Genomic DNA, 68690 nt, shown 5'->3' on the forward strand with positions numbered 1-68690 from the left:
GAATATTGAAACCCATACAATCTCACTAAGCCAGGTCGTCATTGTAAATAAAAGTTGCAAAGTTGCATCAGAACACTGTAAACTGTATTGTTCGATGCAAGTAAACTCTTAAATTGAGCTTTTCCCCCAATTTTAGAGATCTCTATCTAAGACGGTATCCACCAGTCCTGTTTAATCCCTGTAGCCCGATGCTCCGATGCCCCGCTCCGATGCTCCGCTCCAGTGCCCCGCCCCGCTCCGATGCTCCGCTCCAGTGCCCCGCTCCGATGCTCCGCTCCAGTGCCCCGCCCCGCTCCGATGCTCCAGTGCCCCGCTCCGCTCCAGTGCCCCGCCCCGCTCCGATGCTCCAGTGCCCCGCCCCGATGCCCCGCCACGATGCCCCGCTCCGATGCTCCGATGCCCCGCTCCGATGCTCCGCTCCAGTGCCCCGCTCCGCTGCCCTGCTCCAGTGCCCCTTTTGGCAGCACATACACACACACTTTCTGCCTGGCACTCAAAGTGGGTCAAGTTCTCCACTCGACAATGGCGTGTTCTCTGCCCGGGCTCCGTAAGCCCCCGCTAAGAGGCTAAAGTTTTCCGTTTAAGTTGATGGTCTGGTAATGCTCAACCACTCGTCAGCTAGTCTTCTTGTACGTTTTATCCCACTTTGTCCGTTATTTGCAACCCTTGCTGCATTCCCTTCACCCTCATTCACCTTCACTGTCTTGTTCTAAAACTGTGGGTGTGTGGTGTGTGTTGTGTGTGAGAGATGAAGAGAAACATTGGGTTAGAGGGAGTCGGCCAGAGCAGGGCACTGCACAGCTTTGCTCATCTTGAACCTATAATGAGTAGTAGTTTGGGATGCTTGTTGATGAGTTAATCAGTGATTCTGCGCAGTGCCTTGCCGCTCCTTCTAGACTGCACTTGGTGAGAGAGACCACATCATCACAGAGGGGTTTGAGGGGGACAGGCAGGTTGGCCCACACTCTCACAGAGCATTACTGATGGGCTGAACCTGTGACCTTGGGTAGAAGGCTGGATGGGGGTGTGGGGTGAACACTGATTCTAACCTTGGCCTGTGGTTCAATTTGAGAGAGCGGGTTCACTGAGGTTGAGGCCTTGATGCTCCACTCCGATCATAATGTCTCCCTGTCATGTCCCCCCCTCCCCCAGGGAGCCGACAAGGAGCAGAAAGGACCAGACGGACAGAGCGCCTTCGAAGCCGCCGAGACCGACGCCATCAAGGCTCTCCTCAAGTGAGACGGGAGCCTAGAAGGGACGGACGGATGCAGCAGTGGTCCCCCAGACAGACCAGATGGACACACCCCTTCCCCCGACCTCTGTCTTTAGCACTGCTTTGTCTGTTTGTGTTTTTGTTTTTTTCCCTTTTTTGTTTTGTTTTTTTAAGTTGTAGGGATTCTCTCTTCTTGCCTCTTCAGTAGCCATTGAATGGATGGACTTGTCAATCATGTCTCCCTTGGGGACCAAACACTGAGGGGAAAAGCACTGACTTGGACCCTCCCAGAACACACAAGGATGCAATGTAAAAAAAAAAATGAATAGAGCTTAACACTTAAATATGATCGCTCTCAAGTCCTGTGTGCACTCCTTGCACAAAGATGTTGGCAGAAAAACCGGAGACATTCAATAGTGTTCAATTTTGTTGGCCGTTTTCAGTATTGTAAGACCACTTGGTTATATTCATCTTCCAAACATCAGTTGTGCTAGATGGAGAACGGTTGTAAAGATGAATTCTATTAGCCCAGTAAGATGGCCTCTTTCCCCTGGCTGTGTGCTGTAGCTCTTCTCTGTAGACCTGACTGGCTAACTGTCCAGCGCTTCAACTAGGGGGGTTTGTACTGTATGAGAGGGTAGGTCCTGTTTAGGTCGCTAATAATATTGGTTACCCACTCTCTACGTAACCCTCTACTGATAACATATCACACTAAACATTAATGACCAAGGTTACTCTAACGTATAATAGCGTAAATACCCCCTTGACCAATCACCACGTTGGCTATTTCAAAAAATGTATGTTTAAAAAAAAAAAAAAAAAAAAAAAAGATGAATCTGTTATTAAAACATTGCTGTGTAGTGATGGCATTATGTCAACATTGACCATTATGCAATTTAGAATTGCATGTTTTTCTCTTTGAGTGAGTTTTGAACGTGTTCTGATCTGCAATCCTTTGTTGCCGCAGTGTGTTTTGTATTAGATGAATTTGGTGGGTGGGCTCTGAACGGAGGGATATACAGGGGTTTAGGGTTCAAACTGTGGATCGGGGAAATGATCGTCCTCTCGCTCTCTGGGTTTGATTAACCTGCCGGCTCTGCTGCATGTCAGAACTGCTTCTACTGCTACGTTCTCCAAAATGGCTGCCTTCCTCTTTTGGTTGCTTTCAAGTAATTACAATTCAATGGTAACAAAATACTTTCTCTCTGGCATTGTTGTGAGGGGAAAACTGAAATAAAACATCTTAATTATTCTTCTTTGTGTGGTAATCCATTGATTTTGTTTTCTGCTGGTATTGTCACATTTCAGTCAGTCTTTACAAATAGAAAAACACTCATTGACTCTGAACGGACACTTCTGAGCGGTGCGTACACTTAACTGTAATCTATATTAGTTCCTTTGTATACAGCTATACACGTCTGTGGACCCACTTACCTGCGAGGCTGCGATCCATACTAGGTGCTTTGTATACAGCCATGCCCTCCATCTTAATGACTTGAGTATTGCTTGTGTCTTTGTCAAACTGTCAGCAGCATCAAAGCCCTCCTCCAGCTGTGTCTGAGCCTGGAGCACAGTGGGTTGTCCTGAATGAATAACAAGCAGGAGCTATTGATTCCATTGATTCCTCATTATACTGTCTGGGCTCTCTGAGTGGTGAGTGTCTCTGGCAGGGGGAAAAAATGACTTGCTCATATTGTTCACTGACTGCTGCCTCTAGAGTGCCCCCAGTCCCAGGTGAACTAGCTAGCTCGCTCTCCCCCCGGTTAAATACCCTCCTCTGCTTAGACGTTGACTAACACCTAGCCAGTTGCCTCCCATTGGGTGAAGGGCCAATGGAACACTATCAAGTTCTGCTGCTCTCTCCAGCCTATAGGATGACATTAGAAAATAATGGCTGAGGTTTGAGGAAGGGATGTTTATCACTGACATCTTGGTGTTTTATTTTCCCTTCGCTGGTGTCTTTTTGTTCATATCCTTTGGCTTCTCAATAGAAATCAGACTGTGTTCATGAGCTTGACCTGAACGAAGTCTCCCTTTTCAACTCCGATAGGCCTGTGTGTCTTTCAGGAGGTGAATGAGGTATCTTGATGGTATGGGGGACCATTGAGTTGCTTCCCTGATGCTTGTAGACATGGGTCACCTACCAGGCACACTGCTCTGTACAGAGGAGGACTGAGAGCATGACATCAGTCTGAAACATACAACAATGTGCTGTGACGGCAGGGCCCAGGTCTTTTTCATATTTCACTAAATGACGCATGGCTTAATGAAGAGCCAGTTTTGTACCGTCTGAGATCATAATCTGCTTTCTTCATCCCTACACATTGCATGTTATGTTCTGTTATGCTCCTTGACAGTCAATAGAATACCGTGGACAAGCTCCGGTCAGGAAACCCATTCCATCCTGGCCCATTGGCCATTACTCGACACACACCCCATCTAAAACAATGGTATCATTGAAAAGAGCTGCACACTGGAACAGTGCTAACGTACGTGTTTGTGAAGTATCTTGAGTATGGCTGAAGTGGGCGGGCTGCCTAGTATCCAATGGTGTTTCTGTTATAGAAGTAGGCGGGCTGACAGGTATCCAATGGTGCTTCTGTTATAGAGGCTTTTCCTCCTCCTCTAAAAGGCATTACTGGAGATGATCAACTGCACTGTTCTGCACCACACTAAGAGCAGTGAACCCTGGGGCGCACACTAAAAGTACCCAACCATTTCAAATGGTGAGGCAACAGTTGGCTGCAACATGTTTCCTGCTGTGCCACTGAAGCTTGACTAGAGTCTATGATGGAACCCTGCTACACAAAACATAAAAGCATTCAGTAGGAGGTGAAAGACATCACCCATTTCACCCAGCTTAACCTGTGCCTGATAGACAGTCACCATAATGTCTTCTTTAGTCTGTAAATGCTAAAGGCAGCTGGAGAGCAGAGAGAAGAGAGCAGGGGAGAGAGACCAGAGTGAAACTGGATGAGTGTAGTGGCAGGCCTGTGAAGTCTCGTTCCTCTCTTTCCCCTGCCCATGTCTAAAGCCTTCCCCTGTCCGTCTCCCCGAGAATAAAGGAGAAATCAATTATTCCAGAGCTGTGAAACATCGAGAGAAACTCAGACTGCGAGTGCAAATTTTGTTCAATTCTTGTCTCTTCTCTGATTGGGCGTCTACACGATTAAAATGGTTAGAAAGGTTTGTCCGTCCATTCTTGATTGGCAAGGAAATTCTGCTTGGGAATATAAAGCACTTAATTTTCTTCAGTCTTTGCAATGCAGAGGCACATACTATTCATATGTGATGAGAAAAACCTATGATTTAGGCTGATGATAAATAAGAATTCATTTAGCCTATAAATTGCCTCTCTCCACAGGCCTGCGGACGTGCTCACAGGCAGTTCCGGTGTTTTCAACTGAGCTTTATCTGCCTAGACCAGGGAGGGAGATCCTGTTTTATAATCAAACCATAATGATTTGCTTGAAAATGGAAGCCGTTCCCAGTAGTTTAGATACTGTGGGTAGTCTAGGGGAGAATCTCAATTCCATACTCCTAATGTCCTCCCTCCTCGCCTCCTTCTAAAAACCCACTGGAGGAGAAGGTCAGAGGGGCGAGACCTCTGACTTTCTCATCCAATTGGTTTTGAGAAGTAGGTGAGGAAAGAGGAGTGAAGACGCGAGGAGTATGGAATGAGATTCTCCCTTGGAGGCCATCTATTTGATGTGCTGCTTATCGGAAGGCTTTTCTATATGTGATAGTAAGACTGGGTCAAATAGACATCAAAACTGATGTTTGTACCAGGTCAAATAGACATCAAAACTGATGTTTGAACCAGGTCAAATAGACATCAAAACTGATGTTTGAACGAGGTCAAATAGACATCAAAACTGATGTTTGAACGAGGTCAAATAGACATCAAAACTGATGTTTGAACCAGGTCAAATAGACATCAAAACTGATGTTTGAACCAGGTCAAATAGACATCAAAACTGATGTTTGAACCGGGTCAAATAGACATCAAAACTGATGTTTGAACCAGGTAAAATAGACATCAAAACTGATGTTTGAACCAGGTCAAATAGACATCAAAACTGATGTTTGAACCAGGTCAAATAGACATCAACACTGATGTTTGAACCAGGTCAAATAGACATCAAAACTGATGTTTGAACCGGGTCAAATAGACATCAAAACTGATGTTTGAACCAGGTAAAATAGACATCAAAACTGATGTTTGAACCAGGTCAAATAGACATCAAAACTGATGTTTGAACCAGGTCAAATAGACATCAAAACTGATGTTTGAACCAGGTCAAATAGACATCAAAACTGATGTTTGAACCAGGTCAAATAGACATCAAAACTGATGTTTGAACTAGCGCTTCCTATCAGGGAGTTGGTCTAATGTTTCATATATTAATGAAGTGAAAAGAAAAGGCTATTTTACATACATGTCAGACATGATAAAGAACCATGTGTTTCTTTCTGTTCCCTTGAACTCTACTGCCACCTTCTGTATGGAAAAGAGAACTGCACCAACTGTAGTTTTTTTTCTTCCATAAATGATTATGCAACCACATACGTGCATTTAGACTCAAATAGATATCATACTTGTGAAATGCCAATTCACAAAGAACACTGTTCTGTTCATCATTATGTTTCACCAAAGCGAATGGTCTAAACCTGATAATGTAGGGAATAGTAGGAGCAGATTACTAAGTGTCCTGTCTCACAGACATACTTGCCAGACGCAGTAATTAGTGTGTGCACGCATGGACACACACACCATCCTCTCTCCACCAGTTTTTTTCTATTTCTACAGAGATTCCATCTAGAGTGGAGCTCGTGATTAACCAGCTCAAAATGCTGCCAAATTAAGTAACAAATCCCAGTCATTATAATAATAATGATTTGTCTTTCTATCTATGATTGTCTCTGCCTGTCTCCTGTTTTTCACCAAAAGGCATGGTCTACACTACATAGTGCAGGGAATAGTAGAAGCAGATTGATTGCTAAGTGTCCTGTATTACAGACATAATTGCCAGATGCAGTAATTAGTGTGTGAGCGCATGGACACACATTCACACACACACGCCATCCTCTCTCCTTCCTGTTGCTACTGAGAATCCATGCAGAGTATGATAGTGATAAAAATGTGTCTTTCTATCAGTTATTGCCTCTGGACGATCCCCTATGTTTGTACTTTTAATTTCAATAAATTATTTGTCTTCTTCACAGAGAGAAATTAAAAAGGAAACCAGTCCTCTGGAAAAAATAACAGCTTTCATATATAAATTGCGCTCAAATCCCTCAGGCAGTTTAGATTGGCAAAACGGTTTGGCTTTTAAACTGTTCTGAACACATGTAAAACAGTACTTGCTCTGTCAGTGTGTGCTTGTGTGTAGAACAGCCCTTGCTCTGTCAGTGTGTGCTTGTACGCATGTGGATTTGAAGTATTGGACAGCATCTTGTAAGTTTGATCCATGAAGAAGTCTTTAGGAGATGAATAGGAATGAAATAAATAAAGTACTGGTGGGTGACTGACTGACTTCCCTCCATATCAAGGCTAGTCACATAAGCGTTTAAGGAATTTTCAATGCAAGACTTTAATTAAGATTCAGTCCAGTGGTCACAAAGCCACCGTCTCCATGGGCTGGAGTTAAAAGCTGCCAGGGAGGCACAGGGGTTGGCCTGGGCCCCAGCCTACGTCTCCTCTCTTTCTGCTCCTTCGTCCTGCTCTCTGTCTCTCCATCTGGCCCAGGGGAGCAGGAGGGAGATGTTTGAGCAGGGAGGTAGGGAGGTGGGGGATAGAGGGGACTGGACTGGAGAGTTGGCTACACGTAAAGGCAGGTCAGCTCAGGTATGGAATTTTTATCGTGGAGGGAAGTAGTGGTAGTTGCTTCCTATAAATCTCTTATGGGCTATTTACTTATCAATACCGCTTTATTTGTACTCGCAGCTAATGCGCATAGAGCCCCAGCCTCAGTCCCAAACCGACCAGGGTCCAGACTCCAAGCTTTCTTAGCTGGATAATCGTTTGTAGAGAAATCAATGGCGGCTGGAAAGCTATTAGGAACATTTTAACTTGGAATAAAAGGAGATTTATGATCGCTGTTATGACGGAGCACCCCAGGTGCAGCGTGGCTGCCGGCTATGGAGGCGTGGGCTGCTGAACAACATCGGGGCAGGCTGGGTAATATGTTGGAGGGACCACAGGCTGCCTCAGTGATGTTGGTGAACCACTCTCTCCCCAAACTTTCCTCCTGCGCAGCTAGAGTTAGAAAGTGATTTACAGAACACTGGCAGCTTCTTCTGTCTATTTCAGTCTTCTTCAAGTAGACTATTTAAAAGTGGGTGTGTACTGTAAGTGCACTTAGCTGATAACAACTACTGACAGTGCAACAGCTGGTGGCATTTAAACAATAGATAGGCCTGGAGGGAGAATCATGAGACAGAATGTTCCAGGCCAAATCAAATCAAATTTTTATTGTCACATGCTTCGTAAACAACAGGTAGCAAAGCTACCAGTGAAATGCTTACTTTACAGGCACTTCCCAACAATGCAGAATACAAAACAAAATATTAATAATATTAATACTCAATGAGCAATAATAATAGCTTAGCTATATACATGGGGTACCAGTACTGAGTCAATGTGCAGGGGTACGAGGAAATTGAGGTGGATATGTACATATAGGAAGGGGTAAAATGACTCGGCAACAGCATAGATAATAAACAATATCAGCGTATGTGGTGAGTGTGGAAGTGTGTGTGTGGCAAATGTGCAAATCTTTCCCCAAAACATTACACTACAGCCTTATTCTAAAATTGATTAAATTGGTTTGTTTCTCCTCATCCATCTACACACAATACCCCATAAGTTTTTTATTGTTTTTTGCAAAAAAATAACAACACAACTGAAATATTACATTTACATAAGTATTCAGACCCTTTACTCAGTACTTTGTTGAAGCACAATTGGCAGTGATTATAGCCTCGAGTCTTCTTGGGTATGAAGCTTGTCACACCTGTATTTGGGGGGGGGGGGGGGTTCTCCCATTCTTCTCTGCAGATCCTCTCAAGCTCTGTCAGGTTGGATGGGGAGTGTCGCCGCACAGGTATTTTCAAGTCTCTCCAGAGATGTTGGATCGGGTTCAAGTCCGGGCTCCGGCAGGGTCCCGAAGACAATCCTGAGTTGTCATGGCTGTGTGCTTAAAGTCAATGTCCTGTTGGAAGGTGAACCTTTGCCCCAGTCTGAGGTCTTGAGCACTCTGGAGCAGGTTTTCATCAAGGATCTCTCTGTACTTTGCTCCGTTCATCTTCACCCACCATGCTTCACCGTAGGGATGGTGCCAGGTTTCCTCCAGACGTGGCGCTTGGCATTCAGGCCAAAGAGTTCAACATTGGTTTCATCAAACCAGAGAATCTTGTTTTCATGGTCTGAGAGTCCTTTAGGTGCCTTTTGGCAAACTCCAAGTGGGCTGTCATGTGCCTTTTACTGAGGAGTGGCTTCCGTCTGGCCACTTTACCATAAAGGCCTGATTAATTGAGATGGTTGTTCTTCTGGAAGGTTCTCCCATCTCCACAGAGGAACTCTGGAGCTCTGTCAGAGTGACCATCGAGTTCTTGGTCACCTCCCTGATCAAGGCTCTTCTCCCCCGATTGTTCAGTTTGGCTGGGTAGCCAGCTCTAGGAAGAGTCTTGGTGGTTCCAAACTTCTTCCATTTAAGAATGATGGAGGCAACTGTGTTCTTGGGACCTTCAATGCTGCAGAACGTTTTTGGTACCCTTCACCATATCTGTGCCTCGACACAATCCTGTCTAGGAGCTCTGTGGACAATTCCTTCAACCTCATGGCCTGGTTTTTATATAGACAGGTGTGTGCCTTTCCAAATCATGTCCAATCAATTGAATTTACCACAAGTGGACTCCAGTCAAGTTGTAGAAATATCTCAAAGATGATAAATGGAAACAGGATGCACCTGAGCTCAGTTTCGAGTCTCATAGCAAAGGGTCTGAATACTTTATATATAATGTTTTTGCTTTGTCATTATGGGGTATTGTGTGTAGGATTGATGAGGGAAAACAATTATTTAATACATTTTAGAATAACGCTGTAACATAACAAAATGTGGAAAAAGTCACAGGGACTGAATTCTTTCCTGAATGCACTCTATGTGTGAGTGTGTGGGTAGAGTCCAGTGTATATGCATAGGGACAAAAAGGGTTAGTGCAAAAAGGGTCAACGCAGATAGTTTGGGTAGCTATTTAGCATTCTTATGGCTTTGGGTGTAGAAGCTGTTCAGGGTTTTGTTGGTTCCAGACTTGGTGCACCAGTACCGCTTGCCGTGCTGTAGCAGAGAGAGCAGTCTATGATTTGGGTGGCTGAAGTCTTTGACCATTTTTAGGACTTTCCTCTGACACCTCCTGGTATAGCGATGTGAACACCGAGTAACTTGAAGCTCTCAAACCGCAGCCCCGTCGATGTGAATGGGGGCATTTGGCTCTCCATTTCCTGTAGTCCATGATAAGCTCCTTTGTCTTGCCCACATTGAGGGATATGTTGTTGTCCTGGCACCACACTGCCAGGTGTTTGACCTTCTCCTATAGGCTGCCAGGTATTAGTAGTGGGAAGTGTTTGTTCACCTTCGGCCTCACTACCTTTGTTGTTAAACCTGACATCTACCCTTACCGCAATATTCCCTCCCACTGCCTTGGCTTTGTGACCCCTATTAGTCAGACTTGGTCAGCGAGATGCTCTTTGTGTCTGTGTTACATCTTTTTGTTTCTGTGTTACATCTCCCACCACAGAGCACATGCACGAGCCCTCCTGTTGCTGTGCAGGGCAGCTTGTGTTCCCATCCAGCCTTTGTGTTCACCTGAGTTGAATCCACAATTAGCTGTCTCCTATTCAACATATACCCCCCTAATGCTCTCTTAGCATGTCCTATCTACAGGTAAACACCAAACCAATGGACCCCTGGACCCTTACTGAACTACCCCTGTTGCCTGGTTACCCATCCACATCTCTGCGGCCAAACTGACGTTTCTTCTCCAGGATGACAGCGATCAATAGAGCAGCGAGTTGTCAGGCAGCTGCCCCTCCTCCCTGGTCTATGGTATCGATTCATCATGTTCTTCAGCAGATTCCATTTCACTAGTGGTTTGATGATGTACAAACTGTGCGCATGTGAAAATCTCTGGTGCCCTCTGTTTTTATTACATAGAAGGAATTCTAAGTTTGGTTTTAGATGGGAGTTCGAACTTTTAGCCCTGATCAAATAGAGGGTTTGACTCGAGAACTGTTTCATTATTGTAGGGTTATCGACCCCTAAGTGTAGATTTAACTTTTGGGGGTGGACATATTTCTTCACAAGGGGGAGTGCTTTAAAGTGTGGTGGTCTTGATTTTGAAACAGGGTTTATTCACTAGGAACTAAACGGAAGCAAACTGAAAGATACAGGGAGGGACCTACTGTACCTGACTTTGTCAAATAGAAACTATTGTTTTTGTTGTAAAATGTTTTTCCGTTTGGAGTAAACGGTTTCTTTTGCAAAACAGGGGTGTATTCATAACGAAAACTGTTTTCGTTTTAAGAACCAAACAGAAGCAAAATAAGAGTTTCTATTGGAAAAATTCAGGTAGGTCCCCCCCGTTTTGTTCCGTCTGCTTCCTTTTACAAAGAAACGTTTTGCAACCAAGTCTGCGTAATGAATACGCCCCTGGTGAGTATGTTTGTGATCCATCAACACATCAAGATCAAGAATATGGAGAGTAGCACTTGAACCCCTTTTGCAAATGCTTTTACCTGTGCCCTGAAATTAGTCATATTTAGTCATATATGCACTTTCAGTGCAGATAGACTAGAGCAAATCCTTTTGAGAAGTGTTAATTCCATTAAGATCAAGCTATCTCTTCTCCGTCTATCAAATGCACAAGGAGGACCTTTGCCGTCAAAACTCATTCACACCATGACAGTGTGTAGCCTATGGTGCTGTGAAATCTTGAAACATCTTCTATTGTCTCGTCTATTGATTTATTTACGTTCTTTAGGCAGTTTGTGTTCCTTCCTGCCAGAGCGATAGATATATAGGACTGAGTAATAGAATCGCTGGCACTCGGGGCTGACAGAGTCCATTATGACAGCAATGATGTGTTCACTCCTGCTGTCACCCTTTGACTAATGGCATCTCCTGTAGAACGCATCAAAACTCTGTCTGCCATTCAACTCAGTATCGAGGTCTTCCATACTTTCAGAGTCAGGAATCTGAGTACAAGTATAATGTCTTCGTTGCGCCAGTCGCTGCTTGTTATTATTCACAAACTCCTTCAGAAGCTGACTTTAATCAATAGATACAAACACAGCTCTTTATTTTTTTTATGTCTTTGCTCTGCACATTTTAAATGATAAGGACGATAATAGCACAGAGCAGACATTGTGGAGGGAGAGCTCTTTGGGGATGTGCTGCCTCAGTCGTCGCTCTGTGATGTTGTGGTCCTTTGGCAAGGTGCATAGTGTGTGCAGGGCTGGTAAGAAGTGGCCTATTAAAAGCCTGTAAAGTAAGCACATTTGATGTCCTTGAGACGTCTACTTCACTCACGCCCCCATAACAGGGTCAATACAGGCCCTAACAACGGTGGTTCATTGAAAAACATAGAAACAGAGACCCATGGATATTGTGATGAATCACTCAAGATGCCAATATAATAATAGAGTTAACCAATTGGCCCTCTCTCCTGTCTCCACCTCCCCCCCAAGGCTCTTGCCTATGCTACTCCTCATGGGGGACACCTGATGTGTGCTCATTTATTATGTGGTTTTTAATGCACATTATGCAGAGCAGGAGATGCACAGTAGTAGTGCTGAGATGGCCTGCATGTCAGTGCATCGATCTCTCCATTACCCGGTCAGTGTTGGACAGTGCGGCCATGTATCCTGTTAAGAAAGTGTCTACGGTACCACACTGTACCAGGTAAAAAACACATAACTTCCTATTAGATTGGCCAACAACAAGGAGAGCAAATACTTTGTCAACTGTTTATTGTTTCCCCATGGACTTTATTCTAATGGAGAGTGTGATATGAGATATAATTTCCCTGGTTTATATTTGCGACTTGTTGTTGTGTTTCTGCAAAGGCAATATATCAAGCTCTTTAGCGACTGTCTCCAGATCAGCGCTTGCTGCTACTGCATCAGCATCTAAAGAGCAGACGACATCCATCAGATACTCTGGGGGACATGCCAATAGTGTGAAGTGGCTTGTCTCCTCCCTTTCATCTGCACTGATATTAAAGAGGCTAAAGCCAATTCACCATAGGTATCTTTACCATATTGTTTCCTCCATATCCTGTTTGTCTCAGACACAATTCCGATGCTCCTTAGTTGAGATTCTGTGAACTGGAGACTGGGGCGCTGTGTGATTCCCTGCTCAGTTGTAAAAATTCATAGATATCTTTAGACTCGGAGGACGTTAGCTTAGGGTCGCAGGCTCAATTATGAAACCGGCCCAAATGGTGTCTCAGTCTTCTTGGGCCTCTTCCTGGGCGTCCCTCCCCTGCACTAGCTGGTGGCTAATGGCTCTGATCGCCACAGAGCTGCTTGTTCAAACCATCAGCAGGAGCTTTGCTGGGCGAATGGTTAAGCTTATTTGCATGTCTTAGTTTTCAGTTGCATTGAGATGGAATTAATTGGAATCACATTGTGGATATATCTGGGGTCAGGGTGTACCGTAGACTAGCCACAAGTCAAAAATGTACTGTGTCGTCCAACTGAGTGTTGGAATAGGGAGATGATACTGTGGGGTTCCTATTCGCTCCACTGGTCTTTATGCAGTAGTAACAGAATAGCAAATACCTGTTTCCATTCAATCTCTGTTAATTTGCCTATTAACTTGAATCGTTTATCAGAGCATCAGGGGTAATTTAATTGTAATCTTTGAAGAGAATAGATTATGTGCACTCTATTAACCTTTTCACTGCTTCCCAGCTAGGCTGTGTGTGAATATCAATAGTGTTTTAGTGTCCTCTCCCTTATGCCTCAGCCCTTTTCTCCATGAGGAGAATTTGAGCAGAGTCAACCTGGACTCAGTGATAGACAATTAGTATGATATGTTACGTTTTGTATGGTAGGTATTACTTTGTGGATGTTCATCATCCATTTCATATGATATGTTACGAATTACAATTCGTATTTGTTACAATCTGCCATTTGTACAATATGTTACTAATTTGCAAAACGTATGATATATTACGAATTCCAATTTGTTGTGGCTAACATTAGCTAGTTGGCTAGGTGGCAAATGCTAATGTTAGCTAGGTACCTAATGTTAGCTAGGCTAGAGGTTAGGATTAAGGTTACGGTTAAGGTTAGGTTAAAGGGTTAAGGTCAGGGTTAGGGGAAGGGTTAACTAACATGCTAAGTAGTTGCAAAGTTGCTAATTAGCTAAAATGCTAAAGTTGTCCGTGATGAGAATCAAACATACAACCTTTGGGTTGCTAGAGGTTCACGTTATACGTAAACATTCCATCCCAACCAACCACCCTACTTTAGTTTTTGCCTTAAGTAATCCTCTGTTTTATGTATCCATACCAAACGTAACATTTCATACTAAATTGAGTGTCTAGGATTTACATTTACTACTAGTGTATGAGACCAGGCTGGCAGAGCAGGATTGTCTAACTTGTATCACTGAGTGCACAATTTATTTATTTTTTTCAACTTTATTTAACCAGGTAAGCTAGTTGAGAACAAGTTCTCATTTACAACTGCGACCTGGCCAAGATAAAGCAAAGCAGTGCGACAGAAACAACAACACAGAGTTACACATGGAATAAACAAGCGTACAGTCAATAACACAATAGAAAAAAAAGAAAATCTATATACAGTGTGTGCAAATGACGTGAGGAGGTAAGGCAATAAATAGGCCATAGTAGCAAAGTAATTACAATTTAGCAGATTGACACTGGAGTGATAGATGAGCAGATGATGATGATCAGATGATGGTGTGTAAGTAGTGATATTGGTGTGCAAAAGAGCAGCAAAGTATATAAAAGCAATATGGGGATGAGGTAGGTAGATTAGGTGGGCTATTTACAGATGGACTATGTACAGCTGCAGCGATCGGTTAGCTGCTCAGATAGCTGATGTTTAAAGTTAGTGAGGGAAATGTAAGTCTCCAGCTTCAGCTATTTTTGCAATTCGTTCCAGTCGCTGGCAGCAGAGAACTGGAAGGAAAGGCAGCCAAAGGAGATGTTGGCTTTGGGGATGACCCGTGAGATATACCTGCTGGAGCACATGCTACGGTCGGGTGTTTTATCATGACCAGTGAGCTGAGATAAGGCAGAGCTTTACCTATCATAGACTTATAGATGACCTGGAGCCAGTGGGACTGGCGACGAATATGTAGCGAGGGCCAGCCGACTAGAGCATACAGGTCGCAGTGGTGGGTGGTATAAGGCGCTTTGGTAACAAAACGGATGACACTGTGATAGACTACATCCAATTTGCTGAGTAGAGTGTTGGAGGCTATTTTGTAAATGACATCGCCAAAGTTGAGGATCGGTAGGATAGTCCGTTTTACTAGGGTAAGTTTGGCGACATGAGTGAAGGAGGTTTTGTTGCGAAAAAGAAAGCCGATTCTAGATTTGATTTTGGATTGGAGATTTGATATGAGTCTGGAGAGTTTAAAGTATAGCCATACACCTAGGTATTTGTAGTTGTCCACGTATTCTTGGTCAGAACCGTCCAGAGTAGTGATGCTTGTCGGGTGGGCCTGTGCGGGCAGTGAATGGTTGAAAAGCATGCATTTGGTTTTGCTAGCGTTTAAGAGCAGTTGGAGGCCACAGAAGGAGTGTTGTATGGCATTGAAGCTCTTTTGGAGGTTAGTTAACACAGTGTCCAAAGAAGGGACATACAGTGCCTTGCGAAAGTATTCGGCCCCCTTGAACTTTGCGACCTTTTGCCACATTTCAGGCTTCAAACATAAAGATATAAAACTGTATTTTTGTTGTGAAGAATCAACAACAAGTGGGACACAATCATGAAGTGGAACGACATTTATTGGATATTTCAAACTTTTTTAACAAATCAAAAACTGAAAAATTGGGCGTGCAAAATTATTCAGCCCCCTTAAGTTAATACTTTGTAGCGCCACCTTTTGCTGCGATTAAAGCTGTAAGTCGCTTGGGGTATGTCTCTATCAGTTTTGCACATCGAGAGACTGACATTTTTTCCCATTCCTCCTTGAAAACAGCTCGAGCTCAGTGAGGTTGGATGGAGAGCATTTGTGAACAGCAGTTTTCAGTCCTTTCCACAGATTCTCGATTGGATTCAGGTCTGGACTTTGACTTGGCCATTCTTACACCTGGATGTGTTTATTTTTGAACCATTCCATTGTAGATTTTGCTTTATGTTTTGGATCATTGTCTTGTTGGAAGACAAATCTCCGTCCCAGTCTCAGGTCTTTTGCAGACTCCATCAGGTTTTCTTCCAGAATGGTCCTGTATTTGGCTCCATCCATCTTCCCATCAATTTTAACCATCTTCCCTGTCCCTGCTGAAGAAAAGCAGGCCCAAACCATGATGCTGCCACCACCATGTTTGACAGTGGGGATGGTGTGTTCAGGGTGATGAGCTGTGTTGCTTTTACGCCAAACATAACGTTTTGCATTGTTGCCAAAAGGTTCAATTTTGGTTTCATCTGACCAGAGCACCTTCTTCCACATGTTTGGTGTGTCTCCCAGGTGGCTTGTGGCAAACTTTAAACAACACTTTTTATGGATATCTTTAAGAAATGGCTTTCTTCTTGCCACTCTTCCATAAAGGCCAGATTTGTGCAATATACGACTGATTGTTGTCCTATGGACCGAGTCTCCCACCTCAGCTGTAGATCTCTGCAGTTCATCCAGAGTGATCATGGGCCTCTTGGCTGCATCTCTGATCAGTCTTCTCCTTGTATGAGCTGAAAGTTTAGAGGGACGGCCAGGTCTTGGTAGATTTACAGTGGTCTGATACTCCTTCCATTTCAATATTATCGCTTGCACAGTGCTCCTTGGGATGTTTAAAGCTTGGGAAATATTTTTGTATCCAAATCCGGCTTTAAACTTCTTCACAACAGTATCTCGGACCTGCCTGGTGTGTTCCTTGTTCTTCATGATGCTCTCTGCGCTTTTTACGGACCTCTGAGACTATCACAGTGCAGGTGCATTTATACGGAGACTTGATTACACACAGGTGGATTGTATTTATCATCATTAGTCATTTAGGTCAACATTGGATCATTCAGAGATCCTCACTGAACTTCTGGAGAGAGTTTGCTGCACTGAAAGTAAAGGGGCTGAATAATTTTGCACGCCCAATTTTTCAGTTTTTGATTTGTTAAAAAAGTTTGAAATATCCAATAAATGTCGTTCCACTTCATGATTGTGTCCCACTTGTTGTTGATTCTTCACAAAAAAATACAGTTTTATATCTTTATGTTTGAAGCCTGAAATGTGGCAAAAGGTCGCAAAGTTCAAGGGGGCCGAATACTTTCGCAAGGCACAGTATGTATACAGAATGCTGTCATCTGCATAGAGGTGGAACAGGGAATCACCCGCAGCAAGAGCGACATCGTTGATGTATACAGAGAAGAGAGTCGGCCCAAGAATTTAACCCTGTGGTACCCCCATAGAGACTGCCAGATGTCCGGACAAAGGCCCTCCGATTTGACACACTGAATTCTGTCTGCAAAGTAGTTGGTGAACCAGGCGAGGCAGTCATTTGAGAAACCAAGGCTATTGAGTCTGCCGATAAGAATGCGGTGATTGACAGTTGAAGGCCTTGGCCAGGTCGATGAAGACGGCTGCACAGTACTGTCTTTTATCGATGGCGGTTATGATATCGTTTAGGACCTTGAGCGTGGCTGAGGTGCACCCGTGACCAGCTCGGAAACCGGATTGCACAGATTCGAAATGGTCAGTGATTTGTTTATTAACTTAGATTTCAAAGACTTTAGAAAGGCAGGGCAGGATGGATATAGGTCTGTAACAGTTTGGGTCTAGAGTGTCACCCCCTTTGAAGAGGGGGATGACCGCGGTAGCTTTCCAATCTTTATGGATCTCGGGGTATCTCGGGGATAGGGGTTGCAAAAATGGCGGCGGATAATTTTAGAAAGAGAGGGTCCAGACTGTCTAGCTCAGCTGATTTGTACGGGTCCAGGTTTTGCAGCTCTTTCAGAACATCTGCGATCTGGATTTGGGTGAAGGAGAAGCTGGGGAGGCTCGGGCAAGTAGCTGTGAGGGGTGCGGAGCTGTTGGCCGGGGTTGGGGTAGCCAGGAGGAAAGCATGGCCAGCCGTAGAGAGATGCTTATTGAAATTTTCATGAATTTTCATGGATTATCATGGATTTATTGGTGGTGACCGCGTCGCCTTGCCTCTGTGCAGTGTGCAGCTGGGAGGAGGTGCTCTTGTTCTCCATGGACTTTACAGTGTCCCAAAACTTTTTGGAGTTAAAGCTACAGGATGCAAATTTCTGTTTGAAAAAGCTAGCCTTTGCTTTCCTGACTGACTGTGTGTATTGGTTCCTGACTTCCCTGAACAGTTGCATATCACGGGGGACTATTTGATGCAATTACAGGCCGCCACAGGATGTTTTTGTGCTGGTCAAGGGCAGTCAGGTCTGTAGTGAACCAAGGGCTATATCTGTTCTTAGTTCTACATTTTTTGAAAGGGGCATGCTTATTTAAGATGGTGAGGAAATTACTTTTAAAGAACGACTAGACATCCTCAACTGACGGGATCAGGTCTATATCCTTCCAGGAAACACGGGCCAGGTCGATTAGAAAGGCCTGCTCACAGAAATGTTTTAGGGAGCGTTTGACAGTGAGGAGGGGTGGTCGTTTGACTGCGGACCCATAGCGGATGCAGGCAATGAGGCAGTGATCGCTGAGATCCTGATTGAAAACAGCAGAGGTGTATTTGGAGGGCAAGTTGGTCAGGATAATATCTATGAGGGTGCCCATGTTTACGGATTTAGGGTTGTACCTGGTGGTTTCCTTGATAATTTGTGTGAGATTGAGGGCATCAAGCTTAGATTGTAGGACTGCTGGGGTGTTAAGCATATCCCAGTTTAGGTCACCTAACAGAACGAACTCTGAAGATAGATGGGGGGCAATCAATTCACATATGGTGTCCAGGGCACAGCTGGGAGCTGAAAATGTTGTAGTTGGGTATGGAAATCTCAGAATTTTTGGGACTTCAGGGTTGGCGGAGTGTGCTAAAGCAGTGAGTAAAACAAACTCAGGGAGGAGGCTTCTGATGTTAACATGCATGAAACCAAGGCTTTTTACAGAAGTCAACAAATGAGAGTGCCTGGGGACACGCAGGGCCTGAGTTAGCCTCCACATCACCTGAGGAACAGAGGAGGAGTAGGATGAGGGTACGGCTAAAGGCTAGCAAAAATGGTCGTCTAGTGCGTTGGGGACAGAGAATAAAATGAGCAGATATCTGGGCGTGGTAGAATAGATTCAGGGCATAATGTGCAGACAGGGGTATGGTGGAGTGCGGGTACAGTGAAGGTAAGCCCAGGCATTGAGTGATGATAAGAGAGGTTGCATCTCTGGACACGCTGGTTATACTGGGTGAGGTCACTGCATGTGTGGGAGGTGGGACAAAGGAGGTATCTAAGGCATGTACAGTAGGACAAAGGGCTCAGCAGTAAACTAAAACAATGATAATTATCCTAAACAACAGTATACAAGGCATATTGACATTTGAGAGACATAAAGTGAGGCATAAAGCAATCACAGGTGTTAATTGGGAGAGCTAGCTAAGTCAACAATGGGTAAGACAACAACAGCTAATCAGCTAAGACAACAACAACAGGTAAAATGGGGATGAATGGGCAGAGAGGGTCGGTTAACTACACACAGGGCCTGAGTTCGGGGTCAGGGACGACAGATAAAGAAAGTGGAGTATCGTGATAAATGAACAGTCCAGCAGGCATCAGCTATGTAGCCAAGTGATCATAGGGTCCAGTGTACAGCAATAGATGAAACAGGGAAACCGCTAGGTAGCCGTTAGTACACTAGCACGCGGGAGACACAGCGTTTAAAGTTAGCAGTCCGGGGTAAGTAGAAGCGTCTGCTCCGGTTGCTCTAGCTTCGGGGCTGGGTCACTCAGTGGCAGCTAGCTAGCTGTGATGATCAATGGTCCAGGGTTTACGGCAGGAGTCTGGCGTTGTAGTGGAGAAAACAGTCCGAGGCTGGCAGGTATTATCCAGGCTAAAAAAACGGCTGGTGCCTGAGCAGAGTGTAAAGGCCGCTAGCAGTGGCTAACAATGACTAAATAGCTAGTAATTTAGCTAATTAGCTGGCTACCTTCTGATGAAAGTTTTGGCTATAGGGTCTAAAAAAAATGTGAATCCGTGTCACATTGAGTGAGGCAGGTTACCGGAAGGTATATTTAATTTAAAAATGGAAAAAGAGATAAAATAAGTTGGAATATATACAAAAAAGACGAAAAATACAAAAAGTAAACGAGAGGACAACAAACCAATACATTAGGAACACCTGCTTTTTCCATTACATAGACTGACCAAGTGAATCCAGGTGAAAGCTAGGATCCCTTATTGTCACCAGTAAAATCCACTTCAATCAGTTTAGATGAAGGGGAGGACACAGGTTAAAGAAGGATTTTTCAGCCTTGAGACAACTGAGACATGGATTGAGTGTGTGAAGAACTGTAACGCTACTGGGTTTTTCCACGCTCAACAGTTTCCTGTGTGTATCAAGAATGGTCCACCATCCAACTTGACACAACTGTGGGAAGCATTGGAGTCAACATGTACCAGCATCCCTGTGGAACGCTTTCTACACCTTGTAGAGTCCATGCTCCGATGAATTGAGGCTGTTCTGAGAGCAAAGGGGGATACAACTCAATATTAGGAACTTGTTCCTAATGTTTTGGACACTCAGTATACATCTAAATGTTGCTCATGTCTCGAACAGTCATTGGTTGAAGCATTTGACACCAGTCGAGCGGAGTTTCCAAAGAAACACAAAGTTCATAATAGTAATGTCCTGCGGTTCTCCTCCTGGGAGAGAAATACAGCGAGAAATATCAAGAAAATAGAACATTTTATATTTTGCCAAAGAGCTGAAGTCAAAACAACAGGTTTTTTTCCGTTCACATCTGCTAGATATTGCGGCCTGGATCAGAGGAGAGGGAAGCTGATGGTGGATATGTGATTTTTGGCCTTTCAAAGGGAAATAGTGAAACTAAATTGACTGTGTTTCAGTGCATTGCTGGCTGTTTGGGTAAACTGTTCATCTGGTCATATCTCTTCTTGGTTAATGTTTCTTTCATTGTCCAATTTCCGTTCCATTGCGGGCAGATTGTTTCACCATGCATAATGCCAATAACATAAGAGTGTTGCTAATGAATGCGTATGTTTTATAAAAAGATGAGATACGTTCTATGGGGAATAATAAAAGCTGATAGTGAATCATCTAGATTAGAAGATGAGTGAATTGTAGTCATTTGGACACTTTATACATTTTTCTTAGGATTTCCTTTGAAATGTTCAGCACCAGTTAAATGCACTGAGCAAGCAGCAACCAGCCCTATAAGTCATGTATGTGTGTGCGCACATTTGCGTGAGCGTGCATGCAAGAAAGCATGATCGTGCGCAATGACTGTGTGTCTTCTCCCAAAAAAAGCCAATTAATTCCATCTCCCGCTGTAGAGCCTTGTCAGCCAGGGCCATTAGCCAGAGACGGACAGGACGAGGCGCTGAGACGTCTTAACACCTACGTAACATCTCTGTTGATGAAAGTCCTCTGAGATCTTTGATTGGACGGTTGGTGTGGGGTGACGGGAGATTCCAGACTTAAAAAGACACCTAAAAGACACGTCGTTCTCGAGCTCGTTTGAACAAGTTGGGTGATTGGCAGGAAGTTGTTTTTGTGCTTGGCTCTTTAGGATCGGATGTTTTAGTGGATTATTTTTAAGTCATTTTCCTGACCTGTGAGTCGGGCAGTACAGTAGCTGATTATCTCCATTCATTTAAAGGAGTCTTGAGTCTTTTCTGTCCCCACTTGTCTCCATATTGTTAATGAATTGTGCTGTATATTCTGGTTAAACACTTGATTGAGGCTTCAATCTCTTGCCTAAGTGTTGGTTCTAATTCTCCACTGAAACCCTCTTCAATAGAAGGTCTGAGGCGATATTTCCCTCTCTCTATACTCACTGCCACGTACTCTTTCAGTTTGTTGTCTTTCAAGCTCAACTTCACAGGAATTTCTAATAGTCCTCAGCCATCTGTCTATTACAGTACCTCAGTAAAGACAGAATGGACAGCAGACAAGCTCAGCTTATTTACTAATCTTCTATGGTAAATCCATGTGTCCCGCACCAACCCACAGTCTGAAGAATCATATACTGTACTCTGTGTATTGAGGAACACTTTAGTGATGAACAAGAACTGTAAATACATCAAGTAGCTAGTTTTAAGATTATGGTGTTGTGATTATCCAGGTTTCTCCTAGTGACTCAATTTCCTGAACAAATATGAGGTACTGTATATGATTCAATTGGGGTAGCAGCGCAGACCAAAGCTTAGTCAGCCTTCTTACCCTGAAGACTGATATTGGGGTTACGAGGCCTTTAGAAAACATAGTATTATAGAAAATAGAGGAGCTGGTGGGAGGAGCTAGAGAAGGATGGGTTCATTGTAATGGCTGGAATGGAATTCATTGAACGGTATTAAACACATCAAACATATGGTAACCACATTTGACTCTGTTCCATTTATTCCATTCCAGCTATCACAATGAGCCCGTCCTCCTAAAGCTCCTCCCACCAGCCTCCTCTGTTAGAGCTAGAGGCCTATGTTTCCTCTTCAACCATCAACAGAATGGGGATATTTAGTTTCCTTATCTCTCCTCTAATGGGAACACAAACAAACTGAATTGACTTTTCCGCATGGCTTCAGACGGATGGGATAGTGGGATGTCCGTTGGGAGGTAGATGATTGCGATGTTTAACTTTTCATTTCAAGGAGTGGGAGGGAGAGAGGAATTCCTCCTTCTGGTTTCATTGGCCAAATAATCCTTCATTGGAGGTTAACCACCTCTCTATCACTGCTCAATCTGTTAGATAAAGACGGCATGGCATCAAAAATAGGGAGGAGGGAGGATGGACAGAAATAGAATGACAATTAGATGGAGATTTGGAGATTGTGCATCCCAAGAGTTCCTTAAAGCAGGGTGGGCGACGTTCACAGGTTTGGAAATGATTCGTTTGGAGAATCGCCTCGATTAGTTATTTTTTCTCCCTGCCCCCTCTATCCGCGTCTCTTTCTTGGGGCGAGAGGAAAGGTATTCATTGTAATTTCTCAGTAAGTCATTATTTGGGCTCCTCTTTGGCCATTTGTCTTTATATTTATTATACTTGTGTGTTTTTTGGGGGGAGGGGGGAGGGCAGATCGTCCTGCTTTCAATTTAAGAAAGGAAATATCTCATTGAGCTCTCAAACTCATAAGATGTGTCGTATAAAAAAAATCAAGGTTCGGTCCATAAAAGATTTACGGTCAGGTTGGCGGTCTAGTTGACATCTCATACAGGTCTTCCAGGTTTTGATCTACAAATGTGTGATGTTGGTTTTGGAGTGTTATTCATTTCCCTCAGTTTACACACCTGTTGTCATGACTTTCGCCGAAGTCGGTTCCTCTCCTTGTTCGGGCGCTCGGCGTTGGTCTTGTAGCCATCATCAATCCACTTTTCATTTTCCTTTTGTTTTGTCTTGTCTTCCCACACACCTGGTCTCAATTCCCTCAGTACATGTTGAGTATTTAACCCTCTGTTCCCCCCATGTCTTTGTGCGGAATTGTTTATTGTAAGTGCATGTGCACGTTTTCTCTGGTGCGCGACGGGTTTAATACCCATTTGTTTGTTGTTCTGGTTTCCGGTGGTTTTATGAATAAAACTGCTCCGTTGATTACCCAGTTTTGCTCTCCTGCGCCTGACTTCCCTGCCGCTAGTTACCCTTACACCTGCGTGGTTTTCCATCTTGGGGCTATCCTTTACCTAAAAAATGTAAACATGAAAATGTGATGAAATGACTGCAAAGTACAGTAGAAAATCAAAATGTTACGATGAAACCAATGCTTTAACCTCTGCACTAGGTTCAGTGTTGTGTTCAGGGATGTAGTAGTAGAAAGAGTCAACTCTCAACGCCTGTCGAGATGACGGTTGGAGACTAGCGTTTACCCTCAACTGCATCCCTGGTGTTATTCTTACTGTATAGTTTTACTGTAACAGTTTTGCTACCCTTTACTTTCTCCCAACATACCATATCATCATATTAAAGGTAACCATACTGACTGAGGAGGCAGGATGCATAGGTTGTTGCCCCAGCCGATATCATCTTTAATGGCTTTGGGCCCAGAAGACAAAGGTGGGGACAGAGACAGAGGGAGAAGTAGAGACAGAAATGATTGTGTTTCTAGCTAGTGCAGTAATAATACCTACCAATACAAAACAATACGCACATTATCCAGAAAGTAAAACGATAGAAATGAAGAAATACCAGAACGAGCAATGTCTGAGTCTGGGATATAAATGGTACATCTGTAGAAGTTCATGAGGGTCTTGGGGACCAAGCCAAATTTATTCAGCTCCCTTTTCACCACTCTGCCAGGGCTCACACCTCCTCCCTGTAGGCTGTATCGTCATTGTTGGCAATCAGGCCTACCACTGCTGTGTCGTCAGCAAACTTGATGACTGACTTGGAGATGACATGGGTGAACAGTCATGGGTGAACAGGGATTATACAGGAGGGGGCTGAGGAGGAGTCGGGGAAAGAGGGGAGGTGGTGGAGGAGGGGGCAGGCCACTGGAGGAGGTGGAGGAGAAGGGGGAGCGTAGGAGGAAGAGGACGATGAGAAGGAGTAGGTGTTGAAGGAGGATGATGTGGAGAAGGAGGGAGAAAGAGAACGGTGAGAGGGCAGGATATGAAAGCCCTTTAGATGGGGAGCACAGGAGAGGGCATCAGGAGACTAGATGACCTGCTGTGAATTGAGATGAACTGGACAGCAAGATAGAAAAGTTCTGTCTGTTAAACGTTGATGTGTCTCTTTTGCTATTGATCAGAATAATTACCTTGCACCTCTTAATAGTTCCAATTTACCAGAACATTTCTTTGTTTTACTGTGTAGAGAAATTGTGTCAGCAACTTGTTTTGTTTCACTCATTGTTGCCTCAGGAGCCCTTTCTGCCAACTCAGCAGCAGGCTTTACTCAGGACCACCTTAATGGTGTATTGTGGTTAATGCTGTTATGGAGAGCTCTCAGCTGATTGACTATTGAGTCACATAGTCCCCGAGTGGTTTCTAAACAGGGACCCTTCAGATGTTAGTTTCTGGGATATCTTTCCTCGTTGAAGAGGAAAGCAATCAGTGGTATTGATTTAGGGAGCTCAATTTCTTAAATAGTTGATATGAACATTGGAGTGTCATGATCATGACTTTTCACAATCTCGTACTTACCAATCACTTACTGCACTGTACTTTCTAGTTCTGTGAACTCTTCCTCCTTGGTCACAATAGGTTGAATGCGAATTTGAGACACGCACAAGGTACTCAAACTGTGTAAATGCCCTTTTGATGTAAATGCATGACTTGTGCAGAAGTTAGTTACTGTAGTTGTTAACATCCTAAATTAATCTAGGACTCTGCATCATAAACTATTGGCAAAATCAAGTTAACACTTCCACAACGGCATATTACATTTTCAAAGGCTGATTTAGTGGCTCAGTATAATAGTTATGCAGACAATTGTATCTTTTAACGCCCCAATGCCTTGTTATTTAGGATTTGTACAACTCAACTCCCATTACATTGCCGCATATTCATAAATAAATGAACTCTGTACCCATCCAAAACCTGCCAATAAACAAACGAACAGACTAATCAAAAAGTGTGCACTCTTTGAGATTTTTTTGCTAACAGTCACAGACTGAGAATTGACATTAATACTGTTTCAGAGCTGATTATTTGGTCTGTTGCATTCAGAGTGCTTAGAGGGTTGGTATGGTATTGCAGGGAGTTCAATATTCTTCTCACTGAGTAAGGCTGCTGGAATTACCAGACTAAAGATAACAAAACAGTTTGAATTCAGTTCTGTCCCTCTTGCTTGTTTGTTTATCACACGCCCAAAGACAGTCTAGACAGCAGGGGATTTTGAGTGGGTGTTTCTTGGTGGGTGGGGTTAGGAGAGTTTAAGTTCGCTCTCACTTGGGAGCTTGTGCATGCTGTCAAAACGGCTTCAACTTTTCCACCTCTCGCCAACTATTGAAACAAACCAGACTTCACCTGGAGAAGGGTGCTTTTGTGTGGGGACGTGGATCTGTGGGACGCTCTTTGTCATTGTGATGACATCCGGTTATGTCTGAGTCTCTCTGTCTTGGAGAGGGGTTAGGAGAGCTCTCTGCTGGCCAGAGGGGTGAAGGCTTGACATAGAGGTACGAACGATTAGCCAGGAGTAATTAGAGCTTCCTCTCCTGTCGGAACGATGTGTCTGATTAATCTGCAGCCGTGGGGAGTCTTGGCTCAACACAGGACAGGGTATCATAGTGTAGGCTAACTGTGTCCTTAATTAAAACCACATTAAGAGTGACAGTGAATGATGATGCTTAAGGGAGAGGACATTTGTATAGGTGGGAACTACGTCTTGGGACAGTAACTGTCTAAGATCACTTTGCTTGTCTAACTAACCGGTCTGCCGAGATTCTGTAATCATGTTTATAAATGTAAATCTACTTTAGATTTTTGTTAAATGGACCGTATGGAGCCACAGCTAATCATGAAATGAATGATTTGTGAGGTAGTTACAATGAGCTAATGTATATTTGGCCACAGCATTCTATTGAGGTACATTGACGTGTGTGTGTGTGTGTGTATGTGTGTCTGTGTGTGTGTGTGTGTGTGTGTGTGTGTGTGTGTGTGTGCGCGCGCATGTGTGCGCGTGCGTGCGTATCTGTACATGCTAATGTGAGAGTAAAAGCATGGACTATTTCCGTCTGTGTGTGTGACCTCTACTCCCACCCACCCCGGGGTTCTCCCTAACTGGCTGAGTGGTCTGGGCCAGGGCTGACCTTGGAGGTGAGTCCACTGACCTGGATGTCTGAACAGCTCATTATCCAGCCCAGCCCAGGGGACCAAGCCTGAGCCATACTGCTCCCTGGGTAACAACCAGGGAAAACACCCCGATCCAGCCCTCATCTCGACCCTGCACAACCTTGTTCAACCCAGCTCTCAGCACGGCCAACAAAAGGAGATTCATTTTAAGGGGCAGGAAATGTCACACAGCACCTGTGATTTGCTAATCGTCTGAGGTCCCCAGATCCTGCTGACAATGCAACATTTAGCGGGAGGTTTTATATCCAGTATTTTTTTATCCATGTCTCTTACCCTCTTCGTTATCTTTTCAGAACTCTGTTTTTTATTTTCTTGTCAGCATTGTTGTGTGCTCTAAGAGAATCCCTCTTAGAACAGCGTCTGTCTGTCGCTAAGACTCTCCATCTCGTCCCCTGTCTAGTCCCTCTTTTCTCTCCAGGCCCTTTCTGTCAACAGTGGCGTTCTTTACTTGCTCAGGATCTCTGCATTAGCAATTCAGTTGGTGAACGGAGAGGGAGAAGAGCGCAAAAAGGCAGAGCTCACAGGGGCCCATCCCATTTCTCTCTGTGGCTAATTTGTCTTGATTAGGGCCAGACATCTTTTGAACAAGTGAAGGCAACGCCACATGGGAGGCACTTGAGTGTGCAAAGACATAATTACCTTACTGTGTTGGAAGGAAAATGGAAGTAAACACAAAGAAACACAAGTCCCAACCCTACTTTAACCTTTATTTAACTAGGCCAGTCAGTTAAGAACAAATTCTTATTTACAATGACGGCCTGCCCCGGCCAAACCCGGACAGCGCTGGGCCAATTGTGTGCCACCCTATGGGACTCCCAATCACGGCCGGATGTGATGCAGCCTGGATACAAACCAGGGACTTACACTGAGATGCAGTGCCATAGACTGCTGCACCGCTCGGGGGCACCCCCAGGATGATCAAATTGTTATCACTCATAGATGAAGAGAGATGCCCAACTTCCCTTGTGTTTCCATGGAAAAAGAGATTATGAAGCACAAGTTGCCTCTAGTTCAGGTTTGCATTGTTACCCCCCCCCCCCCCCCCCCATTCTTACTAACGACACTCGGCAACAGGGATGGTTTTGAGATTCCAGGAGTGGAAGGAAGATCAGGATAAAAAAAGCTTTGGGTAATCAATTCTCCCCTGGATCACATATGTCCCCTGGACATATCTCCCCTGGATCACATATGGCTGGTCACTGAGCCCTGGCCAATAACAGTAAAAATCTATTAGCCCCACCAGTGGCCAGATTCCACCTGTTAGCATGCTACGGGGTGTGTGCGTGTGCATGTGCGTGTGCACACTTAGGCCTGGGAGGGGCTTGTGTAACCTCTCTCTCAGAACAGCCCTACTGGGCGCGAGACAGAATACACAAAAACGTATTCTTCAGGACACACATTATCCAGTCATACCTCTCCGATGAAAGCCAAACACACTGTCTGACACAGAGAAAGACAGAGAGAACGAGAGGAGGGGGGATAAAGAGTTATTGTCGGGGAATGTGGACAAAGCAGGAACACTGTAAGTACAAGGGTTCTGAAAGGGTTCTTCGGCTGTCCCCATAGGAGAACCCTTTTTGGTTCCAGGTAGAACCCTTTTGGTTTCAAGAATAACCTTTTTGGTTTCCACGTAGAACCCTTTCCACAGAGGATTCTACATGGAACTCAAAACGGTTCTATTTGGAACCAACAAGGGTTCTTCAAAGGGTTCTCCTATGCGGACAGCTGAAGCATCCGTTTAGGTTCCAGACAGCACCTTTTTTCTAAGAGTGTACTACATCGCTGTGTTCAAAGCCAGACCTGCCAGACCTTTCAGACAGTCAGTCAGCCATAACAGTTTTTGCCAGGCATTGTCTACCTATGATTACCTATGATTATAAAACTGACCTTGATGTTGAGGAGTGAAACTCACACACGCTCACAACAGGAAACTCAGAGAGAGGCAGAGACAAAATCAGTGAGAAACAGAGAGGAAAACTGATGGGTAGAGAGAGAGGAGGAGGGAGAGATGGAGAGAGGGAAACTGAGGAGGAGAGAGAGAGGAGGAGGGAGAGATGGAGAGAGGGAAACTGGAGAGAGGAGGCAGGAGATGTGGAGAGAGGGAAACTGGGAGAGATGGAGACTGAGGGGGGTAGAGGTGGAGAGAGGGAAACTGAACTCAATCCAGAGGCTCAGACAGGAGATTGTACCTTTGATCAGCCTTGTTGTTAAACATTCTGACCTCTGCAGAAAGGCAACCACCAGTAGAGGAGAGAGAACACCGTAGAGAGGGCACACACTTTTCTCTGTCCCTCCCTCCTTATTGCATTTTCACTCTGCAGAAGAGCCCAGCAGGCAAAGCGGTGCTTGATATGGCATTTTTAGATAGTTTGGATAGATATTTATGTTGTTGTTTTTAAATAATGTTTGCGTTATTTTACCAGGTAAATTGACTGAGAACACGTTCTCATTTACAGCAACGACCTGGGGAACAGTTACAGGGGAGAGGAATGAATGAGCCAATTGTAAACTGGGGATTATTAGTTGACCGTGATGGTTTGAGTGCCAGATTGGGAATTTAGCCAGGACAACGGGGTTAACACCCCTACTCTTACAATAAGTGCCATGGGATCTTTAATGACCTCAGAGAGTCAGGACACCCATTTAACATCCCATCTGAAAGACAGCACCCTACACAGGGCAGTGTCCTGCAATCACTGCCCTGGGGAATTGGGATATTCTTTATACCAGGGGAAAGAGTGCCTCCTACTGGCCCTCCAACACCACTTCCAGCAGCATCTGGTCTCCCATCCAGGGACTGACCAGGACCAACCCTGCTTAGCTTCAGAAGCAAGCCAGCAGTGGTACGCAGGGTGGTATGTACATGATAGTGATGACAAAAAAGTTCTCCATGGTGGGTACAGCGTTTAAGAATTCATACAATGGCTCTGTCTCTAACAAGGCTCAATGAAAACTTATAGTTGGGTTAAGAAGTTTAGCAGGGATTTATAGTATCTGTGAGGCAAACGCACATTGTTAGCTATTTGTCCCCTTTGTCCTGAAAGCGGTGTTAGAGAAGAGAGTCACCAGAGTGGGTCTGCTGCTGCAGAGGAAAGAGTGTAATGAGAGAGGCTTTTAGAGGGGGTATATAATGAGATATCTAATGAGGGGAATGAATGAGACACAGCAGGGGGACCGGAGGAGGGGGGGGTCACGTCCACTCACAGTAAACAACACAGAGGGAGGGAGGGCCTGTGGATACATACACATCAACTGTCTGCCACCTCACTAATGTGTTTCTGTCCTCATCAGTGTGTGCGTGTGCATGAATGAGTTCATATGAGTGAGTGTGTACAGACTACAGGCTATACGATTCTTTTTGCATGTCTATATGTGTGTAGGGGAATGTGCAGGTGTATTGTTGTATGTTGATATGTGTGTAGGGGAATGTGCAGGTGTATTGTTGTATGTCTATATGTGTGTAGGGGAATGTGCAGGTGTATTGTTGTATGTCTATATATGTGTAGGAGAATGTGCAGGTGTATTGTTGTATGTCTATGTGTGTGTAGGGGAATGTGCAGGTGTATTGTTGTATGTTGATATGTGTGTAGGGGAATGTGCAGGTGTATTGTTGTATGTTGATATGTGTGTAGGGGAATGTGCAGGTGTATTGTTGTATGTTGATATGTGTGCAGGGGAATGTGCAGGTGACTTGTTGTATGTCTATATATGTGTAGGGGAATGTGCAGGTGTATTGTTGTATGTCTATATATGTGTAGGGGAATGTGCAGGTGTATTGTTGTATGTCTATATATGTGTAGGGGAATGTGCAGGTGTATTGTTGTATGTTGATATGTGTGCAGGGGAATGTGCAGGTGTCTTTTTGTGAGGGGCTTTGTAGTGTAACAATATATTTCTGTATGGGCTGATTGTTACACGTAAGAGCCGTTGTTGCATTTGGAAATGTCTCGGTCTGGAATATAGACGGCAGCTCTGCCTCTGATCTAACGAGGCATTATGCTCTGCGGTAGACAGCTTTGAGGGGATTTCAGAAGAGGAAGTGTGAGATTTTAACAAGGAGAAGATTTGATTTGGCAAACATTGAGCGGAGAAAAGGTTGCTAAGGAGTGAAAAAAAAGACGGTCTTCAAGCTGAGTCCCACCCACTCAAATGCTGTGCGTCTATTTAGAATTGGATATAGGAAACCAAAGCCCTGAACTGCCATTGTGAAACATAAAAAATGCCTCAAATTTAGCTAAAGCTGTGGAATTAGCTTTTCATACAAAGATGCTTCTTTTTCTGCTAAAGATGGAAAGAAATGTGCCTTGGGTTATCTAATGACTTTGTTTTTGTTTATTCTGTCATACTGTATGTCCGTTACACTAACCTTCCAGGACATCCAGCCAATCATTTTGTTTTCATCACTTTCATTGACAAGATTGACATGGTCATTGAATATGAATGTTAGTTCTTTGCATCAGCTTGATGTCACAGTCTCATATGCATGCTGTACAGGTACCCACTGGGCACAAACGTCAGATCAACGTCTAGTTTTGATTTTAATTTGGTTGAGTTGTCGACTAACGTGAAGTCAACGTGAAATCAACAGCAAAAAAAATTGCACTGTCATTGGATTAGGTTGATACAGTGGGGCAAAAAAGTATTTAGTCAGCCACTAATTGTGCAAGTTCTCCCACTTAAAAAATATGAGAGAGGCCTGTAATTTACATCATATGTACACTTCAACTATGACAGACAAAATGAGAGAAAAAATGCAGAAAATCACATTGTAGAATTTTTTATGAATTTATTTGCAAATTATGGTGGAAAATAAGTATTTGGTCACCTACAAACAAGCAAGATTTCTGGCTCTCACAGACCTATAACTTCTTCTTTAAGAGGCTCCTCTGTCCTCCACTCGTTACCTGTTTAATGGCACCTGTTTGAACTTGTTATCAGTATAAAAGACACCTGTCCACAACCTCAAACAGTCACACTCCAAACTCCACTATGGCCAAGACCAAAGAGCTGTCAAAAACACCAGAAACAAAATTGTAGACCTGCACCAGGCTGGGAAGACTGCATCTGCAATAGGTAAGCAGCTTGGTTTGAAGAAATCAACTGTGGGAGCAATTATTAGGAAATGGAAGACATACAAGACCACTGATAATCTCCCTCGATCTGGGGCTCCACGCAAGATCTCACCCCGTGGGGTCAAAATGATCACAAGAACCAAGGACCTAGTGAATGACCTGCAGAGAGCTCGGACCAAAGTAACAAAGCCTACCATCAGTAACACACTACGCCGCCAGGGACTCAAATCCTGCAGTGCCAGACATGTCCCCCTGCTTAAGCCAGTACATGTCCAGGCCCGTCTGAAGTTTGCTAGAAAGATTGGGAGAATGTCATATGGTCAGATGAAACCAAAATATAACTTTTTGTTAAAAACTCAACTCGTCGTGTTTGGAGGACAAAGAATGCTGAGTTGCATCCAAAGAACACCATACCTACTGTGAAGCATGGGGGTGGAAACATCATGCTTTGGGGCTGTTTTCTGCAAAGGGACCAGGACGACTGATCTGTGTAAAGCAAAGAATGAATGGGGCCATGTATCGTGAGATTTTGAGTGAAAACCTCCTTCCATCAGCAAGGGCATTGAAGATGAAACGTGGCTAGGTCTTTCAGCATGACAATGATCCCAAACACACCGCCCGGGCAACGAAGGAGTGGCTTCGTAAGAAGCATTTCAAGGTCCTGGAGTGGCCTAGCCAGTCTCCAGATCTCAACCCCATAGAAAATCTTTGGAGGGAGTTGAAAGTCCGTGTTGCCCAGCAACAGCGCCAAAACATCACTGCTCTAGAGGAGATCTGCATGAGGAATGGGCCAAAATACCAGCAACAGTGTGTGAAAACCTTGTGAAGACTTACAGTAAACGTTTGACCTCTGTCATTGCCAACAAAGGGTATATAACAAAGTATTGAGATAAACTTTTGTTATTGACCAAATACTTCCTTATATTTATGAATGTAGCTAAGATCACCCTTTGTTTTTCTTTCATAATTTTTATTTCATATAGAAATCTGTGGTTAGGGAAATGAGCACACTGCATAGCAACAAGGCAATCACTGAGAGTAGAGAATGGGAGATTTAAATTCTCTGTGCCAAACATAACATTTTATATTATCAGCTGCATCACTGTCTCAAGGGAGGTTAGTGGAATTATCACATAATGGTTCTGCTTTGTGGGAGCTTATTACCCTAACGCCCTTATTAGAGAGTACCAGAGGTGAGTGACATAATAACCACATTCATCATATACCTGTAATACACTGAGCAAAAATATAAAAGCAACATGTGAAGTGCTGGTCCCATATTTCGTGAGGTAAAGTAAAATATCCCAGAAATGTTCCATACGCACAAAAAGCTTATTGCTCTCAAATGTTATACACACATTTGTTTACATCCCTGTTAGTGAGCATTGCTCCTTTGCCAAGATAATCCATCCACCTGACAGGTGTGGCATATAAAGAAGCTGATTAAACAGCAGGATCATTATTACACAGGTGCACCTTTTGCTGGGGACATTAAAAGGCCACTCTAAAATGTGCAGTTTTGTCACACAACACAATGCCACAGATGTCTCAAGTTTTGAGGGAGCATACAATTGGAATGCTGACTGCAGACATATCTACCAGAGTTGTTGCCAGAGAATTTAATGTTAATTTCTCTACCTTAAGCCGCCTCCAACGTCCAACTGACCTTACAACCGCAGACCATGTGTATGGCGTTGTGTGGATGAGCGGTTTGCTGATGTCAACGTTGTGAACAGAGTGCCCCATGGTGACGGTGGGGTTATGGTATGGGCAGGCATAAGTTATGGACAACGAATACAACTGCATTTTATCAATGGCAATTTGAATGCACAAAAATACATTGATGGGATCCTGAGGCCCATTTTTTAAGGTATCTGTGACCAAAAGATCTGTAGTCATGTGAAATCCATAGATTACGACCTAATTAATTATTTAAATTGACTGATTTCCTTACATGAACTGTAACTCAGTAACATCTTTGAAATTGTTGCATGTTGCGTTTATAGTACGTTTACAGTATATATGGTATAATACATTAGGGGTGAACACAACATACTGTATATACTGCAGCCAACAGTTACAATATCCTCTTCTCCTGTGAGTTTATGGACCTCTGTAAACCAACATAAGCATGCTGGCTACTCTGATACAACACCTACAGTCGATTAGGAAAGTATTCAGACCCCTAGACTTTTCCCACATTTTGTTAATTTACAGCCTAATTTTATAGTTTTTTTCCCTCATCAATCTACACACAATACCCCATAATGACAACGCAAAAAAAATGGTTTTAAACAGAAATATCACATTTACAGAAGTATTTAGACCCTTTACTTTGTTGATGCAACTTTGGCAGCGATTACAGCCTCAGTGTCCTCTTGGGTATGATGCTACACGGTTGGCACACATGTATTTGGGGAGATTCTTTCATTCTTCTCTGCAGATCTTCTCAAACTCTGTCAGGTTGGATGGGCAGCGTCACTGCACAGCTATTTTCAGGTCTCTCCAGTCCGGGCTCTGGCTGGGCCACTCAAGGACATTGAGAGACTTGTCCCGAAACCACTCCTGCATTGTCCTGGCTGTGTGCTTAGGGTCGTTGTTCTGTTGGAAGGTGAACCTTCGCTCCAGTCTGAAGTCCTGAGCGCTCTGGAGCAGGTTTTCATCAAGGATCTTTCTGTACTTTGCTCCGATCATCTTTCCCTCGATCCTGACTAGTCTCCCAGTCCCTGCCGCTGAAAAACATCCCCACAGCATGATGCTGCTACCACCATGCTTCACCGTAGGGATGGTGCCATGTTTCCTCCAGACAAGATGCTTGGCATTCAGGCCAAAGAATTCAATCTTGGATTCAGACCAGCGAATCTTGTTTCTCATTGTCTGAGAGTCCTTTAGGTGTCTTTTGGCAAACTCCAAGTGGGCTGTCATTTGCCTTTTACTGAGGAGTGACTTCCGTCTGGTCACACTACCATAAAGGCCTGATTAGTAGAGTGCAGCAGAGATGGTTGTTCTTCTGGAAGGTTCTCCCATCTCCACAGAGGAACTCTGGAGCTCTGTCAGAGTGACCCTCGGGTTCTTGGTCACCTCCCTGACCAAGGCCCTTCTCCCCCGATTGCTCAGTTTGGCTGGGAGGCCAGCTCTAGGAAGAGTCTTGGTGGTTCCAAACTTCTTCCATTTAAGAATGATGGAGGCCCCTGTGTTCTTGGGGACCTTCAATGCTGCAGAATGTTTTTGGTACCCTTCACCATATCTGTGCCTCAACACAATCCTGTCTAGGAGCTCTGTGCGCAATTCCTTCGACCTCATGGCTTGGTTTTTGCTCTGACATGCACTGTCAACCGTGGGACCTTATATAGACAGGTGTGTATCTTTCCAAATCATGTCCAATCAATTTAATTTACCACAGGTGGACTCCAATCAAGTTGTAGAAACATCTCAAGATTGATCAATTAAAACAGGATGCACCTGAGCTCAATTTCGAGTCTCATAGCAAAGGCTCTGAATACTAATGTAAATCAGGTATTTTATTTGTAATACATTTGAAAAGAATTCTAAATACCTGTTTTTGCTTTGTCATTATGGGGTATTGTGTGTAGATTGATGAGGGGGGAAATGATTTAATCCATTTTATAATAAGGCTGTAATGTATCAAAATGTGGAAAAGGGGAAGGGGACTGAATACTTTCTCAATGCTTGGATGCATTTTGACATATTCCCTCTTGGTCGATCCTAACCCCACTTTGTTCAGACTTCCCATCCTTTCCCCTTCTTTATGCAGTTACGTTTCCTCCCTCTCTGTTCTCTCTCTCTCTGTTCTCTCCCTGTTCTCTGTTTCTGCTGGCAGTGCATGTTTCCTGTGTTGTGCATTCAGCAGGAGGTCTGGACTCATTCTACCATTAGCCACCTCTGGTCCAGGCTTTGATGTGTTTGGTGTCTACTTCTGGAAAACAACATGTACACTACTCTGAGGTCCTTCCGTTTTTGCCTCACCCTGACTATTGGACCTCATTGAACATGCCCCCTCCAGCTGTCCTAGAATGCCCCCCAAGAGAGCCTGTCGTGTCCCAACTCACCTTTTCAGGCGGGTTCCCTTCAGACCTCTCTCTCACTGTCTCTCTCTCTCTTTCTCTCTCTCTTTCTCTCTCTCTTTCTCTCTCTCTCTCTATCTTTTGTTCTTTCTTTCTTTCTCTCTCTCTCCCCTGCTTTCATCCTGCCATCCGCTCCTAAGCTCAAGGCAGACTCTTCTGTGGAGTACAAACAGCATACAAAGTTGGGATGTTTTTGTTGCCATGGCACCAGGAGGAAGCCTAGGCAGAGAGCTCTCTCAATATTGTATATATATTTGTATTATTAAGTGTTTTTTGTTGCATTTTGAAACAATTTTTTGTTAACCTGTTCAGAAAAAATATCTGGTGGTGGCCCATGGAGTTGCAGGACTGTCTGTTTACTTTGCTTGGCTAGCATTAGCTAGCTAGCTGGGAAGTCAGTTTACTTGGCTTTGCTAGCATTAACTAGCTAGTTGGGAAGTCTGTTTACTTGGCTTGGCTAGCATTAGCTCGCTAGTTGGGAAGTCTGTTTACTTGGCTTGGCTAGCATTAACTAGATAGTTGGGAAGTCTGTTTGCTTGGCTTGGCTAGCATTAGCTAGCTAGCTGGGAAGTCTGCTTACTTGGCTTGGCTAGGATTAGCTAGCTAGCTTGGAAGTCTGTTTACTTTGCTTGGCTAGCATTAGCGAATCTAATTTGAATGATGCATCAACACCTGATCAACACAGAACCAGATTTTTATTCCACCTGCCTCAGTTTCTGGAAGGATGTGGACTGTGGTGTGAGGGGATTGCAGAGGCTCACCTAGTAGGAGACACTTGGTGATTATAGCCGAGGTGTGGTGGTCTCTCGGGCACTTGTGCTGCCGAAGCATCACCCAGGTCGGGGCTACATATTCGGTGGTGGATATTCCAGCGCACCTACAGAGGAGGAGTAGCTGTGAGCTTCAGATACATAGGTGCCTGATAAAGAGCTCCCGACTGTTTCTCCCTCCCTGGCTGTACCATCAACGCCACCTCTACTCAAGCTACTCCTTTACTGAACTGCATCATGATCTAGCTGTGGAAGACCATCTCCCATCAACTGCCAGCTCCCTGAATTTGTTTGAGATTCTGTATGAAAAGCTTTATATTAAATACACAGGAGGTTGGTGGCTCCTTAATTGGGGAGGACGGGCTTGTGGTAATGGCTGGAGCAGGATCAGTGGAGTGGTATCAAATACCATTCCGTTTGTGTCGTTCCAGCCATTATTATGAGCCGTCCTCCCCTCAGCAACCTCTACTGATAAAATACATCTATTATTATTATTATTAGAGGGGTTGGAGAGACTGACATAGATCAGGTGGAAGCGGTTGGTAGTTTTGGCTTGATGGCTTTGTGGCATGGACTGGACAATAGGACCTCAATTACGTATGTTATCTCGTCTTTACCATCAAGAAACTACAGGTTGTGTAGATAAATATAATGTTTTGTCCTTTGAAGTTGGTACAATTTCTACCAGCTATTGTCCGCATGTTGAGTCATCCCCAACTATTTCAACTGCAGATACATTTCTCTCAACATTAGCCTGCTTGTGTGTGCAGCCCGTGGGCGTAGCGACCAGAATTCCCCTTCCCAATCCTTCCGTCAATCAGAGTCGCATCACCAGGCAATGTCGCCATCACCATGCACCCGTCACTCACAGACTGGTCCGGTGACACTCCCCTCTGCCATTCTGCAGGTGACAGCGTTGTCCCTGGAGACGGTGATGAGGGCAGGAGATAGTGGTGGTGATGGCTCTCTAGTCAGCAAACATGCCTTCATTGTATTCATTACTAATACTGTGCTATAATTGGTAATTGCTATAGCATGACCTGAGATGCCTGTGTACCTCCCTAATCATTGTGTCAGAAATAATCCCTCTGCCCACATGTAACAAGGCAGGAAGGTCTCAGCGTGTCACCATCATCAACACCTCTCACTTTCCACAGGAAAGTCACAGGAAAATCTGTTACCCAGGGCGAATGTGTCACTGCCCACGACACACCAACAACAACCTGCAGCTCTGAGGAATTCAGCCAAGACATGCAATAATGTCTCAGCACAGAGACACTGACATCAATACAGAGACAAGCTTCAGTATACCTGCAACGGGAACTGCAATGACTAACACTAATGACTGAAACAATGCTGTCACAAAGTGAAGGAGCAAATACTGCCTTCTGGTGAAGTTTCAGACACCAATAAAGTGTTTCCTTCTCGTTATTGAAATGCTGGACTGGTCAAAAAGTGGTGGTGCAACAGAAAAACCCAAAGAGCGTTTCAGGGAACTTCGCCACCGGTGGTCATTAATTGCAGAGCAATTACGAAGCATGATGTCCATAATGAGTCATTATTGCATTGTAATTGTCTCTATGTCTGAGTAATGAGGCTGGTGTTGGGTGTTGTGATTCGGCTGGTTAGTTCTGCAGGCTCCGCTGGTCTTGGGGAGAGGCATAGTCAACAGCAGCAGCAGTGGAATCTCTCTAAGAGAGCCTGGATGGTGTGTGTGCCCTCTGGCCAACCATAATAAGAGGAGCTGTCATGGGAGAAGGCCAGGCGACATCAGCTCCATTTGCAGTTAAGACACAGTGGAGATGGATCACGCAGCTGAGCCGCTGTCTGTGTCCAGACAATTTAGCTCTGAACTAATATCCTCCTGACAGGGTTTAGGATATGTTTCTACAGTAATGTTTTGTCTATTCATAATGGGTCTCTTATGTTGGATGTTTTTAGGGAAATTCAATTAATTCTTGATGTCGGATGACTCGGAATTGTGTGGTGGAAGACGTATCAGATAGGCACTGGTGCTGAACCTGCCAAGAATTTATATTTTCCATTAAACCTTTTGCTACAGCTCAAATAACGATTCTGTATATTCTGCCCCATCCTGATTGCTGGTAATTACAGTCATGGGACATTTCGAGTCTGAAGTGTATAAATTAAAATGCTTTTCTTTTGTAGTTCTCCTATAGGGATTGCAGCTGCGCTTCTCTTGTCTAAAGGTAATTTGACTATTGAGGCTTTTACAGACTTCTAATGGCCTCCTATTCATTTGCATATTTTATGTATTACCAAGCTTTACAGCACGACTTGGGCAATTAAGCACTTGAGCGATTTCTCAAGGGTCCCCACCTGGACCTGAACCCAAACAACCCTTACATCTCTCTCAAGTGCATTCATATTGTGAGCATTTATCTTAATAGAATTCATTCTCAAATTCACACAGCATCACCAAAATAGTTTGAAAACGGCATCAGTCTGATGGGGTGCTGGAGTGATGGAAGAAGAATCTGTGTTCTTAGCCTGCCCCCTGCTGGTAAATGGAGAACTACACGTCAGTAGAAATTATTAGGGCTGGGACTTTTTCTTGCTCATGTGTCCAGGAGCTCCTGTGGACCTCGTTTATTTTTTTAAACAAAAAGACTGGAGTTCCTCTCTACCGTGACCCTTCTTTTTTTTCAACAAAAAGACTGGAGTTCCTCTCTACCATGACCCTTCCAGTAAGGAGACGAGAGACAGGCTCTGGTGAAGTTTTCTTTACCTACTGGACATTGTTTTCTCAGACTCAGAATATCATCTGTTATTACCTTCTGAGTTGATTGCGTAATGTACTGAGAGACAGACAGGTGTTAACTTGTTCACTGGGAATATCATCACCTTCTTATCATCCTTTATTTGAACATACTGTTCCTTCAGTGAGACACGGAAGGGCAGAATACCTCAGGTGACCATCTGGTTTTAGAGGTGAAAATTTCAATTCAACATATTGTGTTCGTAAAGCAAATAACTTGAAAGTCACGAGGGCTCTCAATTGATCATGCCCTCCAGCATTGCCTGATATATCAGTGAAATGTTTGAAGTTACCTTATCAAGGTGGTGGCAATAGTGATGTGAAGTGGGTAATTAAAACCGCTGGCAATTTTAGATTTTCATTTAGATTTCATATCAGTCATCAGTCATATTTTTTATGATCATGCGCTGATAATATAGAAGCAGTAATTGTAAAACTAAACGTTTAACCCAAATGATCATTTATGCATAGACCATTAGTTCTCAGCGGTAGAGTACTGATATAGCCGATATTGGTTGAGCTCTGAAATACATACTGCAAAAACAGTCAGTAAGCTGAGGTAGAATGGTGTAATTCTATTTAATAATAGCAGACTCATTTCTGAAATCGCTTGTTTTTTCCAGTTATTTTCCTTTATTCCCTGCCTTCATCTCAGAGGACAGGCCAACCAAAGCAAAGCCCCTGGATTCCTGAGCAAACCACTATGCTCCTTGGCCCTGGTAGCGAGAGTTCTGAATGTTGTTGTAACTGACATCATGTGACTGACTACACAGAGAACAGAAACTGTTCACTGAGGACAATGGAGAGACGAAGAGAACCCTGAAATGCTATACTGCACTGTAGTCTATTGTATGTGGAGTGGATGTATTTGAAGTGGGCAGATATTGGTGTTTTAGTCTTGTCTGTGATGAAGCTGTCAGACACTTACTGTGTATACAATATGTGGAATGCAGGTGGATTCTAAGACCGAGCATGATGATGATGGAGACGTGGTATTCCTCACAGTAGTGATTGTCTCAGCCACCATCTTTGTCTCTGTGTGAGGTAGCAATAAGCCTGGGGACGAGGTTACGATATGACTATGATGACCATTATGCTAATGCTGATGGAAACCATATTGGAAACGACGGTGACTACAACAATGATGATGATGATGATGATACTGGACAGGTTTTACAGGTTGTAGACCAGCTGCAGCCAGTCTGGTGTTAGCTCTGCCTCAGCCAGTAGCACGGTGAGCGGCAGGCCAGCCACTAACAGAGCAGCCATTCCCTGGGTCTTGATGACTTCCAGATGACAGCCCAGACAGCCTGGCCCGAGAGAACTCAGCACTCAGTCACAGACAGAGAGAGAGGGGGGAGGCAGAGATAGGGTAGGGGAGGAGAGAAAGAAACAGACAGACAAAGGAAAGGATGAAGCAGTTGCATGTGAAGTGGTTTTGCAGTGCTCCAGTCAGTGTTCTTACCTCATTCTCCTGATGGTTGTTGGTACACAGCTCTCTCCAGCTGGGGCCTGGCTGGCTGCTGTGATTAGCTGGTGACTGATCCACATTCAGATCCCATTGAGACAGACAGACGACAGGGCAGTGTCAGTGTGTGTGTGCTGGGCCGAGAGTCAGCATGATGCATCAGTGGGGTCTACTCATCACTGTGTTCTACTGCCAGCTGTTCCTGGCTGCTGCTCAACACTGGAGGAAAGGTAGGACACCTGAGTACCTCACAGAGCTTCGACTGACTTCAGGTCAGTTTGAGGGGTCCACATAGACACGTTCATAGAAAGTTAATGGTTGTTGTGTAGACGTACTCAGAGCTAGTCGCAATAAGAAGTAATGAACTGCATTTAGGAATCAAAGGAAAAAATTAACTATGGTTATGTATTAAGTGTCGTTGTGCGTTATCATAACTGAACGTTTTGCTGCCAAATAGATTATTTATGTGGAGTTAAGTAGGCTACATTTTTTTATGTAGACTTTTTTCTGATGTGTTTGCAGACTTTTATGAGATTTAATGTTTTTTTGAAGAAAAGACAAATGTTTTGATTGCTTTGGCAGGGCTGTGGGTGTTAGGCTCCTGTATGTATGTGATTGTGTTGATGAGAAGGAGAGAAATGCTATTTTCTGAATATCTTTCGACAGGAAAAAACAACTTCAAGTGCCTCTTTGTAGTTGGGTCCAAACATTTGGATCCACATTCATACATTTTCCCTCCCTCCCACACACGTCAATGTTTGGTTCCTTGGAAATGTTGACTGCCGAAAATAGGTCCCTCCGAATTAAGGAATGAGGAGGGTGGATTTACATGTAAATCACTGAATCAGTCACATGATGTTGAACTTGCTTCAGGAAATGCAACTTAGCTCAGGTCTTTGCAGGCAGATGAGATCCAGTCATATACAGTCTTGGCCAAAAGTTTTGAGAATGACACAAATATATGTTTTCACAAAGTTTGCTGCTTCAGTGTCTTTAGATATTTTTGTCAAATGTTACTATGGAATACTGAAGTATAATTACAAGCATTTTATAAGTGTCAAGTCTTTTATTGACAATTACATGAAGTTGATGCAAGAGTCATTATTTGCAGTGTTGACCCTTATTTTTCAAGACCTCTGCGATCTGACCCTGGCATGCTGTCAATTAACTTCTGGGCCACATCCTGACTGATGGCAGCCCATTCTTGGAGTTTGTCAGAATTTGTGGGTTTTTGTTTGTCCACCCGCCTCTTGAGGATTGACCACAAGTTCTCAATGGGATTAAGGTCTGGGGAGTTTCCTGGCCATGGACCCAAAATACTGATGTTTTGTTCCCCGAGCCACTTACTTATCACTTTTGCCTTATGGCAAGGTGCTCCATCATGCTGGAAAAGGCATTGTTCGTCATCAAACTGTTCCTGGATGGTTGGGAGAAGTTCCTATTGGAGGATGTGTTGGTACCATTCTTTATTCATGGCTGTGTTCTTAGGCAAAATTGTGAGTGAGCCAACTCCCTTGGCTGAGAAGCAACCCCACACATGAATGGTCTCAGGATGCTTTACTGTTGGCATGACACAGGACTGATGGTAGCGCTCACCTTGTCTTCTCCGGACAAGCTTTTTTCTGGATGCCCCAAACAATCGGAAAGGGGATTCATCAGAGAAAATGACTTTACCCCAGTCCTCAGCAGTCCAATCCCTGTACCTTTTGCAGAATATCAGTCTGTCTCTGAACTTTTTCCTGGAGAGAAGTGGCTTCTTTGCTGCCCTTCTTGACACCAGGCCATCCTCCACTGTGTGTGCAGATGCACTCACACCTGCCTGCTGCCATTCCTGAGCAAACTCTGTACTGGTGGTGCCCCAATCCCACAGCTGAATCAACTTTAGGAGATGGTCCTGGCGCTTGCTGGACTTTCTTGGGCGCCCTGAAGCCTTCGTCACAACAATTGAACCGCTCTCCTTGAAGTTCTTGATGATCCGATAAATGGTTGATTTAGTTGCAATCTTACTGGCAGCAATATCCTTGCCTGTGAAGCCCTTTTTGTGCAAAGCAATGATGACGGCATGTGTTTCCTTGCAGGTAACCATGGCTGACAGAGGAAGAACAATGATTCCAAGCACCACCCTCCTTTTGAAGCTTCCAGTCTGTTATTCAAATTCAATCAGCATGACAGAGTGATCTCCAGCCTTGTCCTCGTCAACACTCACACCTGTGTTAATGAGAGAATCACTGACATGATGTCAGCTGGTCCTTTTGTGGCAGGGCTGAAATGCAGTGGACATGTTTTTGGGGGGATTTAGTTCATTTGCATGGCAAAGAGGGACTTCATCTGATCACTCTTCATAACATTCTGGAGTATATGCAAATTGTCATCATACAAACTGAGGCAGCAGACAAATGAATATCTGTGTCATTCTCAAAACATTTGGCCACGACTGTACATTATGTGACTGTGTGGATATGAGTCTGACATGATCAGATAAAATAACACAAACTTTATTAATCCCAGAGGGGAAACTGGTCTGTCAATCAGTCATGTGTCTCAGTATCCTTTAGGAAAATATTACTAGTAGTACTAAGCTTATCTACTGTATGGCTATTGAACGTCAGGTCACTTCTAAAGATCACGTCTGAATATTTAGGATTTGATAGAGGGGACAGACAGTGATTTAGAATTGGGGACAAACTGTAAGTGTAGCCCATGTGACTGTCTCTGGCCCACTGTGTCCCTCTGACTGCTGCCAAATTCTTCCCCAGCTGTTTTGACTGCAGCAGCTTGGAAGAACATCTGCATGTCTGACTTGATGTATTGTTATCCCTTCAACATTGAGACATATCTTGTCCCATATTTGGAGCTCTCAGGTCTTCGGCCCACTGGGAATGTTCTAATTAGGACATATACCAGAGTGTGTGCATTCTGTGGAAAATATCAGTTTAGACATCACAATGCAAATATGTAAACTGGTTAAGCAAACATCATTCATCAGTTGTAGTATGGGAAATGTTCCTGACTTTGGTTTTGGCTCTGACTTTAATCCAAATAACCATTACTGTAAACCTGGAGGACAGTGACCTCTGGTTTGCCTGCTTTTCTCTAGTCACGACACAATTCCAGCCAAGACCATTTAGCACTGCTTGTAATGAATGGCTTTGTGTTTTCCCCTGGCTCATTGCATGTGCTTAGAGGGAGATTACAAGTTCTCTGCTTGTTTGTGAGGACACAGGGGACAGTGTCCTAGCAAACACTGATTATTTAGTTTAGCGCTACAGTGGGCCGAGAAGCACGAGCGATGATTGGTTTCTTCTAGCTCAGAGCTTTGAAAACTGAGATCTGCTTTCAGAGGTGGGATCATCTACTTTAAACCAGCAACCACTTATTCCATATGTGATCGGCTAGATTTGGAAACCGAGGCTACTGTGTATCAGATGACTGTGTTGGCCCGCTGAGCTAAAGCCTAGGCATTACACAAGTCTTCAGGTCTCAGGCAAGGTTACACATCACATGGGCATTGCACGTAGATGTTTCTTTGTGTTGCTGTTGTTCTGCCGAGGTGAAAAGAAGGTTCCCTCCTGTTCTTCACTTCTGACTCGAGCTTAACACAGTGGACTCAACTCATCATCTGTGTGTGGAATTCCAGCTCCACCTACCTCCACTTATAGATACACACTGGAAGGCATCAGGAAAGGATGTGCTCCTGGATGAAAGTCAACATTGGGGCTTAGGCTTTCCAGTACATACTGGATGAGTATCTCACTTGGATGCACAGTAGCACATATCAGCCCAAATCTAGGTGAAAATTATGACGGCAGTGTCTGGCATTCCTCGCAGCTGCTGTATATATGGCACCTGTGCAACTACTGGTAAAACCCATACAAATTGCTGGCTGGTTGGAGCAGCCATTTTGGAGCTAATATCTCCACAGTGGTACAGCATCAACATTAACATCAAACGATTCAGCATCGAAATGAACCTTCATAGACCTCATAACCTCACTGTTCACACTGTGCCAATAAAAGTTGTTGTCCCTATGGGTGTGTTCTGTATGCTTATACATTCCAACGCTGATTATTTAACCCTGTTTCTGAATGGGGAGAATATGGCAAGTGTTGTCCCATCGAGAGCGTGAGGAGTACAGTGGAGGGGGGCTGGGAATAGCAAGACCTGATCTTGGATCAGAATCCATATGGAGTACAGTCGGAGAACAGTGGAATTGTGCTGGGTGTCAGTTGACCAGGAGCTGATTCCTGATCGGTTTCCATAAAGAGGGACAATGTTAAAACTATGATCCTCATTAAACTCAGTGAGCCTATATTTCTCTTGGCTCAAACAGCAGATTACTGTACAGTGATTGGATATCTGGCTTGGATTAGTAACAAGAGCACGTTCTACAGTAGTAGGGAACTGAGCAAGCTCAGAAAGAATGTCACTCTCTGACAGGTGTTGTATCTATGAGAGAATGAGTAAGCTATGGCGTGAGGTATAGATAAACAGTAGCCCCCCGTGTGCTGTGTTTCATAAAGCTAAGTTACAACCGCATTTAACTCTGAACTGTTGAGAGAACAACTTATTTTACCCCTAGTCACGCTGTGTTCCTACCATGACCTTTCTGTTCTGTCCAGGGCCCAGGCATTCCTCAGACAGACTGAAGCACTGCATGATCGATGGTCTGTTTGTGTCCACTTCATACATGCGCCGACTTCCAATCAAGCTTCTTATTTGGACCTTGTCTGTCTGTACCTGACCCTTCAACCCAAAAGCACATGGCCCTGTACTTTCAACACACAGTCGGAGTTCCTGCCAGGTATTCAGGGATGTAATGGAAAAGAAAGCAAATAAGGTATTGAGGGAGAGATGCTGTTGCACCAGACTTTCATTGGGTTGGGCTGGGTCATCTCTAGGTTATGTTAACAACATTTCTCAACGTGTCATATTTTTCTGTTGCTGTCAAATACTTGACCACAAGAATGTCTCTATGTACTGCAGCTGTCTCTCAAACTGGTGAAGGGTATTATCATGTCACTCCTGTGACTCCTGCCTCAAATCATCCCCTCACTGTTCAGAAGCCGCTCAGAGTAATACAGAGGGAACCCTGTGAAAAGAAGCCCATTAGTCCCATTATCTCACTTAATGTTAATCAGGCCTAGGTCCTTTTTTGAGAGATTAGACAAGTCCTTTGTAGATATAATAACTACCACATCTCCCTTACAGGTCAAAGAATAGGTGTGAAGAAGGTGGCTCAGCGAATGGTCTCATCTGAGATCAGAATACCTGCCTTAGCTGCATTTAGCTCAGGAGCTGCCTTTAGCTCAGCAGTCTTGTGGTATGCAAGGGACCAAGGTTGGAATCCAGTTGGTAAGCTTGTGCCCAGGTGTTTCTCTGCTTCTGCTCTTGGTTAGCTCCCCTTATAAATGACAGAGCTGCCTTAGTCTGCGATTCTGAAGGCTGAGAGAGAGGGTTTTTATAAGGAGCAGACCACAGCTCCTGAACTCTCAGTCCTGCTGCGGCACACATGCCCTGACACTTTGAAATCTGACCGCCCTACCCTATAGCCTATGCCCTATAGACACACCTGGCTCTTTGAAAAGAGGGGGCATCTATAACGTGGGACATACCAGCGATTACCGGTGTCAGAGGTTAAAAGGTTTTCACCCGGTTTCACATAGGGACATCTGCTGCAGTTTACACCCTAGCTGTCTCCCACAAACCTGGGGCTCGATAGTTTAACCTACGTAGACATGTTTACAGTGTGCAGTAAGTGTAGGATTTGACATGACCTATAGCTACTGTGTCAATGTATTTGACTATATTGTATACTGTATGCCACTGCGTAAATACTGCAACGTGTGCTGAGTTTGACTGACCTCCTGGTCACAACAACGGCAACCATATTCACCCGCTCAACGGGAAATTCTGGATCTATTGTATTTCAGGACTTCTTTTGGTTTGCTATTGGTTTAATGAGTCATTCAACTACTCAAAATACTATCTCTCCTCTTCTCACTTTCTCTCCCCTTTCTCTTCAGCCCTTTACCCATCAGCCTTTAGAGTGAAGCGTGGCACACACTCATTGGTCAACCCCACCTTCCAGAACTCTGTGGAAGATGTTAACCTGCTGTTTGAGGTGAGTCGACAATAGCCATCTCTGCTTAAATGACATTAATGAGCATAAAGGGGATTTAATTAATTGTGAATGTTACATGGAAACAAGAAGATTGTTGTCAGATAAAGTTAAATCTTCCACAAATGTAAAGTTTTATTACAGGCCCTCAGTCTGTAACAGTCTGGCTCTTCTCTCCGACCCACAATGGATCATCCAGAGACCCTCCTCTCAGATCATTTCGTCTTTAATACTTAATATTGTTCTGACATTGAATTCCATATCCCAGAGGCCCCTGCTTCTTCTCATTGTTGAGCCAGACCATATCCACTGTGGGCACAACCCAGATTCATCCACTGGTATGTTGGAGCCCAAGAAGCAAACATTATGTCTGGACATATACTGCTCAACCATCCACCGCTCTGATATTTGAGTGGAAAACATGGACGCAGAGGTCATAGGTTATTGAATCTTTGTGAATCTTGTGGGGTAGCGGCAAAACATGTTGCATCAGAATCAATGCCACTCAATCTTTTATATTCACCATTGCTTCTAAATAAAATATCTTAGGCATAACAAGTCAAAAATACCTGAAAGCTCATCTCTTGTGCTTTTGGGAAGAATTCTTAACTTTCAGAAACTCTGTTAGTTACTTAAGTGAGTTGTGGGTCGCATAGGGGCCCCTTTCTCCATACTGTAGCAAACTCTTATATCAGTCCTTGTCAGTGTCAAATCTCAAATCTTAAATCGACCCCTAGACCCTGCACTTATGGAGATCTGAGAGTGCATAGGGTCTAAGGGTTGATTTGGAATTGGGCATTACAGTATGGGAAGAGGCTACATTTCTACTGTTTGTTATGACAGAACTCAGAACATCGCTGAGCAAACAACGGAAACCAAGAAGTGCGTTTGGAGTAAGCAAAGTTGGAGAGCTCTTGTCTTCAGCAGTGGGCCTATGTGTGTAGGTGTGTGTATTTCCTCAGAGTTCCATTCAGAGAGAGAGAAGTGAAAGTTAGATGTATTGAATGTTTGACTCCTCTTCTCCTACAAATTGAAGAGCTGAAACATTTCCTGTTTGATGTGAATCTTGTGGATACCACCGCTCGTCGTGCTGCAGGGAAATGGAGGTCGGAGGTGGGAAGGGCCGAGGCAGAGGTGCTGTAGGCAAAGTGAACAGAAAGTTTGAACTCATGGGTTCAAACTTTCTGAATTTCATACAGTTGAACTTGGGCAACGAGAGTCATGGTTGGAGCAGGAACGTAGTTTTGACCCACTAGGAAAGGGAAGCTGAAGCCTCAGTCAGCAGTCGTCATCAGTAGCAGTGTGGGGGTAAAATCACTGGGGAAACCAAGCCAGGAAAAAAAGCCATATTACAACCTATGTTGTGAGAATTTATTTGTCTGCTCTATGACCTGTTAGTTCATATGCCTTGCCACCGTGATATATTGATATATAGGCCTTAGGCCGAGTCAATAAGAAGACACAGTGGCAGAATAAATTCAACCACACTTTTGTTTCATCACAAAACCGGGGAGCAACATCTGTCCGATGGAGACCACAAAGCATATTGAATGTAACCAACAGTTACATGAACTACAGCATGGTCAAGCAAGTTGTTTCTGGAGTTTTCAGACTACTTAACAACTATTGATTTAGAACCACGGAGAGTTACTGCAAGTCACAAAGAGAACAGGAGCTGCCTTCACTATTCCAGCACCATTTCAACTTCAACATTTCAACATTATCAAATCACCTACTGTATGCTTAGTCTAATACAGTGACAACTAAAATACACCAAAAACAATCTAGTCCAATCAATGTAATGTGGCGTACAGCAAGTCAGCCACCAGGGGGAGACTCGTCAAAGGCCTGGTGACAGACGGTGTATACATCACGAGGCGATGGCTCCATCTGCTGGACGTGCCAGGTCTCGACGGGTTCTCCGGACAGGGTTAATTGGGGCTGATTGGGAGTTGGTGAGTAATCAAGGGCTGATTGCTCACCCGCTGTGCAAGGCCCATATAGCTGCCAGAAGGGCATCACATAGGGAGAGTGGGGGAAGAAAGGACTCCTGTATAGGTGGGGATGGGGGGGAAGAAAGGACTCCTGTATAGTTGGGGATGGGGGGAAGAAAGGACTCCTGTATAGGTGGGGATGGGGGAAGAAAGGACTCCTGTATAGTTGAGGATGGGGGGAAGAAAGGACTCCTGTATAGGTGGGGATGGGGGAAGAAAGGACTCCTGTATAGTTGGGGATGGGGGAAGAAAGGACTCCTGTATAGGTGGGGATGGGGGAAGAAAGGACTCCTGTATAGTTGAGGATGGGGGGAAGAAAGGACTCCTGTATAGTTGGGGATGGGGGGGAAGAAAGGACTCCTGTATAGTTGGGGATGGGGGAAGAAAGGACTCCTGTATAGTTGGGGATGGGGGGGAAGAAAGGACTCCTGTATAGTTGGGGATGGGAGGGAAGAAAGGACTCCTGTATAGTTGGGGATGGGGGAAGAAAGGACTCCTGTATAGTTGAGGATGGGGGAAAGAAAGGACTCCTGTATAGGTGGGGATGGGGGGAAGAAAGGACTCCTGTATAGGTGGGGATGGGGGGAAGAAAGGACTCCTGTATAGGTGGGGATGGGGGGAAATAAATAACTCCTGTATAGTTGGGGATGGGGGGAAGAAAGGACTCCTGTATAGTTGGGGATGGGGGAAGAAAGGACTCCTGTATAGTTGGGGATGGGGGGAAGAAAGGACTCCTGTATAGGTGGGGATGGGGGGAAGAAAGGACTCCTGTATAGGTGGGGATGGGGGGAAAGAAATAACTCCTGTATAGTTGGGGATGGGGGGAAGAAAGGACTCCTGTATAGTTGGGGATGGGGGGAAGAAAGGACTCCTGTATAGGTGGGGACGGTTACAGAGGTAACAGGAGTGAGTGCAGTTGTGATCCCGACAGGATACAGCAAGACCTGGAGCCCAGAAGACGGTATCCAAATCAAATCAAATTGTATTTGTCACATACACATGGTTAGCAGATGTTAATGTGAGTGTAGCGAAATGCTTGTGCTTCTAGTTCCGACAATGCAGTAATAACCAACGAGTAATCTAACTAACAATTCCAAAACTACTACCTTATACACACAAGTGTAAAGGGATAAAGAATATGTACATAAAGATATATGAATGAGTGATGGTACAGAACGGCATAGGCAAGATGCAGTAGATGGTATCGAGTACAGTATATACATATGAGATGAGTATGTTAACAAAGTGGCATAGTTTAAAGTGGCTAGTGATACATGTATTACATAAAGATGCAGTAGATGATATAGAGTACAGTATATACATAGACATATGAGATGAATAATGTAGGGTATGTAAACATTATATTAAGTAGCATTGTTTAAAGTGGCTAGTGATATATTTTACATCAATTCCCATTATTAAAGTGGCTGGAGTTGAGTCAGTGTGTTGGCAGCAGCCACTCAATGTCAGTGGTGGCTGTTTAACAGTCTGATGGCCTTGAGATAGAAGCTGTTTTTCAGTCTCTCGGTCCCAGCTTTGATGCACCTGTACTGACCTCACCTTCTGGATGATAGCGGGGTGAACAGGCAGTGGCTCGGGTGGTTGTTGTCCTTGATGATCTTTATGCCCTTCCTGTGACATCGGGTGGTGTAGGTGTCCTGGAGGGCAGGTAGTTTGCCCCCGGTGATGCGTTATGTGGACCTCACTACCCTCTGGAGAGCCTTACGGTTGTGGGTGGAGCAGTTGCCGTACCAGGCGATGATACAGCCCGACAGGATGCTCTCAATTGTGCATCTGTAGAAGTTTGTGAGTGCTTTTGGTGACAAGCCGAATTTCTTCAGCCTCCTGAGGTTGAAGAGGCGCTGCTGCGCCTTCTTCACGATTCTGTCTGTGTGGGTGGACCAATTCAGTTTGTCTGTGATGTGTACGCCGAGGAACTTAAAACGTACTACCTTCTCCACTGCTGTTCCATCAATGTGGATAGGGGGGTGTTCCCTCTGCTGTTTCCCGAAGTCCACAATCATCTCCTTAGTTTTGTTGACGTTGAGTGTGAGGTTATTTTCCTGACACCACACTCCGAGGGCCCTCACCACCTCCCTGTAGGCCGTCGTTGTTGGTAATCAAGCCTACCACTGTTGTGTTGTCCGCAAACTTGATGATTGAGTTGGAGGCGTGCGTGGCCACGCAGTCGTGGGTGAACAGGGAGTACAGGAGAGGGCTCAGAACGCACCCTTGTGGGGCCCCAGTGTTGAGGATCAGCGGGGTGGAGATGTTACCTACCCTCACCACCTGGGGGCGGCCCGTCAGGAAGTCCAGTACCCAGTTGCACAGGGCGGGGTCGAGACCCAGGGTCTCGAGCTTGCTGACGAGTTTGGAGGGTACTATGGTGTTAAATGCTGAGCTGTAGTCGATGAACAGCATTCTCACATAGGTATTCCTCTTGTCCAGATGGGTTAGGGCAGTGTGCAGTGTGGTTGAGATTGCATCGTCTGTGGACCTATTTGGGCGGTAAGCAAATTGGAGTGGGTCTAGGGTGTCAGGTAGGGTGGAGGTGATATGGTCCTTGACTAGTCTCTCAAAGCACTTCATGATGACGGAAGTGAGTGCTACGGGGCGGCAGTCGTTTAGCTCAGTTACCTTAGCTTTCTTGGGAACAGGAACAATGGTGGCCCTCTTGAAGCATGTAGGAACAGCAGACTGGGATAGGGATTGATTGAATATGTCCGTAAACACACCAGCCAGCTGGTCTGTGCATGCTCTGAGGGCGCGGCTGGGGATGCCGTCTGGGCCTGCAGCCTTGCGAGGGTTAACACGTTTAAATGTTTTACACACCTAGGCTGCAGTGAAGGAGAGTCCGCATGTTTTGGTTGCGGCCCGTGTCAGTGGCACTGTATTGTCCTCAAAGCGGGCAAAAAGAATAGCAATGATCCAAGTTTTGCCAGCCCTGGTTACGCAATCGATATGCTGATACAATTTAGGGAGTCTTGTTTTCAGATTAGCCTTGTTAAAATCCCCAGCTACAATGAATGCAGCCTCAGGATATATGGATTCCAGTTTGCAAAGAGTCAAATAAAGTTTGTTCAGAGCCATCGATGTGTCTGCTTGGGGGGGAATATATACGGCTGTGATTATAATCGAAGAGAATTCCCTTGGTAGATAATGCGGTCGACATTTGATTGTGAGGAATTCTAAATCAGGTGAACAGAAGGACTTGAGTTCCTGTATGTTGTTGTGACCACACCACGTCTCGTTAACCATAAAGCATACGCCCCCGCCCCTCTTCTTACCAGAAAGATGTTTGTTTCTGTCGGCGCGATGCGTGGAGAAACCAGCTGGCTGCACCGACTCCGATAGCGTCTCTCCAGTGAGCCATGTTTCCGTGAAGCAAAGAACGTTACAGTCTCTGATGTCCCTCTGGAATGCTACCCTTGCTCGGATTTCATCAACCTTTTTGTCAAGAGACTGGACATTGGCGAGAAGTATGCTAGGGAGTGGTGCGCGATGTGCCCGTCTCCGGAGTCTGACCAGAAGACCGCTTCATTTCCCTCTTTTACGAAGTCCTTTTTTTGGGTCGCCGGCTAGGATCGATTCCGTTGTCCTGGGTGAAAGGCAGAACACAGGATCCGCTTCGCGAAAGTCATATTCTTGGTCGTACTGATGGTGAGTTGACGCTGCTCTTATATTCAGTAGTTCTTCTCGACTGTATGTAATGAAACCTAAGATGACCTGGGGTACCAATGTAAGAAATAACACATAAAAAAAACAAAAAACTGCATAGTTTCCTAGGAACGCGAAGCGAGGCGGCCATCTCTGTCGGCGCCGGAGAGGGTCTCATAGGGGAGACCTTTTCTTTTTGATTTATTATTTAAATAAACACCATTGAAACTGAGTTTATCCTATTCTGTCCGTGTCTAATCTGTGTAAATGTCTTGACCAAACCCCCTGGTCTTCCATAGTAAGCTGTGTGTGTGTGTGTGTGTGTGTGTGTGTGTGTGTGTGTGTGTGTGTGTGTGTGTGTGTGTGTGTGTGTGTGTGTGTGTGTGAAGAAAAACACATTGACTCACCCTACTTGTAGAGAAATGCCATCCTCCTCTCTTTCATGTTGACGAAACGGTCGATACAGTACATCCTTTTATTTTTTGTTGTCCTAGGCTACCTGGCTAAAATGCTTACTCGCTAGCCTAACTTCCTATCATGGTCATTGTTAGCTAGTTAGCATTAGCCTTCTACATCTAGCTGCATATTGAACTTCCATCCTCTCAGGTCATGTGCACAATGTATTAATTTATCATTGGATCAGAATCGCGGTTATAATAATTTGCCAGTATGATGAATTAAGTAAAATAAGTCCAAATCCCTTTATCCATCGATTGCTAATTTAGAAAAGGGCCAATTTTAGCTAGCTAGCTAGCCACCGGAGGACAACAACACAATGAAATGTGACAATTTAAGTTGTTTTTTGTCAATGATGTTTGGGTCTCAATGTGATAGGAGTGAAGCCAAATCCAAACTGGCTTCCCCTGACACTTTCTTTTGGTGCGCCAAGACCATTAACAGTTTAGCTCAACACTGATTGGCTAATATTTTATCATTTTTATCAAGGGAGGCCAAATGCCAAACAGCTTTTGACCAGACATCATCAGATAGATGGCCTACACATACAGAGAGAAAGGGGCACAGTTTCACTCACTCTAATGCTTTCTCCGGTGAGATACATTCTGCCTCTTGCGAACTGAAGTAAAATTTTCAAAGACCGAGATGAAAGATTTTTTTTAAATGACACTTTTTTCTTCGACAATTTTTTGGGGGAAGCCTGGCCTCCCTTGGCATCCATGAATACATGCCAACGGGAGTCAGGTTACTCAAGGAAAACTGTCCCTCTATCCATGGAAGGAACAGAAACCTATTTTTAAGGTCTTAATTATTGAGTGTTTAGTCCGATTCAACAGAGGAATAAGGCAGCAAACATATTTTGTAATGTATTGTATGACCCCTACTGGTAAGAGCTTGACTTGTATTCCAGTTATACCATTGGTTTTTATGAGGTGAGTTTCACCATGACTCTGTTGGGAAATCGCTCTGTTGATCGACTCATTCAATCAGTCAATTGATTAAATCAATCAAACAATCTCAGAACATGAAGGTATTGAGATGACAGATGGACATATGAAAAGTGGATCTGATAGAATCTGTAAATAATCTAATACAACTGTGTCTGTCTTCTAGATCCTGCTGGCAGGCCTGCAGATCGAGGGTGAGGACAAGCCCTTCGTGATCCCAGACATGGAGCTGGCGTCTCTGAGGTCGGTCCAAAAGCTGGAGGTTATCTGTGAGGATGTCCTGCCCAAGAGACTATCCGAGATCAGACGTCTGACCTCCCACCTGTCCCAGCGCAGAGGTGCCCTGAGCAGGGAGGACTTTGAGCGCACAGTGCTCACTATGGTGTACACTGCCCAGACTCTGGCTCATACCACCTCCCAACACCAGAAGGCGCTGTGGGGAGACACCCTGCTGAAGCTGTTCAGGACCATACAAGAAGATCTGACGCCCCCACCCAGGACACCTCAGCACTAGTGTTATGGACATGTGGACACATTATTGTAGATAATATAATATACTGATTATTTTATACTGTAACACAAGAGAATTTGAAGGATGTTTTCTATTGAGTTGTATTGTATTATCAAAATGACTGTTCTGATAATGTAATATGTTTGTTTATGATCAAATGTTATGATCTAATCATATTGCAAGGAGGATGTGGGAAAAGGAACTATATCTTGTTCATGTTCTATCTATTGGATTCCGTCTTGTTCCAAGACTTCAGATGTAATCAAACATTTTTAAATATTTTATCAGTCACTCTGTCATCATGATTCATAACAGGTCTTTATCAAATCTTCTGTCATAATCTTCTCAGCTGTCTATCACAATCACATAATCTTTCCCCAGCACAGTCCCATGGCGAAAAGGAGCTTCGGATGAAGACAGGGGTATCAATTTTCTCAGCTTATTTCTCTGTAATTGATATTATAATAAAATAATGATCAATATTTTTAACTGTACCATGGTTGTGGCCATGTTATGATCCAACCTATCCTGATGCAGTAAAAACATATATTTATGCCAAATCTTTTTGACTGCAGACCCATTATATATTTTTTGCTTATCTGGATTCACAGGTTTTACGCACCAACAATACTTTTTGGAGCGCACTATGGTCCTCTTTTGATATGGCCTTGTTATGAATATGTACAAATTAGGGATATGGCTATAGAATGTTCACTCACATTTGCAAAAACCGCGAGGAGGGATTTGCCTCAGTCCCAACCTGTTTTTATTTTGGAAGTAGAGGATTTTAGCTGCTCTAGCCTGCAGGGAGGATGTTAAGCTCTCCTGGTGGTCACACATAATGGCAGAGGTGAGTCCAAGCCCCATGCTCCGAGTAGAGCCCACTAGAGCCCTCATTGATGAGAAACTACAGATTGTGGTGAAGAATGTTTTTCCCCAAAAAATAAGATTACCCTTCGTTCCTTTCACAGCTCTGAGGATGGGAGAAGTTCGGCCATTATGCCAGTGATGAAACGGGGACGGACAAAGGCAAGAACAACTATGTTTTTGGGCTTGTGTTCCTACTTGTTGTTTTGCCAGATGTTACTATTTATGTTTGTCATACTTCATGCAAAGATATTTTTTTTTAAGTACAGTATTTTGACTTGTTAATCAACTTAACAAATTGCTATAGGAAAGCAACCGAGTTGTGTTATTGTACTGTATCGTGTGTGAAGTTGCTGAGGACATCCGTTTCGGCGGTTCTTATGTGGGCTTAGAATCCAAGGGGCTTACTGTGGATCATGAGGCCAGTGTCTGGCAGTGAAACAGGACTCACACACACACACACACACCAAATTACATAAGATATGCCTCTGCTCCAGTATGAAATCCTGAATTATTTTCAGTTAGCTCTCCCTACATAGTTGACTGTTTCTTTTCTCTCTGTAATACTGTAAAAAAAACATTTTACAGATGCTCTGTAGACACAAGCCTATTTTCCAACATATGTTTTGATAATTCAGCCCAGATGTATGGAGTGTATAAGTGCCAGTCATGTTTTCCCTTTGAGATTGTCCCTTGTGTTTTAACCTATTCTAAAGCAATGGTAAATGACCAAATTTGGAATGCACTGAAATTATAGTTGTATTTTGCTCAAATCTCTAGAAATATGCACAAGATGCACTTTGATGAGAACAACCATTTGATCCGAAGAGACATGATCCAGCCTATCACTGAAAGTGACCCTAACGTGGAGGTATCTTTCAGACTGCATTGTATGCACACTATACTGTATGTATTTGTACAGTGAGGAACTGACATGTGTGTGGACCTCTTTTTTAACCCCATAGGTCAGGAGGTTAAAGTGTCCATTACTGATGGTCATTGGAGAAGCTGACCAGAACTGTGCCACTGCAGAATCTGTCCAGGATGTAAGTACTGTACAGGAGCAATTAGTGTTAAGTCACCTCAGGGATTCAGGCCAGCAACCTTTCAGTTAATGGCCCAACACTCTTAACCACTAGGCTACCTGCCACTACCTGATAATGCATACATAGACCTACATTGATTACAGTATAAGTTGGCACGCTAAAAGGCCTATCCCAGATATCACCTGACCTCTGACCTCTACGCACAGATGCACAGTACAGTATGTTGGAGAGGGCAGGGAACGGTCACCTGCTGACAACTGTGTCCTACCCTGGGGCTGGTCACCTGATCAAACCTTTCTACTCTCCTCACTTCCGCTCTAGCACCTTCTTTAGGCTTTACACCAAGAACAGGGTAAAAAGTGAGGGATTTTACAGAGCATCTCTCATCTGCTCTTACTTACTGTAAGGCTAGATCAAGGAACCCAGTCGATAGTATCCCTAGACATTACACATGACATTAGAAGTCTTTCAAAGGGATTGTATTTTTACCCTACTGTAAAACTGTGATGTATTGTTGCAGTGATCATGTTGTGGGGAGGGTCCAAATGGAGGGGGATCCTGGAGTTCCTTCAGAAGAACCTGTACCAAAGACAGGACCCCTCTGTCCCCTCAGAGCTGTGAGATCCTCCTGGACTATCTCCATTATAGTCGTCGCTTCTCCAGCTTCATTATCTGTCAGGACCCTATTCTTGAAATTAAAGAGAGAAGATATTGGTTGGATTTGTTTTTACTCACCAGGTGGCAGCATTGTACAGTCTCTTAAATGACTGGTCTGCTGCTCGTAGGTGTCATAGTAGTCAATGTCCTGACAATTGCAAGGAGGAAGAAGAGGAGATGGTCGACATCCGCCTTTCATCAAAGTCCTTATGGGGAAGCCTTTCTGTTTAAAGACCTTGGGTCAAACCTTGGCTGCTCGGTCACGGTTGAGTTCTGGTCTTCTAGCCAGTCTGGTTTGGATTCCAAACTCCTGTGAGGTGATATGAAGTGTTATTGATATCAGCTGAATTGGAGAGAATGAACACCGCTGCCTTTAACTCTCATCAACTGCATAACTTTTTGTTGTTGTTGTTGAGATGTCACCCATATTCTCACTTCAGATCCATTCTGGCAAAGTGGACTGATGGCGTAAACATCTCCATGTGTTGCTCATATATTAAACCAATAGCCTGGTCCCAGATCTGTTTGCTCTGTGTTGCTCCTATGTTCATTGTCATCCCAAACATCGTCATGCACAAACAGATCTGGGACTACGTAGGCTACTAAACCAATGCCTTCTCTAGTGATGAAGGATAAAATACCCAATTTGGCAACCTGTCGTGCTATTAAACCAATGCCTTCTCTAGTGATGAAGAGTAAAATCCCAATCTGGCATCCCGCCGTGCCATTAAACCAATGCCTTGTGTCTTTGTTTAAGAATAAACTCCCAATCTGGCATCCCGCCGTGCCATTAAACCAATGACTTCTCTAGTGATGAAGGGTAAATTCCCAATCTGGCATCCCACCGTGCCGTTAAACCTTTACAGACTCAGTGGAGTATATCCTCAACCTTCATTCCTCTAGCAGCATTGTGGTGTGACTTGCCCCCCTATTATTATGAGGAGGAAGTAATCCAGCGCCTGTATCCCATGCATCAGACCCACGCTCCGGCCCCACCATGGAAAACATTCCACTGGCAGCCCCTCAGCACGGCCCATATGGACCAAATTCCTCCTTTTGAAACTCCATTGAAAGAATATGTTCCTGTTGTGAGCCCGAAAAAAAGGGGAGTAATAGATAAAAGCGATTTTAAAATAAAACATTTGTATTACTTATTGTCACACATGGCGGCGGTAGAGAAGAGAATGAGGGGGGGGAGATTTAGAGACGCAGTCAGAGACTCCAGATGTTAGGTTCAGATGTTCTGATTTATGAGCTATAGAGCCATGCACAGCGTGAGGCTATTGCCCAGATAATGATGCCGCCTAGTGACCATGGCAATGTACAAATCCTGTAACTCTGGTTAGGGTCCATGCCATGTTAAGTGGGCAGCCCACAGAACACTAGATCTAGAATCCCTACTCCCCAGGGGCTGATAGTGAGGTAGGATTTTAGAAATGTGGCCCACCCAGTTTTAGTAGGGAGGTGGAAGGGAGGGTTGACATATTTCCCTGTCCATCCATAGAGTTTTGACAGACTGATATGGCATGTATAATGGCTAGGGAGCCTGGCTTTGACAGTGAGAAGGGAGAGGGGTGATGATGCCAACATTGTGTGCGCTTGCGTCCTTGTGTGTGTGTTAGTTTCCTATGCGTTAGTCATGGAATGGGATACCTCAGTGTATCCAACAGCCAATTACACAGTATGAGGAGGGTAGTGCCTAACCCATAACAAACAATACTTTAACAGCCTGTATGAACTCATGAGATCAGCCTGAAATTAAATTAACACACTACCACTACTTGGGATCATGTTACAAAGAACAGATAAAACTCACAGTCAATCTACTTCTTGCCAAGCACTTGCCCTCTTTGATGTGGTTCTTGGTGACGGCTTCTCCTCCAAAAACCCCATAATCCTCAGTAACCGAAGTGGCCACATTTATCACAGCTCTTGGAATTCTGGCATTCTGCTCCATGTTCCCACAAAATAGATTTGTTGTGCATAGTGCCCCTAACACAGTCGATAAGCGATGGGAGATCATTGTCAGGGAGGAAGTGATAAGGCTTAGGCATGAAGTGGTTCTCTCTTACTCCCCTCTACAGCTCTTATTTAGTATTGTTATGTAGAGGTGCTTAGTTCTCATGAGAGTTCATGAGAGTTTTTGAGGCAATATAGTGTTTGTTTACATTACTTTGTTTACGAACATTGAGGTAATCAATACATTAATAAATCATTATTGTATAAGTCCAAAAATGGATGTAGCAACTGCAGATTGCCCCTTTAAGTGACTATGGTCAGCAGGCTCTGTTTTCTCTGTAGCCATCTTCGTATGGTTTTAATGTGCATCGTGCTGTTGTGTCAACACATACAGGGAACCCAGTGTTAGGCCTCGACGTACGGGGAATTCAAGCGTTTATTTCTCACAGAGTAAACCGTGAAATTAGGTGCATGTGCATCAGTGTGCACATACAGTACCTGTGTGCTTGCTTGCGAGCATTCGCGCATTCGTCTGTGCGTGTGTTCCCCTCAGACGTACTCCAACCCACCCCTGAGCTGCCAGTCACCAGAGTCAGCAGGGCCATTATGTGTGTGTGTGTGAGTGTGTTCAGTGTGAAACTAGCTGTGAAGACGCGTGTGGCCCTCGGAGAGCCAACCTGACCCTGTGAGCTGTTTAGTCAAACTGCTTATCCTTCCATTTCAACACGCCATCTGATTTGTATTTCAGGGGAATGTCCACCTGCAGTATGATGGACCTTAGGGGTATGACACTCTCCACTTGATGACCTCATCAGTAAGAGACACATGTAACATAGCCTCCCTAGATCATCCCTTAGTCGTCACCGCTGGGTGGTGGTGCCTAATGGGAGTGGTGCCTTATGGGAGTTTTAAGTGTTATCCATCTGACAAACATTGTTTGACCTAACACACCCCAGGCTTTATTCCACAACGGGGAAAGTATGTTTACTTGGATCACATAGTAGAAAGTAAAAAGCTTTTGGCTTGGTGAATCCCTCTTTCCCCTCCTTTCTTCGTAATGGTGTTTTTCAGGGGAACAGATGTGTTGACTGAGTCACATAAGGACTCTGCAGATGCTCTGGGTTGAGGAGTTAAAGCATTCGTGTCCTAGAGAATACATCACACACAGTAGGAGGGATATGATGTGGTGATCAATGTGTCCACATGAGGATTCATGTAGAGAGAGAGAGAGAGAGAAGATACAGGTAGAGAGACAGGGGGATACCTAGTCAGCTCTACAACTGAATGCCTTCAACTGAAATGAGTTTTCTGCACTTAACCCAACCCCTCTGAATCAGAAAGAGAGCGAGAGACAGATACAGTGACTTAGGAAAGTATTCAGACCCCTTGACTTTTTCCAAAAGTTGTTATGTTACAGCCTTATTCTAAAATGGATTAAATAAATAAAAATCCTCAGCAATCTACACAGAACACCCCCATAATAAAAAACAGAAATACCTTACTTAGACAAGTATTCAGACCCGTTGCTATGAGACTCGAAATTAAGCTCAGGCGCGTACTGCCTCCATTGATCATCCTTGAGATGTTTCTACAACTTGATTGGAGTCCACCTGGGGTAAATTCAATTGATTGGACATGATTTGGAAAGGCACACAACTGTCAATAAAAGGTCCCACAGTTGACAGTGCATGTCAGAGCAAAAACCAAGCCATGAGGTCGAAGGAATTGTCGCTAGAGCTCCGAGACAGGATTGTGTCGAGGCACAGATTTCCGTAGCATTGAAGGCCATCAACAACGCAGTGCCCTCTATCATTCTTAAATTAAAGTAGTTTTGAACCACCAAGACTCTTCCTAGAGCTGGCCACCTGGCCAGGGAGGTGACCAAGAACCTGATGGTCACTCTGGCAGAGCTGCAGAGTTACACTGTGGAGATGGGAGAAACTTCCAGAAGGACAACCATCTCTGCAGCACTCCACCAATTAGGCCTTTATGATAGAGTGGCCAGACGGAAGCCACTCCTCAGTAAAACGCTCATGACAGCCCGCTTGGAGTTTGCCAAAAGTCACCTAAAGGACTCTCAGACCATGAGAAACAAGATTGTCTGGTCTGATGAAACTAATATTGAACTCTTTGGCCTGAATGCCAAGTGTCACGTCTGGAAGAAACCTGGCACCATCCCTACGGTGAAACATGGTGATGTCAGCATCATGCGGTGGGGATGTTTTTCAGCGTCAGGGACTGGTAAGACTAGTCAGGATCGAAGAAAGATGAACGGAGCAAAGTACAGAGATCCTTGATGAAATCCTGCTCCAGAGCGCTCCGGTTCACCTTCCAACAGAACAACGACCCTAAGCACACAGCCAAGACAACACAGGAGGGGCTTCAGGACAAGGCTCTGAATGTCCTTGAGTGGCCCAGCCAGAGCCCAGACTTTGAACCCGATCCAACATTTTTTATTTATTTTGTATTATTCTTTATTATAACCTCACAAAATGTTCTAAAAACCTGTTTTTGCTTTGTCATTATGGGGTGTTGTGTGTAGATTGATTTGAACAAAAACACAATTTAATCATTTTTAGAATAAGGCTGTAAATTAACAAAATGTGGGAAAAGTCAAGGGGTCTGAATATTTTCCGAAGGTGCCGTATATCTTGGCATCACTGACAGACTTTACAGTTATGATCATGTTTTCTTCTATGTGGTAAATAGGCCTATGATTGATGCGTCATCAACTAAGGTACGCATATAGCTCTAGGCCTTTGCTTTTACTGTTCCTGATCCCACTGATATATATGTGGGAGACATAGTGTATGTCCATATTCACAAAGCTCAACTTCAGCCCGGCCTTCGTGATTCCTTCCCAATACAGCCGACTTGTAGTTTACCCAGGAAATCCTTGTCTGGTTAGGGTGCCAAGATTGCCCAGAGAAAGGTTATCTAGCAAACATCTGCTCTTTGTCCTGAACATTGGCTTTGGTTCTCCTGCAGTGTGTTCAGTCTCAATTCCAGACATGGAGTTCAGACTTGGAATCAGCAAGGAACCCTAAACACATCATGATTAGATAAGAGGCTTTCTCTTTATCACATAAAGTAATTGCTTTACAGCTTTGCGGTGACTTTCAAGGACACTTCCGCATGCTGAATATACAGAACAGTAAATGTGTTAATTAATCCGGATCAGTATATGGCTTGAAGCGTGGAGTCCTGACCCAGTGACGGCTCCATAAATAAGTCCATGAGTCATTAACGCTGTCGATACTGCCTGATATGGAGCCATTTATCTAGAAATATCGAGAATCAAATCTCACTGTTACTCCTTACTAAACGCTGACTCACAGTAATAAGAGGTTCTAGTGTTCATGACCCAACACACACCATGCAGGGAACCTCTCATACATTTGCAGATGCAGCAATGGAAGAAGTGACCGCTGGCCCAGCGCTGGACACATGGCAGATGAACCTTGGTCCTCTCTGGGGCTGTAATGAGGAAGAGGGCCCATAGCGTGCTGGAAGAATATGAACCACAGGTTAATGTTGACAGAATCAATCAGAGCCTAAGTAGAGTTACCTAAGCCTGTCCCGCCCGGGTCCCCAGGTCATCCATTCACGTAATTAGCAAAGTACTATTCATCTACAGAGGGAGAGGGGCTTGGATACAGCTCCCTCAGCGCTCTGAGGCTGGGCCAATTAAATAGCTGTTATTAATATAGCCATGTACACACACACACACACACACACACACAACCACACACACACACACACCTCTAGGATTAGAGCACAGGGGTGGGCATCCCATCGTACATCCCTGTGGATTGGGCCATATTTATCTGGCCTGAAGTCATCCCATTTAAAACATGAGGGACTCAATAGGTCGGTCACACTGTTAGAGTAATATAACCGATTGGTACTGTTAGGTCAGAGACCTGGGTGCAATTCAATTGTTGAACGTGGTAGTAAGAAAAGGAGCAGCTTCAAGCAGCATACTCAAAATATGCCTCTTCAATTGAGTGAAAGTGAATGGGAAGACTAGGGGGAAAGGATGGCTTGATTCAAAGCAAAAAAAGCTCCCAGCACACTGCGCTTTCATAGTGTCACTTGTTTATTTTGTGCCAACGTTTCGACCTCACACCCGTAGCTTGTGGTGGGAGAACGGTCTGTGAGTGTGAGGGTGTTTCTTGTTTGTTTTCTATTTACCCAATATGTATGTCTTATCGTCACCTTGCTCCCAGCCTTGCCTCATGTTGTCCACATGTGTTTCTAATCCAGCATGGTGACTGCATGATGATGAGCATGTTTCTTACGATGCAGAACTGGCCTTAACACTTCAGCAACCCTCCCTCAGAGAATGAGCTCATGTCTGAACTTCCAACATCAAGAACCAAACAAGCAATCTGTAAGTGATTCCAGGATATGGTCAGGAAGATATTGCAATCAGCGGGCTATACGGAAAGTCTAAGATCGTCAAGATGTACTGGTAAGAACGCTTTTGGAAATTGTGAAAAGCTGCAAGTTGTCTAGCGATTTACAGTATATCCACATACTGTATCATTCAATTAATGTGTATTTGATTGACAGCATTTTCTTATTTAATACTAGAAATTGTAGGACATTGTTATATGCAGTAAATAGCTATGTACTCCTTCTACTTGTTATTGTCATACTTTACGGATGACATTTCAAAAAGCCTGGAATGAATGGAATGGGTCGGTTTAATTGGTCACTTATCTCTTCATTTAGCTGTATCTGCTTGTTCAGTTGCTTTCAGTGGAGGGTTTCTGGTTACTAAGCTATTTTTAAAATGCCCAGAATAAAATAGCTATAGGGCCGTTTTTCTTTCACTTATCTGAAATATGAGAGGAGGCAAAAGGAAATGCCTTTCTAATTCAAAAAGTTAAGACTGGAATATGTTAAACCTAATCTGAAAAGACTTAACAATGGATAGGCAAGAGAACTCACTTCCTGTTCAAAATGCAGACACCAATCAGAAGTAGTACTTCTGCAGAGAAACCTATCCACCCACCAATAATGCAGTTATTGATTAACATGTCTGAGGCTCTCTTTGCTGCTGATTGGTCTGGTCTGAGGGGACCTCCTGATTGAATTGTGGACCCAACATAAATAATGGTCTGCTGGCATAGACCAAAAGAGCTTCTGGAATGCAACTGGTAAGCGGAAATCAAGTGTCACTTTTCTCCTCTTTCCATTAATGCACTCGCTGCAGTTCCTTTTGACACGAGGAGGCGTGCCGTCCTAGCATAGCCTTCGCCTGTTAAAAAAACCATTCATCAACAAAAGTAACAATGAGGCTGATAGCAGGCCTTTAAAATTAATTAAACCTAATTGAATTCCACTGTGTTGATGACAGAATGCATTCAGTTCCTGATTTAGGGCTGTGATTGGTCATGCACGCCTGTTGACCCCTGACCCCAGGAAGCATATAAAACAGCAGGATGTTTGCACAAGGCCAATTCATAAGTGCTGTGAGACAGTGGCCAATATCCCCTCCCTTCTTTGTACTGGCCTGCCAGTCCACTCTAATCAGACAAATTTGTCTTTGTTTCTACCTAATTTATACAGCATGTGGAGGGAGGGACCACAATACACAGGGCCCCCTGCCTGCAGTTACTCATGGAGAATGAAGTCCCCAGGTAAAATGAAAATGTATAGCTTCATTGATCATCCATAGCAGTCTGATGGTTGGAAATGGATGGCAGTTGGAGTTGTAAGCTCTGGGATAGCCTGACCCTTGTTGATTTATGTTGCCTATCCTAAGAGGTTTACCTTATCTAATGCAGCGGTTTTTCTTGAACTTTGAACTTTCTATGAAACTCAAACCGCTTTGGTTGAGTTGAAAGTCAGGTTAAACTCAACATTTATTTATATATTTTGATTCATTTGCTATCTAGATAGACATTTCAAACAACGTTGAGGTTGTTCATCTGTGGGCCATTCAGGTCTCCATCCGTGTTGAAAGCTATTGTTTTTGGGGAATGTGCGGCGTTTACATGTTCCAAGATGGATTGCACTGTTTTTCCCTTGCTCTGAGACTTTGTGTACATTATACCTTATTGTTACCATTTACGTAGCGAAAGGCTTGGACTTCTACATACACAAACTGGGCTTAGACTTTGGGCTGCCAGACAGACCACTGACAGCTATTCTGTGTTGAATGAGTAGAGATGAACAGTGGAAGCAGACGTGGAGAGAATGCCTGATTCACTATTTCCTCAGTGGTCAAAAAAGGTAATTCCTATGATTGGCACTTGGATTGTGACGGAGAGCATGACCATTCCCAGTTGACATGATCTGCTCAGGGAAGAATGGCCCTAGATTACTGATTGGCATCCGCTGCTTTGAGCAGAACGACTACTGACCGATTCGCCATCGCCGTGAGCCGATTGAAGAAGGAATGTCCCGTTGAGAATTGTTCTACATTGACACAAACTTATAGAAAATTCCGGCAGACGATCCCAATGAACAGCTGAAGATCCTGGTGATGATCCACATGATCCAAGATGACAGTCAAATGACAGGAGTCTAGATGCAGAAGATAAAGCAGAACTAAAAACGCCCTAAAGGAACTTTCTGCCTTCACCCTCATGTTAAACTGTCAGCAATAGCCAAGTAAGATTATGATGGATCGGTCTGTGTGGAATGTTGTTTTCTAAAGGTTCTCTAGGCTCTGATTGGTTCTCTAGTAACTCATCAGCATCTGTCTTTAGGGGTGTCAAAGTAATCAGAGGTATTATCAAAAGCTTTTGACCCGCCAACTAAATCATTAGCATATTGCTGATAGGAGAATTTAGTCTACATTGAGGTTAAAGCAACAATCCCCTTTACAAGATGGACAGCTGCTTTTAATACCAGATTTTCAGCTTCCAACTTACCGGGCGTGTCGGCACGAATACGGCTGCATTCTTTCTGAGGCTTCGGTTGTGTGTTTTTAACCTAGTATCCATCTATAACCTCTCTGAGTAGGAAGAGTTAACAAGTCCGCCACCTGTCAAAGGGAAGGTCTAACTACGTCCTGTGTGTTCACTTGTTTTCTGTCCCAGTAGAAACTGTCGGCGGGGTCACATGACTTCCAGACAGGAGTCGCGTTTTATGCTCCATGTTAGATCCTGGGAACTGATACACTCTGGATTGAAGGAGAGTGTTTTCAGGTGTTATTCCTATTCCAGGAGTATGAGCTCAGCTGGCTGTTCTGATCTGTTCATACTGTGGTATTTTACCTCCTTTGGTCACTTGCTTTGATATTGTTTAAATGTTCCACCACAAAGGCAGTAGAACTCTCCATCAGTACTAGAACTCTCCATCAGTACTAGAACTCTCCATCAGTACTAGAACTCTCCATCAGTACTAGAACTCTCCATCAGTACTAGAACTCTCCATCAGTACTAGAACTCTTCATCAGTAGTGCTTGTTGGCTGATGGGAGATGAGGAGAAATAAATGAACACAATATCAGTGATGTGAAATGAGGGATGAAATGTAATCAAATCCAGTAGAAGGCAGAAGTCATTGTAATGACATTGAATGGTGCTTTATGGGAGGGTAATGACCCATAACCATGTACTTGACAAGCATAGAGGAAGTTATGATAATGGAAGAGAATGAGAAGCACTGTACTATCGCTCTGGTCATGAGGTGAAACCTACTGTGGGATCTGCCTATGGTCAGTCTTTCCGCTCTCTCATCATTTGAATAACTTATTTAGTAGCTGGTAACATCCGGTGAGTAATGCTACACAGATGTCTGTGGCTTCTCAATGTGAATGGAGCACGTTGAGTAGCTGAAACATGGACAGAAGGAAATAGACTCGTCCATTCGCTATTATGAATCATTGGAGGAGGCAATTATTATAGTGTGCATGGGCCATTGGTCCTTTAAATTGGACCTTTTCCTGATAACTGTTCACATCATGACATAAGGTAACATACATCTGTACTAGACCCATTGTCACCCTCCCTCCAAAATCCATAAATCGAAATGATATGCCATAGATCCCTGGATAGGAAGGTCTGAAGTGTCTCTGCTAGTAACTGTACCTGTAACTGTACCCTTTATCACAGACAGTGGCTAGACGAAACTATAGGAAGTGGTATACATTTTCTAACTCAACTCCAATACGCTTTTCCTATTGAAGTTAATGCCTGAGCTAGAGAGAGAGAACCTGCGATGGCACATATGATGTTATTGTACTGTACCCCTTGCTGAGGTGTCTAGCACTGTGACAGACAATATTGTTCAGTGGCAGGGGGTGAGGGGTGGGGTTCTCCATACAGTTCACTGTGCTGTATACCAGACCTGGGTTCAGATACTATTTGAAATCTTTCAAATTCTTTAAGTGCTTGCTCTAGCCTGCCTGGAGTGTCAGATGGTCAGGGTTTGCACTGTTGCGACTACTCTATTGGCCAGGAAAGCTCATTCAAGCCCAGCGGAAGTATTTACAAATTATTTCAAGTAGTGTTTGAACCCAGGTGTGGTGTATACATGTCATAAACAACAGGAAGGCCTCATACAGAGCCAGTCTAGGTCACAGACAACAAACGGAGCAGTTGAGATTAAGGTTGACTTGTACAGTGCACCTTAGGGAAGGAAGGAGGAGAGAGTATAACCTTTGATAGATTATGGGATCAAACTCTGGCCCTTCCTGCGGGACTTTCTGGGAGCTGGTACGTATGAGACTTTGTTGGCAGAACTAATGGTGAGAAGCAGCGCTATTATTAGACACCTGATGATGTCTCCCTTTCCTCGCGCCCTGGCTGCCTTAGTCTTCATTGGGCGACCTCGAAGGTATGCGATTCATAATAGGATCAGGTATGGAGATATTATGAACAGTGTATGGGTTTGAATTTAGTTTGTGGGATTCATATAGTCTGGGGTCAAACAGACGTCAGCCAGAAGCTAGTCGAGAAGCAATCGTTCATTTTGACACAGACTCGCTCTTATGAGTCTGTCTGGGTATTATGAGTCACTTAGTTAATTGAGTTCCTCCTCTCCTTTCTCTATAGGCTGTTATTTCTGGACCTTCCGTCCAGCCTCCACTGTGAGACCACAGGATGTCCTTTAGATATGGAAATGCCCCCGTTTATAGAAAGTCTCCCTCTGTTTCCCTTCTCAAATGCCAAGACATTCCACATTAGACTGAAGAAGTAGTCTCGGCTGCGCTGATTCTGCCAGAACTGCAACTGTACTACAGTAATGGAATTCTTCAACACGGTCTGAGGGGAACGCTTTAAAAGACGAGTGTCTGAGGAGATCTACCTCAAGCTGTTTCAACACCGACTGTGACTCCGGCTGAATTCCTCCTCCTCTCTCTCTCTCTCTCTCTCCGTCCAGGGTAGCTACGGCCAGTCTATTAATCAGATCAGATTCCCCCCTCTCGCTGCCTGGTAGGTTATTACTGATCCCACTATTCACGTTTTCTGCTGTTGTTATTGCAGTCTTTCATGGCTAAGTGCCTCAACTATGTGCTGTGTGCACAGATGGAGGGAGAGATATGCAAAACCAGAGCAGCTGCACCAACAGAGAAAACAATATGTCCTTATTATACCTCTCGTAACACGCAAATCAATCCATCATTAGCTCGTTCAGGCATCCACCACTCACGCTCCTGCCTCGTTATCACGCCCGTCATTCCCTTGGTAATTGAGGAGAGGGTTTGCAATAAGCTTCAGTCCGCTGATTAGGATGTCGTGTGCAATTTGGGTAGTGTTTGTCAGCGATACATAGGCTGTCTGAAATGGCATGCTATTCCCTATACACTGAGTGTACAAAACATTAAGAACACCTTCCTAATATTGAGTTTCACCCCCTTTTTGCCCTCAGATCAGCCTCAAGTTGTCAGGGAATGGACTCTACAAAGTGTCAAGCGTTCCACATGTTGACTTCAATGCTTCCCACTGTTGGGTCAAGTTGGCTTGGATGTC

General features: G+C 44.2%; 2 protein-coding genes across 2 annotated transcripts in view; both read left to right on the forward strand.

The window, feature by feature from the left end:
* LOC139378506 (myotrophin-like) overlaps window positions 1–2465 on the forward strand; it is a 19053-nt gene extending 16588 nt beyond the window's left edge. Inside the window, exon 4 of the mRNA XM_071120730.1 lies at window positions 1153–2465. Coding sequence (XP_070976831.1) covers window positions 1153–1239 — 87 coding nt within the window. The 3' untranslated portion in view covers window positions 1240–2465. The remainder of the gene's footprint in view (window positions 1–1152) is intronic.
* Window positions 2466–40549: 38084 nt separating this feature from the next.
* LOC139379362 (protein FAM180A-like) lies at window positions 40550–54530 on the forward strand. The gene is made up of 3 exons (XM_071122170.1): window positions 40550–40777; window positions 46571–46668; window positions 53886–54530. The coding sequence occupies exons 1-3, from the start codon at window positions 40699–40701 to the stop codon at window positions 54231–54233; spliced, it is 525 nt and encodes a 174-aa protein (XP_070978271.1). The 5' UTR covers window positions 40550–40698; the 3' UTR covers window positions 54234–54530.
* Window positions 54531–68690: the final 14160 nt, after the last annotated feature.

The sequence above is a fragment of the Oncorhynchus clarkii genome, chromosome 21 (assembly GCF_045791955.1).
Source record: "Oncorhynchus clarkii lewisi isolate Uvic-CL-2024 chromosome 21, UVic_Ocla_1.0, whole genome shotgun sequence".
Classification (NCBI taxonomy): domain Eukaryota; kingdom Metazoa; phylum Chordata; class Actinopteri; order Salmoniformes; family Salmonidae; genus Oncorhynchus; species Oncorhynchus clarkii.

What these genes read in the sequence shown, in the direction of transcription:
- LOC139379362 (XM_071122170.1), top strand. Translation starts at nt 40,699, where the DNA reads ATGATGCATCAGTGGGGTCTACTCATCACTGTGTTCTACTGCCAGCTG. An exon ending in TGCTCAACACTGGAGGAAAG is followed by an intron (nt 40,778 to 46,570) that starts GTAGGACACCTG and finishes CTTTCTCTTCAG; the next exon opens with CCCTTTACCCATCAGCCTTT. An exon ending in ATGTTAACCTGCTGTTTGAG is followed by an intron (nt 46,669 to 53,885) that starts GTGAGTCGACAA and finishes TCTGTCTTCTAG; the next exon opens with ATCCTGCTGGCAGGCCTGCA.